General features: G+C 44.6%; 4 protein-coding genes across 6 annotated transcripts; 2 read left to right on the top strand and 2 right to left on the bottom strand.

Moving 5' to 3' along the window:
* Positions 1-5,767: 5,767 nt before the first annotated feature.
* Positions 5,768-17,367, bottom strand: CUNH1orf131 (chromosome unknown C1orf131 homolog). The gene is made up of 8 exons (XM_051201785.1): positions 17,306-17,367; positions 17,014-17,261; positions 15,180-15,526; positions 8,710-8,766; positions 7,995-8,090; positions 7,810-7,896; positions 7,008-7,060; positions 5,768-6,236 (listed from the first exon to the last, which is right to left on the bottom strand). The coding sequence occupies exons 1-8, from the start codon at positions 17,365-17,367 to the stop codon at positions 6,104-6,106; spliced, it is 1,083 nt and encodes a 360-aa protein (XP_051057742.1). The 3' UTR covers positions 5,768-6,103.
* On the top strand, positions 17,174-44,086 carry Gnpat (glyceronephosphate O-acyltransferase). Of its 3 annotated transcripts, XM_051201676.1 has the most exons (16): positions 17,175-17,440; positions 24,559-24,741; positions 27,624-27,800; positions 28,573-28,702; positions 31,797-31,924; positions 32,391-32,466; positions 33,242-33,393; positions 33,505-33,635; positions 35,061-35,284; positions 37,798-38,040; positions 39,531-39,610; positions 40,110-40,250; positions 41,098-41,197; positions 41,278-41,371; positions 42,251-42,312; positions 43,813-44,086. In XM_051201676.1, the coding sequence occupies exons 1-16, from the start codon at positions 17,366-17,368 to the stop codon at positions 43,854-43,856; spliced, it is 2,040 nt and encodes a 679-aa protein (XP_051057633.1). In that variant the 5' UTR covers positions 17,175-17,365; the 3' UTR covers positions 43,857-44,086. The 3 variants fall into 3 exon arrangements, with proteins under 3 accessions (XP_051057634.1, XP_051057633.1, XP_051057635.1); XM_051201678.1 differs by lacking the exon at positions 17,175-17,440 and having other exon boundaries at positions 24,594-24,741; positions 27,595-27,800; XM_051201677.1 differs by lacking the exons at positions 31,797-31,924; positions 32,391-32,466 and having other exon boundaries at positions 17,174-17,440.
* Positions 44,087-49,610: 5,524 nt separating this feature from the next.
* On the bottom strand, positions 49,611-51,989 carry Exoc8 (exocyst complex component 8). Its single transcript, XM_051201675.1, has one exon. The coding sequence runs from the start codon at positions 51,829-51,831 to the stop codon at positions 49,681-49,683; it is 2,151 nt and encodes a 716-aa protein (XP_051057632.1). The 5' UTR covers positions 51,832-51,989; the 3' UTR covers positions 49,611-49,680.
* A 128-nt stretch (positions 51,990-52,117) lies between these two features.
* Positions 52,118-57,794, top strand: Sprtn (SprT-like N-terminal domain). Its single transcript, XM_051201679.1, has 5 exons — positions 52,118-52,585; positions 53,287-53,386; positions 54,311-54,439; positions 55,705-55,972; positions 56,751-57,794. The coding sequence occupies exons 1-5, from the start codon at positions 52,365-52,367 to the stop codon at positions 57,539-57,541; spliced, it is 1,509 nt and encodes a 502-aa protein (XP_051057636.1). The 5' UTR covers positions 52,118-52,364; the 3' UTR covers positions 57,542-57,794.
* Positions 57,795-58,357: the final 563 nt, after the last annotated feature.

Below are 58,357 nucleotides of genomic sequence, written 5' to 3'. Positions count from 1 at the left end.
ACTGCTGGAGCTCCTTGAGTGGCCTGTAGTGGCCTTTCCAACTCCAATCCCCCAGAGACTGGACATCCTGAGCCCCCCACATTCTCAGCACCAGCAGAGAGTGGGGTGTAGACACAACAGAAAACATGAATGCATGATATAGAATCGCCGCCTTTGCACTACACGGCACACTGAGCATGAAAGGTGTTTGTACAATGTTGGCAAAGGAATTTAACAGAAACAGAAAGCTGTGTACTGTTGTTTTGGCCCCATTTTCCTGCCTTTCCTTACCTTTCCTCCCCAACCCTCCCTACCACATTGACTATGTCCCCAGTGGTTGGTATTTGGTGGCAGCTCTTGGTCCTATGGCTATTCATGTTTCACTGAAAACACAGAGGGATGGGCAGTGGTAAGGAAAGTAATTTTTTCTAATTTTTGTATAGGTATCCACAAGCGTTTGTATTTTTTGAATTGCAAACACTGTGTTTTCTGGTCTTTAAGGGGGTTGGTTGAATTTCCTGTATTACTTTTTGGAAAACTTGAGTTTTACCACATTCTTAAACAGATTTGGAATAAATTCTTTTGACACTGCCAAAAACTGGAAGACATGTGTAGTCTGTGGTAGCTGCAGGGGGGGGGGTGTTGAGGGGTGGGGGGTGCACTTCCTCTTTTCCACAGACTGTCCCTGTCTGACCACTGGTCATCAGTTTTAGTTTTGTGGGCGCCCAGATCTCAAAGGAAAGATGGGATTTCAAATTATAAGGCACCATTTCCACAGTGAAGTTGTGGTTTCATTTAAAAGTGGTGTGTGTGTGTGAGAGAGAGAGAGACAGAGAGAGAGAGAGAGAGAACAGGTACATATTTGTACATATGTGGATGCTAGAGGTCAATCTCCTTTTAGTTAATTAGGTTTTTTTTGTTTATTTGTTTTGTTTTTAGATAGGTCCTTTTATGAGCCTAACACTTGCCAATTCAGCTAACCTGGTTGGGCAGCAAGCCCCAAGAACACCCCAATGCTGGGATCCTAAGTGCACCCTGTTTCCCCAGCTTTTATCTACATGGGTTCTATGGCTCAATCTAATGTATGCATGCTTATATGGCAAGTGTTTTACCAACTGAGCCAGTTCGCTACCTCATGGATTCACTTTTCTAAAAGGCAAGAAGCCTGGAGATATGTAACACTACATATAGGATTGAGATAAATAGTCCACATAATGTTAGTCAGGTGTGGTGGCTCACACTTTTGTAATCTCAGCACTTGGGAGGTTGGTGCAGGAGGATCACAAGTTCAAGACCAGCCTGTTCTTTATGGTGACACCCCATCTGGGAAACTAGATAAACCTATGAAAAACTGACCTGGGCTCCAGGATAGCTCTGAGCAAGCTGAGCATCAAGGATGACAAATGTCTTCAGCCATGTGACTGAGAACAGTCACATCTGGTATGGAATGTCCTTCATTGCCTTCCTTTCGCCATTATTTAAAAAAAAAAAAAAAAAAATTTTTTTTTTTTTTTTTTTTTTTTTTTTTGAGACAGACTCTCACTGAGTTGCCTTTGATGGCCTGGAATTCACTATGTACATCCTTCTCCAAACTCACAAGAGATCTGTCTGCCTTGACTTCCTGAGTTCTGGGATTTAAGGCCTGTACCACATTTAAATAGTCTTTTTCTGTCCAACTGCTCCTAAGACTAGTGGATGGGGCTTAGTAGGTGCAGTGGAGGTAGCTATAGGTTGTATTTTGTATTTTTTTTCTTTCAAGATTAATTTATTATGTATACGGTGCCTATATGCCTGCAGACCAGAAGAGGGCACCAGATCTCATTGTGGATGGTTGTGAGCCACCATATGGGTGCTGGGAATTGAACTCAGGACCTCTAGAAGAGCAGCCAAGTGATTTTTACAGGTGAGCCATCTCTCTAACCCTGTATGGTTGAATTTTGAGGGAGGTGAGCTATGGTGTTGGAGTATATTTCCAGTGATCTTGGGAGGAAGCAGGACCCAACAAGGGAGCTATTAAGACCCAATAAAAAGCTGAGCATTGTGGCTTATTCTTGTGATTCTATCACTTAGGAGGTTGAGGAGGAGTTCACTATGAGTTTGAAGCCAGCCTGAGCTACATAATAAAATCCAGACCATCCTTAGCTATGGAGTGAGAGACTCGGTCTCAAAACCAAACCAAAACAATAGAACTTACTGAGAGTCCTCTTCTTTCTAGGGCTGGGCAGTTCACCTACGTCCCAGTATTCCGGTTGCCTCCTGTCATGTCAGTCTCTACTGTCTTCATGCTCACCATAAGGCTACAGTGTGAAGTATGGCACCTGAGTGTACAGCATGAAGACAAATGAATAACCAACTTGGTGAAGGCCTGACAGAATGGCCTCCTCCATGAAACTCATTCTGATACTTGCAGCTGAGCTTGAAGGAGAAAAGGAACACAGAAAGCTTTAACACTGTAATAACCAGACTTATCTAGGAAATACTATGCTATATGAGAATAAGAAAATGGGATAAGACACTGATCTGAGACAGCAGAGCTAACCCTGAATGCTGACTTCGGCTCTATGAGCCTGCTTGGCCCTTCCTTATTTCTGAAAAGGGCCACATGTACTCTTTTCCCTTGAGAAGTGACTGCCACCAATATGCACTCAGACAGCAAGTTCTGTTTGCTAAAGGTCAAACTGTCTTAACTAGAAACTTGCAAATTTTAGCTTCTGTAAAACCTGCTTAGCTCTAGGAGAAATCTCTCTGGGGATGGGGTGGGGATAAAAAGACCACCCTAAGATGGTCATATGATAGTGACATTGCCTAGTCCTGCATAAGCCATGGACTATCTCTGATCAAGGCTGAACCTATTTACATAATAGCTAGGGACTACAGCTACATGCTAACTAAAGTTCTTTGTCTCTCAGGGCTGGGAATTTTTCATTGAGGAAGGCTGAGGAGCCCCTCAACAAATTCTGGGCATGGTGACCAGAGCTTGCATCCCTGTGCTGGAGAGACTCATTAACCTGGCAGCCTAGCCTACACAATAAGCTCCAGGTCACTGAGAGACTACTTCAAAACACAAGGTGGGACTGGAGAGATGGCTCAGCAGTCAAAGAGCACTTGCTCTGAGTTCCATTTCCAGCACACACATGGTGGCTCAACTGTATCAGGCTTTCTTGGACCGACAGCCCCCAAATCGTGACACAGGAGACTTATTAATAATAATGTTCAGGCTTAGCTTAGATTTGTTTCTAGTTAGCTTTTTAAGAAACTTAACCTGTTTCTATTAATCTATCTGCTACCCTGAGGCTCATTTATCTCATCTACGTATTGTCCATACTGCTTTCCTGCTTCCTCTGTGTCCGTCTATCTGGGATCAGGCTGGCTGGCTGGCTCCCCTTTTCTCTCTCCGCTTGCCAGCCTTTGCCTAGCTATTGACCATTCAACTTTTTATTAGATCAATCAGGTGCCTTAGGCAGGCAAGGTGAAACAGCAACACATCTTTACATAGTTAAACAAATACTCTGCAACACAAACAAATGCAACACATCTTTACAGGTTAAAAAATACTCTATTCCACAACACTCAACCATTTGTAATTCCCATTCTGGGGTTTCCATCATTCTCCTCTGGCCTCCTTGGGCAGCAAGCTTGATGGTGGTGCACAGACATACATGCAGGAGAAAGACACACACACACACACACACACACACACACACACACACTTTAAAACAATTAATTTAAAACAAAACAAACAGCAAGAATAGTACCGAAGGAATGACAGCCGAGGCTCTCCTCTGGTCACACACCTACACACATGTATACACAAACCTGAAGACATATATGTATCTGTGCATACACGAAAACAAAGGTGATCATGAGTGGAATAGTGGGGGATACAAGAGGAGTACTGTGGATAGGTGTAGTAGACACAAAAGTTTAGTGTGAATCATGGGAGTACTTTGGTAGGATACAAGACTGGTATGAATTCCAGAGAAATATCTGAGCTGAGGCCAGATAGGTGAATTATGCAGAGAGGAAGGGAGAAATCACTGTAGTTAAGGAAGCCAGTCACATGGCTACAATAGAAGCACTGGCGACAGGCACTGCCTCTGAACGGTGGCAGTGTAAAACAGGTGCAGTTAGAGGTGATGTCAGCTTTCCCCATCAATCTCATTGAGTATCAATACAGTGTTTCTTTGCCATGTTGGTTCAAAATCAGCGATGGCTAAGAGCATTACCCAGCAGCGCCTTTCCACTGTCTGGGGACTCTGTCAGCAGTTGGCTCTGCAGTCCTTTCCTAGCAAGTTCAACTGGTTTACTGTATAACCCAATTCCATCTCACCAGCCCTGCCTGTGTCATGTGTCCTGTACAGCTGCATGGACTGAACCCTGAAGAGGTACACTGAGGCCAGGTCCCACACTTGGTGGCTAGAGCAAGAACTCAGACATGACCTGCTTTCCTTAGCATGACTTTCTGATGGTCACTTCCTTGTAGTTCAGTCCTTCTTAATCGTCCTAATGCTGTAACCCTTTAACATGGTGACATTCCTTATGTTGTGGTGACTCCCAACCATAAAATTTTGTTGACATTTAACTCTAATTTTGCTGTTAGGAATCATATTGTAAATATCTGATATGTGAAAGGGGTTGTCTGATCCCTGGGGGGGGGGGCACAACTCACAGGCTGAGAACCACTCCTTGGAGTTAACCTCATCAGAAGGCGTCATCCAGAACACCGATTTAAGCTTAATGCTCTGTACCCAGAATACAGAACTGTTTGTGGGTACTCTGCCTTCAAACCTCTTGGGTGTTTCTAGACTGCTCAGTGGTCAGCATACTGAGCTTTAAGTATTTATGCAGTATATATAGCTCTCTGCCTTTTGTTAAGTGTTGAGCATCGAGCATAAATATTTACATAGTAAATTAAAAAGCAGAAACTAGATCTAGTCATTTTTACTGAGAATCTGCATACTCTCCCAAAATGGACTCTGCTTGGCTCTGGTCCAAGCTGGCAGAGTCCTCAGTTGTCTAAGCCCTGATGGCTCATGGAGGTAGAACTCTACCTCCCCCAGCCTCTCCTTGATAAGATGGAGTCAGTTGATCCAGTGCCCCCTTTAATAGGTCATCTCTGTCTCCTAACATTCATTTCCTTAGTGTTGTCATGTTTAAGATCTTCTAAACCTGGACTGGTGAGATGGCTCAGTGGATGAAGATGCTTGCTAACAACCCAAATTCAATTCCTGGGACCTGCATAGTGGCTTCCTGAAAGTCTGTCCTATGACTTCCACGCAAACACCATGGCACCATATACATGGCATATATATACAAAATAAACTTTAAAACGTCATTTAAAAAAAAAAATCTAACAAATTGGACTCCATCTGAGTTGGTTTGGTGATGCTTTCAGGGCCACCTGACAGCCTGCTGGCAATGACTTATAAGTTTCCAAACCCACATAGCATTGCTTGCTGGACAAAGAGCCAAACTCCTAAGGTGGATAATACCATAACTGTTCTTCTCACTGGAGTTTTTCCTTTAATTCACCTCACTCTCTGAGAAGACACTGACACCCAGGCAGGGGCAACACCACTGTAAACATGGCCTTGTGAGGTTCAACTCCAAGTATGAGTGGGAAACCAGTCAGAACAGCCCGTGTCACTCATATTACAGAGGTGTCATTTTGGAAATTCTTACAAAATACATTTTACACCCATAGTAGGCTTACAATAGAACTGCTTTTCTACAAAACCAACAAAAGACAAGAGTTCTTAGTTCTTTCATGACACAGTAACACTGTCACTAAAAGTCCAAAAGGCACTTTAATCTCAATCACAAACACTGACGAGACAGCAAAAATGTGAAAAAGTGGACTGCAACCAAGTTGCTGACACCGGGAACCAGAAACAGGAGTGGAGCCAGGGTCACCAACACTGCAGAGAGATCAACCTTTTCAGCACATGGGAGTGGAGCCTAGGCAGCCCCCGGCGTCCAGCAGGGTCACCATGCTGTTTATCAGTCTTGCTCCTCAAATGAAAAAAGGTCCCGTGAAACATGAAAGAGCAGTCTGCAGGGCTGGCAGGGTCTCGTGTCAGCACTGTCACTTGTCCCCACTCCTCTCTGGAGCTGACAGAGTACATCATTTAGCTACCCTGGAAGAATTTATTTTCTTGATATCTGTGGGGCTTAGAATCAACGTCCCATTTCTGAATTTTCCAACTTGTCCAACTCTTCCATTTGACAAAATGCTGGGAGCTGACTTCTTGGATCTCCTGTGTTGAGGGTAAGAAAAAGGTGCCGGGCAGTTAGAGCGAGCAGGATCACAACCTGCAGCCATCTCCTTGTGCAGGCCCTATCGCAGCTACACTGGTCTCTTGCTTCAGGAAGGCGTGGAACACTATTTCCAGGGTGGCCCTTCCCCCTGCTCAGTTCCTCACAGGCATCACCTCCTTGAAGTGACCTCTAGCTCACCCCCAGCAATGTTCTCTAAGCCCCACTATACATCATCAATTTATGTTTTCACAGTTGGATGCTTCCCTCACTGCCGTGCCCCTTCAGGGACAAGACTACCCTGGGGCGACTACACCTGGGCACCAACATTTACCTGGCACACAGTGAGCATTCAATTGACAAAGACACTGTTGTGAGGAAGGGCTAAGATGAAAAGTCCAGTGTGGAGGGTCCAGATGAGAGGGGAGTCCTCACTTAAAGCTAAGACCAGCACCAGGCCCCTTGCCTGCTATTTCCCCATGTCACATCAAGATGCTCCACTGTTGAGTGTGTGGCACATCAGGCCAGCTACGCCAACCCCAGCCTCTCATGAATCACTGGAGGTGTCTGGTCTCTGATAATAGAGACCAGAGAAGATGCTGCATTCAGTCTCATGCAGTTGGCTGATTTGGGGCAGTTTCCTAATCTACCCCCTGTTTAAGGCCCACACAGGTAACTGAGAGGGCTGGGGTGCTGTACACACTCAAGGCACCGTGAGGGAACCAGCTACAGGTTTGGCTAGTGACGACCCAGCATCTGTGGCCACCACTCACCTGTCGTCCTGCCCTTTTCTCTTCTTTTTCTTGAAAATGTCTGTGTCCCGAGCCTGAATTAACATTTAGGACAGTATGTCAGTAATGGATAGTGAATACCCAAAAACAGGACATAAAACGTTTTCCAGTGGGTATATTAAACACAATCCCAAAAGCTTTACCCTGAACTGTTACAGAATGTGACAGGTTATGGGAATCTGGTGGTGTATACCCCAGACTCTGTATTCAGAAGGCAGAGGCAGGAGAAATGACAATTCTAAGCCAGCTAGATACTGAGACCTTGTCACAAGAAAACAAGAGTTTGGTTGTAGTTTTCCTCACTGCCATGACCCCTGGAGGACAGGGTTCCCTTGGGACAACCAGAGCCAAGCACCAACACCTACTGGGCACGTGGTGGGCACTCAGCAGACAGACAATGTGGCAATGATAATGACCTTTTGCCTCAAAACCAGCCTTACCTCACCCTGGCCAGGCCAGATGCCTTAGCTGATGGAGCCCAGCTGAAACAACAGGGGTGTGTGTGTGTGTGTGTGTGTGTGTGTGTGTGTGTGTGTGTATGTGTGTAGTTTATTAGGCAATGCTGGTGTCTGATGTCCCAGCTGAAACAACAGGGGTGTGTGTGTGTGTGTGTGTGTGTGTGTGTGTGTGTGTGTGTGTGTATGTGTGTAGTTTATTAGGCAATCCTGGTGTCTGATGTCCTGACTGCTTGGCAAGCTATGAGTGCCAGCATGCCAGCCATGAGGCAGCCCCCTCCCCCCGCCCACCTGCTTAACAGAGTAAAGTGCAGACACATCACACCCACCACTCGCTTTTCTTCTTCCAGTGCTGCCTTTTTCTCCTTGATTTGTTCCTGTAAAACCTTATAATTCACGTAACTATTTTTGGGAGGCTGGAAGGAAAGGATAATGGCACATCATCAGTCTTTCTGGTACAAATAAAAGGGCAGTCCCTTGTCCCCATGCCTGGCCACAGTAGGCAAGCTCTCACCTTAGCCCCCAGCATGATAGCCCGCTCCCGTTCCAGGACTCTCTCTTTTCCTTTGCCATAGCCTGTGATCCCAAAGCGGTGTACTTCCAGACGAGCCTGTTGATGCACAACAGTCAGACCCAGCACTCGACAGCTCCCCTAGCAGCCTTTCAGCCCCGCTGCCCCACAGCCGTGGCACTGCAGTGTTGCCTTGGCTGAGGAAGCACCAGCAGGCTCTCGAACCACTGCTGTTTCCTCCTTGTTTAATCTCACAGCCGAATGGATTATCTCTGCATGAACTAGTTAGTGACAGTGCTGGGATTCAGGCAGCACTCAGTACTGTGACTGGATGCTCTCCACCAAGCCAGTGCCAGAGTGGCAGGCAGTTAGATGAAAGCACCTCTCAAACATGCTGTCCACATGCAGAAGCTGACCACAGTAGGTCAAACACTCTGAAGAGGTAGTCACCAGTACCTACTCTCTGGCATATTAGAAACCTGCTGCACTGTGGACATTTGTACCCGTCTTTCTGACTTGCCACCACATCACTGGCCACTGTGCTGTAACCCTGTGCTAGTCAGTAAGTGAGTCATGTGAACATCGTGAGACGAGGTTCACCATTTCCCTAGCCTTGAGACAAGACTCTCTGCAGGCTAGTGCTGCGTTAAAGCTGTCAGTTCATAATAAACAATGCGAACCTTAAAAAAGGAACCAAAAACTACTTCAAAATTCTTACCTTTTCTAGGTTAAATTCTTGAATACCCACATCTTTTTCAAGGACCTTTGTTTTATTCTGCAAAGAAAACAAATTCTTATTGGAAACTACCAATTAGCCAGGTACGGTAGCACACACCTGTAATCCAAGAAGAAAAGAGGCAGGGAAGTGGCTACAAATGTGAGGCCAGCCTGGGCTACATCATGAAACCTTGTCTCAAAACAAACAACCCAACAACTCTGTGTATATGTATATAAAATAAAAATTAAAAACAAAGCAAAACAACATCCCCAAAGCTCCCCCACCTGAAAATAACAGGTGTTGGTAAGGATGCTGAGAAACCCATATACACTGTAGGCAAAAATGCTAAAGGTGCAGCTGCTATGGACAATGTGAGGCATTTCCTAGGAACAGTAAAAACAGAGTGGGCACATAATCAAGTAGTTCTGCCCTGGCAGGGACTTCCAGAAATATCTGCACACCAAAGGCTAAGTGGGAGTGTTCACAACAGCTAAAATACAAGGGCAACTCCGATGTCTACCCACAGACGGCAGGTTAAGTGGTTTATGTTCAGCCTCTAAAAATGAGGTGTTTCTAGGTTGGGGATGAGTTCAGTTGCAGAGTGCTAATCTAGTACATGAGTTAACACCACAATAAAACAAACAAACAAACAAACAAACAAACAAACCAAAGAACAGAATTCTGATATATATCATGCCATAGATGAACAGGAGGGCACTGTGACATAAGCCAGTCATAGAAGGCAAGTAGTGACCCCCATCCCACAAGGGCATTGTCACTTAAGAAAGAGGAACAGAGGTGTTGGGCAGGAATGGGGACAGCTGCAGTTCTGCAGGAGGAAGACACTTGGAAGATGGCTAGTGGCGAGGGCTACTCACCAGTAATAAGTTATATACCAAACTCTGTTATATGTATTTCATCACAAAGAAATTGGAAAAGATGCCTTGAAGCCAGCCCACACATCCAAGTATCACTTCCACATGCTGCCAAAATCTTTACAAACACTTTTCAGAGAAGAGGTGGAGCATGCTGGGAACTGAACCTGGGTCCTCTGCAAGAGCAGTAAGTGACTACTCTTAACAGCTATGCATCTCTTCAACTCCAAGAGCATGTGCTTTAAGGACTCAAGGCTTTAAGGGAAGATGAATCAAAAAGCAAAGAAATACCTGTCTTTCATGGCCCAGACAGAAAATTCTGCTTGGCAAGGAGCTGGATAAAGTGCTGTCATTTAATCAGAGGTTTGAAATTGCTGTCTCTATGTTCTTTCTTTCCCAGCTCCCTTCCCATCTGCTAGAATGACAGTTCTCTGAGAAGCATCAGCTTCCTGGCTATGGTGAAGCTTTGGTTCCTAACTGCTGGTGATACTGCTGTTGCAAAGGCTTTTAAGATTGTGGCTTCTAAGTCATACCCCCTGGCTATGGTCTCAGGTCTACAGGACTCTCTACATGCTTGAAGACTATTGTCAAAGACAAAGACATTTGGCCAGCAACAGTCATCATCCATCTCTCAGGCCCCATCTGTCACAGCATCAAGAGTAGTAATTCCACACAACCTCTAAAAAAGATGTTGTGCCATATGGGGGCCAGTGGTGACAGCCAGAGTTGCTATCCTGCTTTCTCAAGGCCCAGTCCCTGCCCTGCATAGCAAGGATATCCAATTACAATGCAAATCTCATGTCCCCTGCTTTCTTCTCCATATAGGAGCTGGGCTCTGGGCTCAGTGAACCTGTCTGTGGGCTAGCTGACTTGCCAGAAAGCATTTTCTTCTGTGTTGCTTGCATTTAAAAAAGAAAAAATTGTCAGGTATAGTTTAATACATCTTTAATCCCAGGAAGACCTCTGTTAGTTCAAGGCCAACCTGGTTTAGATAGTGAGTTTTAGGATAATCAGAGATACATAGTGAGACCCTGTCTTGAAAAACATAAAACAAAACCCCACCCTTCCCAAAGAAAAAAAAATGCTATTAGTGGGCTAATGAGATGACACAGCTTTGGGTAAAGGCACTTTCCACAAAGCCTAATGACTCGAGTTTATTCCCTGGTCCAACATGGTAGGAGGGAATGAATCCTATAGGTTGTCTGTCCTCTGCCCTCCACACAGATGCCCCACACCACCCACCATCCTGTGAGCAAACAAATAAAATATAATAAAAAAATTTAGGTAGACAAACTTTTAAGATTTTAGTTAGAGTGGGTGGGTAAGTAAACACTTTTTCCCCCCCAAGTGAAGACAGTTTTAAAAATATTAAGGACTTACTCATATGGCCAGTGAGAAGTACCTTAACTAGATTACTCTCTTCCTAAAGCCTGGCCTCATGGGCGCTCAGAACGAAGAGGGTGAGCTGCATAAGCACTCTGTTGTCATAGCTATTTGGCAATGACCTGGGGAGGTCTGGTGATGCCTCTGGCTCCTCCTACTCGCCTTATCAAAGGCCACAGAGTCCAGGTAACCTGTATTCTATCACCCAAGCAGCAGCTAAGTACATAGACTGCAAGCCAGAGAGCCTGAGGTCAGAACCTGACTTGTGCTGCTTCAGATCCACAATCCTTTATCTGAATGGCCAGCCAATCAGGGCCAAGTTCTGCCTGCAATACCAAACACAGAGACACAGGACCTTCAGGTGGACTGGAACCCAGCAGCACATACCTCCACAACAGCCTGGGGCATATCTCAGAGGGAGAGGCTTGCCTTTGTGTGCAAGGCCCCTCCATTTCTATCCCTAGCACCAGTGAAGTAAACCACTCTGTAAAATTCACGTCAAACGGGAAACACAAGTGATTTTTGAGAAGTCTTATGATGTTTGTCTGCCAAATAAATTTGCATTAATCAAAGAACCAAACAGAATCCTGACAAGTTGTACTCATAAGCTCTGAACAGCACACATGGTACGCAGCACACTTCATTGCAGACCAGTGACATCACTTCCCGAGTACCAGGGTCAATGGGTGGGAAGGAGGGGAGCAATGGCAATTCCTACTGCAGAGTGTGGAGATGAGGACAAAGGGTCCCCTTCTTTTCCTGCTTTCTGCTCCCCCACCTCCCCATTCTGTAACTGGGTCTCTCTATGTAGCCCAGGCTGTCCTTGAATTTACAGGGATCTGCCTGAAGGAGGGACTGAAGGTGAGCACAACCATGCTCTGCTTCGCTCCCTGTTTGGTTAGGCCATTAAGGAGCCTCAGAGTCATAGAGTTGTGACAGGGGAGACTGAGCAGCTTGAGGGAAGTGAAGAGGACAACCCCACTGCCAATGCCCTAGGAGCCAAGTGCCACCTGAATGGCTTCAGGCTACCTGACACAAGGCTTAAAAGCCCAAGAATGTCCTTCCTCTTATGAAGTTGCACTCCCATTTTAAAAAACAGGTTCTTTTTGTTACTGTTTTTTGTTTTTTTGAGACAAGGTTTCTCTGTATTGCTTTGGAGCCTATCCTGGAAGCTATCTGTAGACCAGGCTGGCCTCGAATTCAGAGATTCGCCTGACTCTGCCTCCCAAGTGCTAGGATTAAAGGCATGTATCACCAACACCAGCTTAAAAAAACAGGTTCTTTCATTTGCTCCTCAAGCTCCAGTCTAGGCCACCCCATTTCAAACCCATCCAGGGTCACAGCTCACCACATACTTAACTGATTTTTGCTTTGCTTTGTTTTGATTGGAAGGATCTCCATCATGTAGTTCAGGCTGGCCTGGAATTCTTTTTCGTTTTGTTTGTAACCCTGGCTGGCTTGCCTTCATGTTAATTCTTTTGAATTCAGGGATTCTAAGACCTGGGAAAGGCTGGCTTCCCCAGCTTCTGTGCCTCATCTCATGCCACATTCCCCTCTGTCCTACTCCTGCTGGGCTCCCAGTTCTTCGAACCAGTCAGGCACCTTGCACTCACGGGGGTTGGCAAGGCTGTTTTTCCTGCTTATGTGGTTCTCTTCTTCCCCTCCAAGTACTATTTAATACTGAGCATTACCTGCTCAGGCAGGGCCTTACTCCCTGACTACTCTAACTAGAGTAGCCTCTGCCTATTCCTCTTAGCACCCTATTTGTTTCTGTGTTTGCAACTCTTTATGTTTATAACTTTATAACCACAGTAGACAGTACAGCAGTCACACATTCCAATGATGGTCTCTAAGGACAGCCAAGTAGCGAGTACACAGTGCATTATAGAAGAAAGAATCACTTATCTAAGTTTACTGTGAAAGAACTTCTGAAATGGTGCCATGCTCCCAGACAAGCCCATTAAGTCCGTGATGACGCAGGATACAGCTTCATTGTTGAATATATGGCTTGGGTCTAAGTTCTGGGGAAAAGGTCATTTTCATGGTTTAGATTTGGACTATTTCCAAAATTCACTACCACCTCTTCCTTTCTCAAGTTCTCCAATTCCATGAGTATCTAATGGAGTTTATCATCAGTCATTTTTTTCTGCCACCTGCCTTTGGAATGCCTTATGATGGTATCCCTGCTTTGAGAGAACAAGGCTCAACTTGACAGCTTAACAGCCTGCAGACATTCTATTACTGAGCAAGGAGGAAACTCAGTCTCACACAATGCCAACTCTTTTGCCCATTCTATTAATAGGAGCACTTTCCACTCTAAAAAAGAATGGCAAGAAGGAATGCAAAAACTGGGTCCTGGAACACTTGAGGCAGGGAGAAAGGGTACAGAGAGAGGTCATGTTAGTTTTGAAACCTGGTTAACACAAAATAATGCTTTCCTACCTTCCCGCACCATGGCACAACATAAAAGACATATTCTTGTAGGCTCTAAAGTAAAAGGAGATGGCCATTCCTTGGCCTATCTATGATGGTTCCAGTGCTAATAATTGAAGCATGAGTGGGAAGCTGAACTAGAATCCTAAAGAAAAAGCAGGTATGATTGCTTGCAGCCCACTATCCTAATAATCGGAGGAAGTGCTGTGAGCACTAGGTATGAAATGGCTTTTAAATTCAAAAGCACTAATGGATTTGCTTGTGTTTTGCAATCCTGGGTAAAAAACCTTGGACCTCCTGAATGTTAGGTAAGGGCTATATCACTGAACCTCTTAGTCCAAGGAATGCTGCTTAAAACAATAAGAATGTAGCAAAAATTGGCATTAACACACATACATATAGCCATAAAGAACAATGTTAAACTGTAGCTATCAAAAATATAATGGCCATGTCCTAAACTGAGAAACCTACCTCTGGGACCTTATCTAGAAAAATGATCTGAAGAATGCAATTAAGGCTCTCTAGAGTCGAGGAGCAGCCTGGATTCTGGGGATAGCCTAAACCAATGATAGGTACCCCGAGAGAGAGAGGTACAGGAACTATGGGCTTAAATCCATGGGGGTAAGAAGCATGAAAAGGCAAGTCAGAGATTATAATTATACCAACAAGAGCCATGGGGTGCAAGGAGCTACCCTGGCCAGAGGCCAGGAAGCCTTCTCTATTCCTAGAGTTCTCAGAGGGAACACGGCCCTGCCATACTTGGCTTTGGGCTACTGCCTCTACAAGACTAATACGTCTCTACTGCTTTGAGGTACAATGTGGTAATTTCTAATAGCTGCTTTAAGAAATGACAATCCCATTTTCTTTTTTTTTGATAGGTAAAGGTTTATGGGGCATGAGTAAGGCTAAAGAATAGGGTATATCTGGATTTTAGCAATGAATCTGGAAAAAAAATTAGTATATTCTTGTTGCAAGGAAATGGGGAGAAGACCAACTGAATTTGGGGTAACATTTACAGTTACCGGAAGGAGAGTACTCATAGGAAAATAAAATTACTTTTGCACTAGATTGTAAGTTCATGGAACAAGAACTGGTGTGCATTTTGGTCAGTGCTATGTCCTAGGATAGTGGCTGACACACAACAGGAATGGCAGAGAGAAAACTGGTTTTCTTCTAACCACTAACAACCAAAACGATTATTAAGTAGGAAAGATTAGCTAAGCAGGCCTGGGTTTATCAAGACCTGGAACCCTTTCTTTTGGAGAGATCAGGGTCTCACCATGTAACCCTAGGTGACCTAGAACTCACTATGTAGACCACACTGGCCCTGAATTCACAGAGACCCAAATGCTTCTTGAGCACTGGGATTAAAAGTGTTAAGCCACCATGCCTGGCCAATCCTGACACCCTTAAGACAGTCTTGGCTCCTTTATTTGTAGCTGGCTACTTCCCAAGCATTGAGCAATGAATACTCTGCTGACCACAGTGTTTCTGTACACCTGAAGCCTCAAGGCACTAATGTCCTAAGTTTACCTAGCATTCACATCAACGCCGAGATTTATCGTCAGTGCTCAGCTTGCTCTGGGCCACTGGGTTTGGGAACTCTGGTTGGTCAGTCGGTCAGCCAGCCAGCCCACAGATGGCTAAGAACCAAGTGCTGAGTCCTAAGAGTCATTTACCAAATGCTGGGGCCTGAAGGTAACCTTGGGGGTCCCAGTTACAGTCTATGGTCACCTAAAGCACCCTTACCACACAGGTACAGACCAGCTGATTCAATACCTTCGAGTGCTCATCCTGATCTGACTTTGGTTTTCTTTTTTTACTTCTGCTTTGAAACTCTACCACTTCTACTAGCTTGCTGTTGTTCTTCTGGGGAGAGTGCGATAGTGCAGAAGCAGCAGGGACTTCTGGTCCTGAAGTGGGTGCTGAGGGGACAGCAGGAGCAGAGTGTAGCTCTTCTTTGAGTTCCTTGAAAAAGCTGGAAGCATTCTTCTTCTGTCCTCTTACAAGGGGTCCAGGCAGGGAAAGTGGCTCTGCTGTCGCATGTGCTACCGTCTCCACATCTCTCTTTTTTTCTCTCTTCTTTCTAATCCTTTTAGGCTCTGTTTTACCTTTCTCGGTCTCTCCTGTTTGTTTCAACATAAAAAAAATTAAAAAGTATTTCAGTTAGTTAACACCGATACCAAGTGAATGTCACTGTGCATATGGTCCACACACTGGTACCCATTGGTACAAATAAAGAAACAAAGTGTTTGGGGCCAGAGTGCTTGCTGCCAGGCCTGATGACTTAAGGTTGATCGCCAGGACCAACATGGTGGAATCAAGAACTGATACCCATAAGTTGTTTCCTTGTTTCAACATGGTGGGGGCGACAACAAACACCTACACAATATTTCCTCCACACATAATAAGTCAATAAAACTTGGAAAAGTAAAAATGCAACTTTTAAAAAAAGAGAATCAAATTGTTTTTCTTCAAGTAAGGTGTTTTTGCACAATTTTTAGAAATCAAAATGCTGTCTTTCTTGCCTAGGCAGCTGGATATCTATCTCTGACCTGTATTAATACAATTGCTCTAGTCCTCGCACTTTCTCCTTAGTGGCATCGATGTCATATCGTAACTCCCAGTTCATCCACTGTATTAAAAACACTTGCCTCTACACTAGTATTTTTTTTTTTACCACATTGCAGGATTACAAGTGCGTGTCCCAGTCTTCCTATTTTCTTTCAGTTAGAAATTAAGTAAAAACACCTTTACTTCTTACTGAATTTCTCATCTTCTGTTTGTTTCCTCTGCTCAGACTCTCAACAGAGACCTGGAATTTGAGCCAGAATTCTAGGCCTCATTACTGACCTACAGTATGAGCATAACACCTTTCTAAACACCAGCTGAGTGTATCCTTGGAGACAATTTAACTCTGGCAGTATGCACACAAAAAAAGAGTCCAGTCATTGAGCAACTAACAATGAATTCCAGTATATGTGGAGACAAATTGCATTTAAAATATAAAAATTAGCCCTAAGACTTGTGAAAGTCAGAGGTCAAAGACACAGAGAAACTGCACAGGACAAGGCTAAAAACGTGATATGAGGCCCTAGGCCTAATATCCGAGCTCTGAAGGGCAACCTGTAACAAGCTCCATGAACCTCTGGTGCTTGTAACAAAGGGATCAATGTAGGGACATATAAGGGTTGTTCTGGTACGTTCTTCCACATTTTAAGTTTTTTTTTTTTTTTTTTTTAACCGTATAAGTGAGCTTAGATTTTGAGTAAGCGCTCTAAAACGTTAACAGTGTTTTTGCAACGTGTTTGGTTTCTAAAAGTCAGGAAATCTGTGTGAGCTCTTCAGCCTGTGTGATTGCTCTTTTTTGCCTAAGTATCAGACAGATGCCTGTGTTTAGTAATACGCTCTGATTTTTCTTTCCCGCACAGTGAGGAAGAGTCAAGATGTGGGTGAGAAGGTCTCCGAGAGGGGGACGCCGCAGGGGTAAGGCCAGCCGGCGTGGCGCCAGGAGATCGGGTGACCCGAGCAGCCTCCGGGTGGCCCGCGGTTCTGCGGAGTCTGGGATGCTTCCCGCTGTCCTCGGCAGCCTCCTCTCGAGAGCCACGCTCACCCAGGTCGTAGAGGGTCCTCAGCACAGCATCCAGGAGTGTCTCAGAGCCTTGAGGCTCGGTCGAATCCGAGTCTCGTTCTTCCGCCATGAGAATCTGCACGAATCTTCTAATTCTGCCCACAATCCATCGCTTTCGCTTCCGCTTCCGGCGCTCTGCGCGTGCTCCACCGGGCCCTGTGAGGCCTCCGTCCTGGCTAAGATGGTGGCGCTCGGGGTCCCGTGCGGTGGCCGTACTGAGTGCCACTGCCCTGGGCGGATTGGAGCCGCCCTGTTCGAAAGAACCGCCCCTAGCCGCTGCACCACAGCCGCGTAGCAGACGAGCCCAGGCCCCGCCCGGGACGGCAGCCGCGCCATGGACGTTCCTAGCTCCTCCAGCTCCCGCTTCTCGGTCGGCTCTGCCAGCCCCAGCACTCTGCTCCTCTACGCGGTAGGCGCCTGGGGACTGAGGCCCGGGGCTGTGTCTTGGGAAAGGACAGCCCAACCTGAACCCTGTCCCCCCAGCCCACGATCCTTGTCTTAGAGAGCTGATCCTGACGCCCCTCTGTGCAGGATTTGGGTACTTGGCTTGGTATCCACAGCAACCATGTGTCTGCGTCGCGGTAAACGTGTCTGCTTTTACAAGTTTCTGTCGATGGTGGCTCCTCTGTCCCTTTCCCCTATCAGGCCTGGAGCCTGGTACACCAGCACGAGGGGAGAATTAGAGGCTCCCCTGTCCACCGAGGGCGTGTCTGCAGAGTTCTGCCCCTTGAGAAACATGCGGGCTGACCTAGCAGGGGAAGATTTCCACTGGCTCCCGCCTTTTTTTTTTTTTTTTTTTTTTTTTTTTTTTAACCCCCTGATGTATTCTTGGGAGAAAAATATTCAGTTAGAATATGCGAGTAGAGTTCTTAACACTCTAATTGAGGAAGACTTGAAACTTCTGGAAATTACTGTCTGCTATTATTTTTTCACAAGTTTCTGGGTAGGACTCTTATTGCCATTGGCTTCACTCCAACTTGCCTCTACATCCCTCTTCCAGAATTACTTCTCTTCTGCTTTTAACTGATTTGGTTTCCAACAGACTGTTGGTCGCTTAACGATATTCATGAGTTTACAATATTCATTATCTAGGTGGAAGCTTTGTGCCTCTTCACACAAAGATTGTACAATCCTGGGGACAACTTATTTTTACTTTATGTGTACGAATGTTTATTTCCATGTATGTATGTGCATCATGTGTTGGTGTCTGGTGTATCAGAAGCCAGTTCTGGAAATCAAGTTAAAATTGTTGTGATCTGCCATATGAGTGCTGGAAAGGAATTGCTCTTAACCCTTTGAGCCATTTCTCCAGCCCTGGAGAAATTTATTTTTAATAGCTTATTTTTGAAACAATTTTCATGGTTTGTACTCTGATTTGGCACTAGCTACAAAGCCCCAGGCTGTCCTGGACATTGCAATCCTCATGTCCTAACCTCCAGAGAGGCAGGATTACAGGTCTACACCACCACTTTTGGCAAATAATGCTTTTTTAAAAGGATATTTCCATGGCATGGCAGTTAACACCAGTTTCTGATTTAAGTCCAGTGTAATGTTAGCTTGTGTAGAAATATCAAAAAAGAAAACACACACACACACACACACACACACACACACACACACACACACGAGCAAACCAAACAAACTTCTTGGTTTCTAAGAGAATATTGCTACCTTGAGAATAGGATATCTTTTGGAATGTGGGCAAACTTCAAACTTCTTTGACTATCTTAAGAAGTTTACATTTATGGTTGCTGTGAACTGCTGCCTTAAAGCTTGTGGCTGTAGCCTCTTTGCCATTGACTTCATCACACAATTCTTTGGTTGAAATACTTGACCATTGTTTTACAGTTTGTTGTTCTAAAGCAGGGGATTGTTGTGTAGATCCAACTCAAGAAACTCCTTAGCCTTTAAATGGGTTTGTGTGTGGGTTGGAATTTTCCTTGTGTGTGGTTAATAAAAAGAGTTAGTTTCTACTTCATCTGTTTTTTTTTTTTTAATCCTAAAATTTTTGTGAATTTCTACTTTTGAAACTGGACAGCACCATGACCCCCTTTGGCTCTTTGGTTTTTTGAGACAGGGTTTACTCTGTAGAAGTTTCATCTGCCTCTGGTGCCACCACTGCCTGGCTCAGTTGCCTCTAACAGTGGTTCTGGCTAATCTTTGTGACCACATACTTGATAGCCTACTTCAGACTGCCTAACTTCTACCACACTGTTAATTGTGCAATACTTTCTGTCTAATCTGTCGTTCTTTAGTGACATTAAGATATTGCTAATGATGGCAAACATTAGGAGTGCTTGCAGTCTCCCAGTTTTTATTCTCAGTGCCAAAGACTGCCTTGCCTTTAAGGACACAGGAAATGGTAAATGTAAACAGGTAGTACAATTAAGTGGAATAAATAAGGGCAGTGATTAAAGCGTGCATTGAATGTTGTTGGCATCAAGGGAAAAGACATCTGGTTCATTTGGTGACTTGAGAAGACGTCTAAGAAATGATACCAAAACTGAGTTTCTGTAGTATGAATGCTGGCAGGTGGGGACTGCTAAAGTAATAATGTAAGAAAATCACTGCCTTGCATGTGTGGGGAAACTGATTAAAGAATGATAAAGAAAAGATAAGACAGAATTAAGAACAGAAGCAAAAGGTGTTTCCTAAAAGAATTTGACATATCATGGGTATTCTGAGTATTTGTGGCTTTTATTGAGGATTAAATCTTCTCTTATGTGTTTATGCTGTAGAAAATAAGAAAATCATTAGACTTCTAGCGTGATTATTTTCATTAGTAATGCCTTTCCCTCTGAAGATGTAGGTAGGAAGAAACTCAGGGTGGGGAAGATGTGATTCATAAGCATGGAGATCAGTTAGGACAAATGGTTAATGCAGGCAAGGGGGTGAAGCCCAGTGAGGCTGGGAACCACAAAGTGTGATGGTTTTATGTGATACTTAGGGCAAGAGATCTTGGCCCTGGGAACCAGTTGTATTTAGGACCCAAGGAAAGTGGGGGCAGTCAGAAGTAGGCTATTGGATTCCTGTGATTTGGCAACTGGGCAGATGCTGATCTCTCAGTGATAGGAAATACAAGGGAGGAGCAGGTATAGTAAGGTAGCAGAGCAGTTTCGGTCTGGGAAGTAAGGTTGTTAGCTGTGGATTATCATGATCTGGACCAGATACATCCTACATGTTTGGGAGGCATCTAAGTAGAGTTAGGAATGTGGTACTCAAGCAAAAGAGGAGGGTGTGCCTGAGAATATGGAATTGGCAAGTGAGTGGCAGGTAGGATCTAGCTAAAGTTAAAGGCGTACTCTTTCCCTAAGACTTTTCATATGCATGCGCGCATGTGTGCGTGCCTGCGTGTGGCCCAAGTACACAATCCAGAACCCTGGTTGCTGATTAGAGTTCCAGTGAAGGGTCCAGATACTTAGGATATCCCACCTCAGACTGCACATGATCTTCCAGTTGCTCCTGCTATGATTTTCCAGTCTAATCCTGCTCATTGAACATCACCATCCTGACTTTGTATTTCTCAGGAAGTGTGCTGTCTCTTCAAAATGTTCATCGTTCTTTCTGTGTTTCAGAACTTGTATTGCTGACTCTTTTTAATATCAAAGACCCACTCAAACATTTCATGAACCACTCAGTATAAAGTACATCCTCATTAAACACCTGCTTTATCTTCTTGAGTTTATTTAGTGGTGGCTTGAGGCAGTCCTTGTATTGGCTGGCCAGAGCTGATTGTTAAATATTCATGGCATTTGTAAACCCATTGCTAAAACATAGCTATTAATGAAAACTGAAAGTTAAAGTCACTTAAATTTATACTTAAATACATGTTATACAAAATAAAGATAAAGGATCACCAAACAGCATTTCCCAGTTATTTACTGAACATTACTGTGATCTCTGTTTGGAAGTTGGCCTCCTAGGGGAAGGTGGGTGGCACATACTCCTGTACCATCTCATGCTGCTGTGCATTTTGGCCAGTGCTGGTGAGGTCATTCTGGTGTGAGCTGACCTTTGTGGGAGTACATGTGCCACAGAATGCCAAAGCCTGGGCTCCTCTGCAGGTCACTGACCAGCATACTGCCTGCCAGTGGAGTTCACACAGTGACTTTGATTTTGACCTTCTTTGCTGAAGGACATGTTTCTCTCTGGGTAGTGTCTGCTTGCCCTGTTACTGTTGTATTCCCAGTCTATAGCAAGGAACCTGGTGCACAGATAGTTCTCAGGGGCCACTTGCTGAAGGAAAGCAGTAGAGAGGGAGGCTGTGGGAGGGCCCAAGGTACAATCTAAGGTGGGGGATGTGTGTCATCCAACTTCCTACTGGACTGTGTTCTTGGGATTAACCATTCAAATACGTTTACTTGCTGGCAGTAAGTACTGCTCCTGCATGCTGCAATCCTTTGCACAGGAGGGGCAGGCTGGTGGGGGGGATCATGTTAACCTGGGTTCCTAAAAAGCTGTGGGTTTGGCTGTACAGGAACTAGAGAAATAAGGTGATGGGGGTAGATGGGTGGGAGGGTCACTAAACCTACTTGTCAAGCTTTCTCAAAATATATATGCCTGGCCCTCTTGCCTTTGGGCTCTTAGTTGTCCTGGACCACACTCTCAATGCATTCCTGCTGATAATGGTGCTGTCCTGTTTTCACTCCTAAGGCTACTAATGCTAAGATCTCAATTGCCCTTACATTATATAATAGTAGTTTGTTGAGTCCAAATTTGAGCTAACTGTTACTTTACTAATAAGAACTGTAAAGTTTAAGAAGGCTTTCTAGTCTTATGAGCAAAAGCTATGATATTAGGATGGCTACAATTAGCAAAATGGCCAGATGCTAATAATTGTTAGCATATGTAAATATACAGGTATAGTGTGTGAGCACACATGTATTAGATGTGAATAGCAAGCAGAGAGGTCCTGAACAAGGTGTGAGTGATTCTATGGGGAGCTCCTGAGAGCCTTCTCAAAGGAATGACACTGCAGCGATACAGCAAAGCAGCAGGACCACCCAGACAGATGCCTACATGCTTAGAAGGATGCCACCAAGTCCTCTTGTGGCAGCACAGCACACTAACCTGGGAGTAAACAGTGAGTGAACTGTGTCTGAGACAGGAGGTCAAACATAACATATCTTACTAGACTCTGGAAGTGCCTGGCCTTATTCTAAGCAGGTGGAACTCATTTAAGTATTTTAAAAAGTGAAGAATAACCTGTGTTTTGAAAAGCATATAATTGGCTAGCAGAAGAGTTGACTCGGGACACGTTTAATCAAAGAGGATACCGAGAGTATGAGTGCAGGCTGCCGGGTAGCCTAGCTGAGGGTAGGGCCTGTGAGTGTCAAGTAGATGCTGTACATTCTCAAAGGCCACAGTAATAGGATTGGGTGGAATGATGCCCAAAGGTGTAGCAGTTATTAGTTAAGATTTCAGTTAAGAAAATCATGTAGAACCAAGCCAAAAAGTGGGTAGGTTTTGGAGCAGTGTTGGGGATTCAGAATATGAGATGGGAGAAGAGAATCAGGTGTAAGATGTGGAAGCACATGTGTTTAGGGTTTTAGACTTGCTGCAGGGCCAGTGGTAGAGCATTTGCCTGGTGTGAATGCCAAAACCGTAGCTTCCATCTATAGCCTTCCACCCTCCACAAATAAGATGAAAGAAGGGGAAACAAAGCAACAACAAAAATTCAGTGGAATAGGTGAGTGTGCCGAGCGGTCGTGGAAGGCAAGAGACAGGGCTGGAGGAGGTGAGCTATTGAACCTGTGAGAAAGAAAAGAGTATTTTTGTAGTTTTGGGGGGGGGGACTCCCCCAGGTTCAAAGTCACTGAATTGAAGAAAGGAGGTAGACGTTTCTGCTGTTGATGAGAGAGCACTGAATTAAATACCAAAGTGGGGAAGTTTCACTGGAGGTAGGGAAAGAAGACTAGGAGATGCTGGCCCAGCCAAAGCAAGAGTATCCATTGAAAGTGCTGTGTGGTTGTGGTTAAGAACAGTTGTACCTTTTCATATAATCTCAAGGAGCGAAATACAATTGAATGTGCCACATTAAAATTGATAACATTAAAATAGAGGAAAACAAAAATAATGAAAGAAATTTAAATGACAAGGAGGGGTGTTTATGACATGAAAAATATTTAGTTGACAGTCTGTGCATGTCTAATGGGAGAGACATGTCCCTGTGCTTAGAGTAGTCTCTATGTTTGTTAGGGGATTACCCACAAAGTTAGATTTTTGTTTGTTTGTTTATGCTTTCCCTGAACTTTCTGGATTTTTAAGTTAGCACAAATCATTTGGTAATTATGTAACAACTAAGATGTTTTAAAACATATTTACTATAGGAAAATACAGATAAAGAGGGAAAATAAATTATATTTGGTATGGCCCCTGTTTTGAATAAGACGCACACATATTTCTGTAGGTGTAAATAATTAAAATAATAAGGAAACTCCTAGGCTATAGTGCTATGAGTGCTTGATGTTGCCATAAATAAGCATGGCAGTCAGTGTAAGGAGCTACAGATGCCATCAAATTATGTCTCTGGCGTTTGGAAGCTGAGGGCCTCCCAGGAAGCAGGTGACCCTAAGCCATGGGTTTCCTATGGACTGGTGAAGACAGCTGCTCAGAGGTTGTAGTAGAGATTGTTCTTCAGAGTGCCAAGCTCTCAGAATAGAGCTGGCATTTAGGAGCTGACAACTTTCAGTGTGATCATTATCATTAACATTACTAATTACTTGGTCAGGAAAGCACTGTTCTAGAAGCACCCTTAAACTCTGAAGCCGTGCAAGCGCTTGGTGGATGGAAACAAGCCGGGCCCACAAGAACTGAGTGCAGGTGATGAGGCAGAACAGACTACTTGTTTTATTTGACATAGTTTTGTTTTGAGACAGTCTCACATAAGCTAGGCTGGCTTTGAAGCCTGATGATTTTTCCCCACCTCTGAAAGGCAAGGACTATATAGGCTTATTTATACCACTATACCTAACTTTGTTTGTGGCTTATTTTTTAATTTATTTTTTTAAAGCTAAATAGAGGCAGACAAAGCAAGTTTGTCACTATGGTACTGAGTTTACAAAGATAGCCATCAGAAATATGCTAGTCAATAGGCCAGGGCCTCTGCTCTGTGGTGGAGTGCTTGTAAAGCATGTAAAAGGCCTTAGATTTAGTTCTTGGTTCAACAAAACAAAAGAAAACCTATAATCCCCAGCTCTATTCTGAGAGGTGGGAAGTGAGATGAAGAGTTCAAGGTTGTTTTTGGCTACTTGTAGAGTTTGAGACCAGCTGGAGCTACATAAAACCCTGCCTAATATTAATAAATAGTAATAATTTGGGGATACATAAAGTATCTAATAGCAATAGTTGAGTATAAACTTGTTGATCCTAGTGACGACACTTCTTTTTCTCTGTTTAGGAATCTACTGTTAGAATACTCTTGCTCAAGTGACATGCAGTAACCATTTGGGCAGAGGAAAGGAAACCTTAGTAATTTATCCTTTCCCAGTGGGATCTCCTCACTGTCTTTCACTTCCTTCTTCACAGAAAGAGCTCAAAAAGCGGGATGAGTTTGAAGATGTCTTAGAGGAGAGGAGGCATGTCAGCGACTTGAAGTTTGCCATGAAGTGCTACACACCCACCTTGTATAGGGGCGTCACTCCCTGCAAGCCAAGTGATATCAAGTCCATTGTTCTCAATTCTGAAGAGATTCACTATGTCATTAAGCAGGTAAGTACATCATTCTTCAGTCACAGCCAGCCTCCTCCACTGAAAACAGGCCCTTCTCTTGTTTCCATGAATTTATTTTATCATCTCAAATGTACTTTTAGGTTTACCTACATGACACTCAAATGTATGCTGTCTTTTTGTTAAGACTGGAAGGCCAGCCTGAGAACTAACATGATGCCAGTGGCATAGTAAAATAGAGACACAACTTGCAAGTGAAGAACCCACAATTGGAGGGTGCTGGTTAGATATGAGCAGAGCTAATTTGGTATAGGGAGTGAGGAAGGTTTTGTTTCTGACACTATCTGACAGAAACTCCAGGTCTTGCTAGTGAAGGGGGTGAAGACAGTTCTCAGCTGAACATTTCACATCAGATCTCCACATTAAAAAATCATGAGACGCTCTGACGAGTCTTGGGCCTCGTCTCACTGTGTCAGTCGCATCATTCATTATATTGGGTCCTGATGCTGTAGTAGTAGCTTCCCAAGAAGCCCACACTTTGGGAGCCATGGTTTGTTTTCAGAACAGAAGGTCAAAGAGAAGGTTCACATAGAATACTGAAAGTGGTTCAGTCTAACCCACGGAAGACAGAAAGGGTAATAACATAGAGTGAGCTCCAGGGGTGAGCAGGGTTCAGCGGGGGCTTGGAAGCCCCATGGAAGTACTGGGCTTTGCCCTCAGGTGCTCAGGTGGAGTGTGCCAGGCAGATGGGGTACAGGAGCACTGTTCGAGTTTTAACTTTAGATGTGGACTTCGACCCATCCCCTTAATCCCTGTGCTTTGCTTGGCTGCTCATATCATGGAGATGCTATCAGTTCTCTGTGGTTAGGATTATTTCTTGACGGAAGACAAGTTTCCTTTCCAGTTAACACTCATGGACATTACTATAGTACCCAAGGCATTTTTCAGTAAGTTAACTCCAGTAAGGAATGACTGGGTTGGGATGGGCTGGCTTCTCAGATTCATATTATCATGTTGAAGCATCATGGCGTCCTTACATGAAACTAGGGAGCATAGTCTGCATGTGCCTAGGCCAGGTAGTGTACATATATGGTAGAGCCTATTGCTTCTTGATCCAAGTTGAACAAAACATAAGATTAAATCAGCAAGAAAATGATTCTGTCTGTCCTGATTAAATATTTGATGCCTGATGGTGTCCTTGGGGAAGTAGCATACTGATTGTTTTGTTTTGATTTGGTTTCTTTGTCATGCTAGGAATGGAACCCAGGGCTCCTCACATGGTAGGCAAATGCCTTACAACTGAGCTTCATTTCCAGCCCCAAGTATATGATTTTTTTTTTTTTTTTCCATTTGCATGGGAAGAGGCAGAGTCTCATGTAGCTCAGATTTCTCTTTAGTCCTAGTTTCTACCTCCTCATTGGTGAAATTACAGGTGTGCATCACCAGCCTGACTTCGAGTATCTTTTTCCTCCATATATAGGTAGGTGTGTGCTTGAATAATAAATAGTATATACTATATAGTAACTACATATGCCAATGCCAATAGCATGGTTGTTTATCATTATGAAGCATTGCATGCTAGGCATAATTATTGGGGTTCTGGGTTTTATAGGCTAATGGTTCTGTGGGTTGCTACACACTTGAGTAATGTTGGCTATGACTCCATGACAACTGTGGTGGTGTTGGGTGATAGGAAGTTTTCAGTGCCCTTGTATTCTTACAGAATCGGTATCATAGATGTATGTGGTTAGCCATTGATCAAAGCTTTATTCAGTATGTGACAACTGACTTCTATAATCTGGAGCCAAAGCTCCATAAGTCAGGTACTTTTGTCCTTCTCTTTGTGACCATAGTCCCAGTGCTTCTTGTGTGGTGGACATTGAGTAAGCAGAGATGGATGCAGCAAGGCTGGGGCATAACCCAACTCTCCTCAGCTCTTGCTCATTCTCTTCTCTCTATACCCCATCTTCTTCCCTTTCCGGATTTAAAACTCCACAAGTAATCCCCCCACTTTTTGTTGTTGTTTTTCACTTGATTGGTTTTGCTTATGAGCCAGTTTCTCAGACCTGCCTAGAACTCATTTTGTAGCTCAGGTTGGTCAAGCTCTGGGTCCTTCTGCTTTCCAACTCCTAACTGTAGGGATTTCAGACTTGAATGACCATGTCTGGCCCAGGAAAGCATTTGTTTTTGGTTTTTGTTTGTGTTTTTTCGTTTTGTATTGGTTTCTTGCTTGAACTCCGTATTGTCATCCACACTTTTCAGTTACTCTGGCTTTTTCTTTTCTTCCCTGCCTCTTGCTTATTTATTCCTTAGGTGACTAGGATTAATGTAAGCTCTTAGTTTGCTGAGTCACTGTTTGAGGTAACCTATTGAGTACAGTGAAGACCTACTGTAAGAAGTGACAGTTATCCAGCCCCTCCTTGGGCTGTTGCACTGAGAACAGATAAGGAGTAGATAAAGGATGTGGCAACACTGAACTCTGTGTGTGTGTGTGTGTGTGTGTGTGAGAGAGAGAGAGAGAGAGAGAGAGAGTACAGGCCAGAGGAGGTCAACTTTGGTTGCCATTTCTCAGGAGCCACATGGATTCTTTTTTAATTTCTAGTCTTTAAACCTGCTTAAATTGAACTACTTTTCACTGAACATAGTTGTATACTCTCACAGTCCTGGCAGTCAGTAAGCAGAGGTGGGAGGATGGTGGATTCAAGGCCAGCCTGTGCTCCATAGAGAAACTTTGCCTAAAGCAGGAAAAAGAATGACTTAACATCATTTACTGGTAGTGAGTTGGGTCAGATCTAGTCAAGAAGAGTGTGCACTGTCTTAGAGTCACATCATAGGGCAAGTTTGGAACTAATCACATTGGTTTGAGTGAAAGGAGCTCTGGTTTCTGTTTTTCAGAATTCATCCCTGCTCTGCCTTCCTTTCAGCTTTCCATGGAGTCCCTTACTTCTGTTGATACACTCAGAGAGGAAGCCAGTTCGATCTTGGAGGAAATGAGCCACAAACTGCGTGTGGGAGCCATTCGATTCTTTGCCTTTGTTCTGAGCAAAATTTTTAAACAGATTTTCTCAAAGGTGTGTGTGAATGAAGAAGGCATTCAAAAGGTGAGGATTGCTGGTATAGACAGTCTTGTCCTTATCCTGTAGGTTAGTTGATTCTGAGTCATCCCACTTGGACTGAATGGTGAGGGCGGGTTGTCAGGCATCCACTGTGGGCCCAGGGGACATGCAATCTGTAGCTTGTCCTTGCTTTTAATGTCACACTTACAAACTTCCAACTTAGTCAAGTAAGACTTCTAGACCACTTGTGAGTCGAGTAAGACTTCTAGATCACTTGTGTATCACATGTTCACAGGTCACAAAAGTAATAGAAGGAATTTTTGTCTATGTATACAGATTCCTTTCCAGCATTTCCATTATCATCTCCTACTATGCTGGTGCGATTTCCTATAAACACACATTTTCTTAGGGTGTGGTTGTTAAGGTTAGTTAACTTGGTTGTAACACATGTGGTACAGACCTTACTGGCAGCTCATCATTTGTCCTGGTTACATTCTGTATTGCTGTATTGCGTCCCTGTTTCCTTAGATGTCTTTATTTATTTAACATATCTATTGATAGGATCTGTAGCTCATATTGGCCTTGAACTCCTCATGTAGCCAAGGATGACCTTGAATTTCTTATCCTTCCACCTTCATCTCCCAAATGTTCCCAATGCCAAGATAATAGGCATGTGCTACCTTAGTCTCTCAGGTTCTAGGATTGCAGATGTGAGCTACACTGCTCAGCTGTGATTTACCTTTCTGTTTTCTGATTTAAGCTATGATTTTAATGACATGACAACTGAAATTCTTGAAAATCTGACTTTTTTTTCAAGCTACAACAAGCTGTCCAGGAGCACCCTGTAGTTCTGCTGCCCAGTCATCGGAGCTACATTGACTTCCTCATGCTTTCTTTTGTTCTGTACAACTATGATCTACCTGTGCCAGTTATTGCAGCAGGAATGGGTGAGTGCATAGTCTTCATCCATGGTTTTAAACTTATAGACTTACCATTCACTAGAATGATAATAAGAATACTAAAGAATTTAAAGGGTACCAACAGCAATTTTTCTGAGTCCCTGTCTCCCATGATGTGGTGGTCCAATTTTGGACCCTGTGTTGTGAAATCCCATTACTGAGCAGACATGGAGAGTCATCTATGCACATGGGATTCTTTGGATTAGGTTTGAAAAGGAGGCTATCTCACCTTATTATCGTGGTTTAATAAGGATCAGGATAAACAAATAGGCCGAATAGATGTTTATTCAGGAATAACTTACAACATAGACAGATGAACACCAGCAGGTTCCACCGGATGCTCTCCTGTCCGCGTCTAGCCAGTCAGTGCCACATATACGGACCAAATGAATATCTCACTACACCTTGTCATATTTCCTGCTTTTTAAATTTGATAACATATGATCATTGTAGATCACAAATAGATATGGCTTTTAAAACATATCCTCATTTTTGGTAAAATATATATAATGAAGTCTTGACTTGTTTAAGTGTGCAATTTTAAAGGTACTGAGTGCATTCATATTATTGCAGCTCTGTCAGCCCTAGGACCCTTCGCATCTTGCAAAACTGACACTTATTAACCAGTGACTGTGCTGTGCTTTTCTCCTTCCAGAGGCCATACCCTTCTGTGACTGACTGATTTCATTTAACTTGATGATATCAGTGTTGTAGCTTGTGTCTGAATTCCCCTCCCTTTTAAGTCCATTGTATGGATGTACCACATTAATTTTGTCCTTTAGCCTGTCTGTGAACACTTTATTTGTTTTTGTCATTTGGCTATTTCAGTTAACACTGTGTCTTACTTAGAGTTACTATTGCTGTGATGAAACAAAAGCAAGTTGGGGAGGAAAGGGTTCATAGCTTCATATAACATATCAGAAGCTGTGAGGGAAGGAACTCAAACAGGGCAGGGACCTGGAGATAGGAGCTGATGCAGAGGCCATGGAGGAATGCTGCTTACTGGCTTGCTTCCTTGGCTTTGTTCAGCCTGCTTTCTTATAGAACCCAGAACCACCAACCCAGGAATGGCATCATCCACATTAATAACTGAATAAGAAAATGACTTACAGCTGGATCCTATGGAGGAATCTTCTCAATTGAGGTTCCTTCCTTTCAGATGACTTTAGCTTGTGTCTAGTTGACGCCAGAACACACTGTTATGAATGTGGGATTTAAAAGTATTTACTTATTTTGGTTTTGGGAATAGAATCCAAGGCCTCAGGCATGCTAAGCAAGCCCCTTACTCTGAATACTGTTTCTGCAACTTCCCTGAGCATGAGAATACATATATTAATTAGGGTTTCTAAGTTATGATAAACACCATGATCATAAACAGCTTGGGGAGGTAAAGGTTTATTCTGCTTACATACTTCCACCACTGTGCGAAGTGATAGACACACACCCGCAAAGATGGTTACTACTGAAGAAACAAGGAAATCAGGACAGAAACTAAAACAGGGCAGGGACCTAGAGGTAGGAGCTTATGCATGCACCATGGAGGGGTGCTGCTTACTGTCTTGCTCTCCATGGTTTGCTCAGTCTGTCTTCTCAGGGGTGGCACTGTCCACAATGTGTTGGGCCCTCCCACATCAATCATTAGTAAAGAAAATGGTCTACAGACTTGCCCATAACAATCTGATGGAAGCAGTTTCTCAATTCAAGTTCCTCTTCCCAGAAAACTCTAGCTTGTGTCAAGTTGACAGAACACAGCTGAACAGTACACATACCTGATCCCTCAATAAATATGTCACTGGGTCACATGGAAATTTTTTGAGGCCCATTATACTGTTTTCTTTTGTGTCTACACTGCTCTGTGTTGCTGGCAGTAGTGCACAGAAGGGAGATCCATGTCTCCACTGGGACTTGGCATGCACATGCTTTTGTCTCATCAGGAATACCGTCTTCGTGGGTATAGCATGGTTGTCATGGTGTTGATGTGTTTCTCACTGATGCTGAGTACCTGTTCATGTGCTCTCTGTCTTCACTGAGGTGTTTTATCTGAGGAGGAGTGTTTGGCTGCTTGAGTTTTGAGGTGGGATCTATATTGTCCTGACTGGTCTTGGATTTCTCAGCTGTAGCGATCTTCTGCCTCAGCTTTCCAGATGCTAGGTACACTGGTCTCTATGGAGATGCCTTTGTGGGTCTGTCTCCAACTTTTGGGTTGTTCACCTTTTTGCCATTGAGCCATGGGAGTCCTCTGTGTCCTGAACACTTGTCCACTGATACAGGATTGGCCAATTTATCTCCATTCACTGGTCACCCTGCCATTCTGCTGACTGTGTCCTTTGATGCACAAAAGTAACTTAGCAGGCATCTGACTCAGAGTCTTTTATATAATCCTATTAAATGGCCTTTGTTTTTGTTTGTTTGTGGGTTTGTTTTGTTTTATTTTGTTTTGTGGGGAGACAGGGTTTTACTGTAGCTTTGGGAGCTGTCTTGGAACTAACTCAATAGACCAGGCTGGCCTTCCAAGTGCTGGGATTAAAGTTGTGCACCACCACTGCCCAGCCCATTTTTATTTTTTGTGTGTATGTATTGTGTGCATATGTGCACATGTATGAGGATACACATGCATCTATGTGCATTTGAGTGCATGTTTGTATGTGTGAGCATGTTGGGGGTGCAGAGGGTGACATTGGAGTATGGGGGATGCAGGCCAGAGGTTGACATTGAATGTCTTCTTCTATTGATCAACTTATTTTTAGAGACAGGGTCTCTTTGAACCTGGAGCTCACTGATTTGGCTAGACTGACTGGCCAGTTAGTTCTACAGATCTTGTTGCCACTGCCTCCCCACCCAGCACTGGAGTGTAGGTGTGCACTGCTATACCCTGCTTGCCATATGGAAGCTGGGAATTGAACGTCCTCATGCTTGCATGGCAGACACTTTACACTGAGCCATCTCACTTCCTGCTCTTTTTCTGAGTTAATCTCACAAGTCTAACTGTTGCTGTCATAGGGCACATGTCTTATTCTTGAACTTCTCAATAGTGTTTACATTTAGATCTTTGTTCCCATATTGCCCCTTTCTTGTGTTGTAGACTTCCTGGGAATGAAATTGGTCGGTGAGCTACTCAGGATGTCTGGGGCCTTCTTCATGCGGCGTACCTTTGGCGGAAATAAACTGTACTGGGCTGTATTCTCTGAATATGTGAAGACCATGTTACGGGTAAATCCAGGCACCCCAGGGACCCGGAGCTGTAGAGCTGTCTTGCTCTTCACTTCTGAATAGACCCCCTAGCTGTGTGTTCACCTCAAGGAGCATACCAACTCCCAGTAGTCATTCATCTTAAGAGGCATCCTTGTTTAACTTTCTGTGAGCAGTGTTTGTTCAGAGGGCAGGGGTACTTTGGATAAGGAATCAGAAGAAGCCATTTCTTAGGCTGTGGATGTGGTTTAGTGGTAGATTGCTTGTTTAGTGGTAAAGTGCTTGCCTAATATATGAGAGGTCATGGGTTTAGTCCAAGAGTACACACACACACACACACACACACACACACACACACACACACACACACACGGGGTGGAGGGAGTGGGGGGGGTGGGGAGGTGCGGGTGGCAGGACACAAAAGAGGCCTAAGTTATTTTGAGAGTAGACAATGGGTTTTGTGTATTTGTTGTGTTCTCTTTTAAAGAATGGTTATGCTCCTGTTGAATTTTTCCTCGAAGGGACAAGGAGTCGCTCTGCCAAGACCTTGACTCCTAAATTTGGTAGGTCCCTTATATATTAGAAGCATATAAACCCTCAGACCTCAGGTGTGTCACTGTGCTACCAAATACCAAACTTGATACTTCTTTGACAAGATAATGTTTTCTTTGTAAATAGAACTGTTCCCTTAAGTGTGGTTTTTTTTTTCCTGGCTGGGAATGGGTTAAGGCAGAAGTATAAAGACTCAGAGCACTGGGCACATATAGCAAGAGCAGACACTGCCTGTCATCACTAAGGAAGTTTGGGGGCTCTGCTGGAAACATGGATTGTGGTTGTACTCTTCATGTATATACATATATGGTTTATTTGTTTCTCACTTGGTAGCCCATGCTGGCATGGAACTCAGTGTAGCTTCATCTGGCCTCAGACTTGCTACCATCCTTCTCCCTAAGCTTCCTGAGTGCTGAGATGTTAAGTGTGAACTGCTATGCCCAGTTTCTGTTTGTTCTGGGTGAGTTAGTAAGAGCTCAGGTGGTGTGGGTGTGTTTTGTGGAAGGCTGGCTATATCTGTTGTTGGTTTGACTTCCCAACTGGGTTATTTCTCCTTTCGGTTTGGGATCAGTAACAAGGATGACCACCAGCTGGGCAATGCCAGATTTTATTCTTAGCCAGGAATGGGAGATGTTGGAAACAGATTTAGGATTCACCTTCTAAACCCTGCAGGTGGGAGATTGTAGATGTAGTGTAGAGGGAAAGAAGGAAGCTGATATATTATTTATGAGCCCTCATGTGCCCTGCTTTTTATACTTGGTAAAATATTTCTCCCTGTGTTTACAGGTCTCCTGAATATTGTAATGGAACCATTTTTTAAAAGAGAAGTTTTTGATACCTACTTTGTCCCAATTAGCATCAGTTATGATAAAATATTGGAAGAAACTCTTTATGCCTATGAGCTCTTAGGAATTCCTAAGCCAAAGGAATCCACCACTGTAAGTGAGATAGCCAAACTTGATTTTGAGTGTAGAGAATACCCTGGCTTACACATCCACTAATTAACAAATGTACTCCTGTTTTCTTTCTCCCTCTTGTGATGCCACCAGGGGTTGTTGAAAGCTAGACGGATTCTCTCTGAGAACTTTGGAAGTATCCATGTATACTTTGGAGACCCTGTGTCACTGCGCTCTCTAGCTGCAGGGCGGCTCAGTCGGAACCCGTATAACTTGGTGCCAAGGTGCAAGGCCCGTGCTTTAATACCTGACACAGAAATGAGAAGTAAAGTCCATAAGTGTGAATCGGGACTCTTGAGTTGATGACCTCAGAGACCAAACCTTGACTTGCCTGAGCTCTCCCAGCAAATTGCCAGGGAAGCCCTGGCATTACATGTTCATCAGTGGGGCTTCAATTAAAGAGCCTCATGTTTGAAGCCAGCATGGTGGGGCATGTCTGTAATACCAGCCCTCAGGAGGTGGAGGCAGGAGGATCAGGAATTCAAGGTTCTCTTCAGCTACATAGAAAGTTTGAGACCAGCCTGGTTTACATGAGACTCTGTCTCAAATAGCAAACAAACCCCAAGAACTATTTGCCATATCCCTGCCCTATCCGTAAAATGCTCACAAGTAAAACAAACAAACAAAAACAAAAAAGATAAGTTGCAAGTGTGTGTGTCAATGTGTAGCCAGATTATTGGCCATCCTCCTTGGGCTCTGACTTAACAGTGGGAAAGAAACAGCACCATAGTTAGGAAACTCACACAGGGACTGTGAACACGACTGCAGGCCAGCTGATGTGTCTGGAGCACTGCTTTAGGAGCTGGGAAGAAGTAGAGTAGCAGTGAGCAGGATGGTGCCCCTGTTCTCAATCACACTGGGTTCTCTAAGGGTTCAGGGCACAGATGAGCATTTGTATTTAATTTTCTTTCAATTAGATTGATTTATTTTGTATGTTTGTGTATGCATTTGTTAGGCTTGACCCACTGAGCCATCCTACCAGCCCAAGCATTTATGTTTTCTTAACTTAGAGGAGTCCCCTTGGGGTGTAAGGCAGACATATCCTCTTCCCAGTTAGCCTCTCTTGGAACTGTAGCTCTAGCAGTTCCCTGACAGTGAGGTGCATGGCCAGCAGCCTCACTTCTAACAGCCATTCACTACCACAGAGCCCTGGCCAGTTACTCCAGTGCAGGACAGCCTCAGCCTCTTTTTGGCTGTCACCTTCCCCTTGAACTACCTTCTTCCACAGCTGTCTGTGGAACCCCTACATAATTGTACAGCATCTAGCTGTCAGGTGCAGATGGGCCAGTTGTCCGAGTTCTGCAGCTTCCCACAAAGGGCAGCGTAGGTGGTGACCCATGTGGCTCTTACAGTACAGACCCATGATCCAAGCAGCTGTGCTTGTGGCAATGATATGTTCTGTTTATAAAGTAAAAACGGGTTTCATTCTTTTTTTTAATTACCTAGGACTGGAAAGGAATGTTTTTGTTTAATTTCAACTGCATACTTTGTAGACATGGGCAGGTCACAACTGTGAAGCTAAAGGACACTGCTAGTATGTGATCTGAGAGAATTTGGTTGGCAGAAGCATGGCTCACCTGCTGGTGGGACCCTCTCCCACCCAACATGTGGGTAGCTGAGCTGTAACCTGTTCCATGCCCCTCTTCCAGATGCATCCCTCAGAAGCAGTCCGAGGATGTGCACTCCTTTGTCACTGAAGTCGCCTATAGGATACAGCTTCTGCAGATTGAAAACCTGGTTCTGAGCCCATGGCTTTTGGTAGTTGCCATTCTACTTCAAAACCAGTTATCCATGGACCTGGACACCCTGGTGGAGAAGACTCTGTGGCTGAAGGGTTTAACCCAGACGTTTGGAGGATTTCTGCTTTGGCCTGGTACGTATATGGGGTGCATGTGGTTCATAAACTAGCCTTTTCATTTCCTAGCTTGAGAACCTGTGACAGTAATTGCTTATGTTTTGGTTCACCCTTGAGTCTAAACCTCCAGGACTATATAGTGCCATTTCCTTGGCAGCTACAGACCAGAGACTAATGACACGAATTCTTCCCCTCCACATCCGCCTCTTTTTAATTATAGTTTTGAGGGGGGGTGCTGTGTCTGTGTACTCATGTATGTTGTACATGAGCCTGTGGATGCCAGAGGTGTTTTTGTTTTTTGAGCAAGGTCTTTCACTGAATGTGTAGCTGGCCAATTTGGCTAGGCCGGCTAGGCAGCAAGCCCTGAAGGGTTTTTTACCCTTGCCTTCCCATAACCTCAACACACCTGGGATTACAGGTGTTTTGCTTCTTTTGACTTCAATGTGGATTCTAGGAATCAAATGGCAGTATCTATTTGACTGACTAAACCATCTTCATAGCCTCAAAATTTCGTTCTTTTGAGGCAGGGTCTCACTATATAGCCCAGGCTGGCCTAGAACTCTGTAGCCCAGGCTCATCTCAAACTTGGAGCAGTTCTCCTGTGTCAGGATTATAGACCTACCCATACAATGTAGTTGCTTTTAAAAATTATTATTGGGGGATGAGAGGTGTTGAGGTCAGAGGATGACTTTATGGAGTCAGTTCTGTCCTGTCACCTTCATGTATGTTTCAGGGATTGAGCTCAGATTTACCAAGCTTGTGTGGCAAGAGCCTTTACCCACTGAACCATCCATTTCACCAGTGCCAAGACTGGTTTTGTTTTGTTCTGATATTTTTCAATACAAGAAATTGAATGTAAGATTCTATGTATGCTTTGTACACTGAGGTGAATCCTCAGTCCTCTTTAAATCTCACTGTGTTTGTAGCCCGACTGCTTCTGGTCTACGGCTCTCTGATACTAGTTCAGTGAGCATGTGTGGTGATGCTTGCCAGTCATCTCAGTACTCAGGAGGTGGAAACAGAGAACAAGAGTCCAAGGGCAACCACAGCTACATTTGACCACATCTATTAAAAAAATAAAGAAGAGCTGGGTAGAGGTGGTACATACCTTTAATCCCTAGAACTTGTGAGAAAGAGGCAAAAAAAAAAAAAAAAAGAAGAAGAAAAAGCTAGGTGTAGTGGTCACACCTTTTAATCCCAGCATTCCCGAGGACAGGGGCAAGCAGAGCTCTGTCAGTTCTAGCCAGCCTAGTCTACATTGCAAGTTCCAGGATACATGATAGCCAGTGCTACATGAAGAGAGCCTGTCTTCAAAAAGAAAAGGGGAAAAGAAGAGGAGGAGGAGAAGGAAGAGGAACAGCTTAGTAAAAACTTCACTGGAGGGCCAGGGAGGTTCAGTGACTAAAGGTGTATGCCACACAAGCATGGCACAACTTGGATTCAGTCCGAAGAACCAGGTAAACAACTGGGTATGGCTGTTGTACACATCTGCAATCTCAGCATGCTTACCATCAAGATGAGAGGAAGAGGAGACGGAGAATTGTTCATGGGCCAGGCAGCAGCAAGGATGCTTAGAACTTAGAAGCACTTGGTGTACACAGTGCAGAGTAAGAGACTAGAAACCTGGGGCTGGAGGGATGCTCTGTGGTGAAGAGCACTTGCTCCTGTCACAGAGGATCTGTTTCAGTTCCTAGCACCCAAATGGTAGCTTACAACCATCTTTAACTCTAGTTCCAAGGGATCAGACCCTCTCTTCTAGCTTCCCGAGGTACTGCACCCATATAGTATGCTTATATGCAGGCAAAATACTCATAAACTTAAAATATAAATAACTATTTTTTTTTAAATGTAGAGAAAGCCTGCCTCAAAACAAAGTTGGAAGACAGGAACCAACTCCTAAAAGTTGTCCCCTGACTTCTTTGTACATACCATGTGCACATACACACACCCCTCATTGGAGTTATGGGTACTAATGCTGTGAATTTGGGGGTTTGAGGGTGGGAGCCTGTGACAATATTTAGTGTAAATTGAAAATTACAGGGATTGCAGCTAGAGTGTAATCACTGAAGGACCAGGCCATGATTTATAGCCATGCACCTCCCAGTTCACAGAAGTCGACAAGCTGATCAGCTCCTCTGGTTCCTGTAGGGTATGGCACTGGGTGATGGTGAGCTAGTGCTGGGGTCCATGGAATAACCCTGAGTGCTGTGGACACAACACAGGTCCCTGAAAGTCCTGGGGGAAGAACTTATATTCAGAGATTTTGGAGTTAGGCTTTGATGGAAAGGAGATCTTCAGAAGGTGAGGACAGTGTACAGCTTGGCTCATGGGTAAGGAAGTAGTAGTGGGCAAGGAGCTGACATTGAGTGACCTTCAGATAGTGTGGGCATGTTAGAAAGCTGGCTTTTTGGTTCAGGGACAGAGGGTGTGTTAGATCTTATATATAAGTCTGCTGCCTTGGAGCATGTAGGTTCTGGGAAGCATGGTTGAAGTAAAGACTGCCATTGAGTTCACTCTGCTGCTCTCTCTAGATAACCAGCTTCCTGAGGAAGTGGTCCAGTCCAGCATCCTCCTGCACTCCAACCTAGCGAGCCTTGTCAAAGACCAGGTGGTTCTGAAAGTGGACTCTGGAGCCTCAGAAATGGTCAAAGGAGTTGTGCTCCAACACATCAACCTCCTCATGTGCTCGGCCTATAAGAACCAGCTGCTCAACATTTTTGTTCGTCCTTCCTTAGTATCTGTAGCCTTGAACATGACACCTGGGTTTAGAAAAGGTAACTTTTAGGAGCATTGCCTTGAATTTCCGAAGAGATCTGGCTCTCTGGTCCCAGAAAGGGAGCAGTGTTGAAGCCCTGTTAAGTGCAGCCCCCTCTGTTGTAATAAAAGGCTGCCCTGCCCATTTATGGGTCTAGAGTTAGAAAGTATAGCAGCATGTGGCATCGCCCCAACTACCAAAGAGACTGAGGCAGGAGTTGCTTCCAGAAATTTAGAGCTAGCCTGGGCAATGTACAACAGCAGCAACGAAAGAGATGGTTCAGTGGTTAAGAGTGTTTTGTTTGTTCTTACAGGGGAGCCAAGTTAGGTTCCCAGCACCAATGGTGGGCGGCTTACAACTGCTAACAATTATAGCTCCAGGGGCTCTGACACCCTCTTCTGCCCTCCATGGGTACATGCACACACAGGGCATATATACACACATACATATGAATAAAATAAAAATAAATCTTTAAGAAAAAAAAACTTCAGAAATGGAAAGAACTGACTCCCTAATCTGTACTGTACCTTTGGGCTAGGAAGATGGCTTAGTGGGTAAATGTTTGCTAGGCAAGCTTTATTGCTGAGTTGAGATTGTTAGAACTTATATAAAAAGCTAAGTGTGGTAGTGTATATATGAAATCCCAGCATTCCTACAGTGAAATAGGAGGTAGAGACAGGAGACTTGTCCCCAAACTTGTATACCAGTTATACTTGAATGTTTAGCTTAGCAGCAATCAAGAGAGGCTGCCTTCAATGAGGTGGGAATCAAGAACCAACTCTTGAAAGTTGCCCTCTGATTTCCCATATGCATGTTTATGGCATGCATGTATCCTTAAACATGTACACACAATAAACTAACACTAGTTGTACCTATTATAAATAAGGGCAATTAGGTCCATAGAGTCCTATAATTACTAGAGAGGCTCTGCATTAGGAAAATCATTGCCCAGGTCCTGGTCTGATGCAGTTGCTGCTGTGACAGCCTTAGCAGAAATAGTTAGGACACCACCACCACCATTGCACAGTGGTTGAAATGAGTTATGCAGGCTGGGTCTACCCAGATCTGCCTGAGGATAATGGGGCCCCACCCCAGAGAATCTCCTTCAGTTTGTCTCAGAGACACACCTTGGTGTGTGTGTGTGTGTGTTACTGGTGATTTACCCAGAAACAATAATCACAGTGAAAAAATGGTAGACAGGATAATATGGGGCAGCTGGGAAATCAGATCCCTTCCTTCTCTGCTCAGAAGGAAGTCCCTCTTCTGAGGAACTTCTAATGATGATGGCATCATGCCCATTTTTAGATTGAGGGACTTGAGGCCTTGCTTAATTTATATTCAGCCCTTTTAAACTCTGCTGTACTGTAGTCTGTCTTTCAGATAAACTTTGGGTTGGCTTCAGCTTCCTTTAAGGAGTCAATTATTTCCTTGTTAGATGCTTACATACACATTTGAAGGACTATGAGATCAAAAGCAATGTCTTAATGTTGTGAAATGGGTTCTTTCCAGAGGATGTCTTCAGTTGCTTTTCCTTCCTACGCAACGTGTTTTCAGATGAGTTCATCTTCCTTCCAGGAAACACACTCAGGGTAAGTTCTGACAGTCCAGAGCAGGCATGCCACAGTGCGTGTTCCAGAAGTGACAGATGAGGATCCCTGGCATGCTTCAGTACAACAGCACTGAAAATGGGACAATGGCTTTGCTGGAGTGGGCAGAGGCAGGCTGACAGACAGAAGGTGCTGTAGGTTTCTATGTGCTATGTGTGTGAAGCAGAGGGTTTTCCTGTGCTCTGTGGGAGTTGGGGTGGGAGAAGTGGTATTTTCTGGTTTTGCTGTTAAATGTAAGGAAGTATTGCAGTGCCAAGTGAAGAACATATGGGTGTGTGTGTGTGTGTGTATGTGTGTATGTATGTAATCCTGTCTGTCTTGTCTGTCCCAGGCCACAGTTTCATAAATGCTGTATTTTTACATATTTGAGCTTTGGCACTTAAGTATTGGAACAGATGCTCCCAGCTTCTGGTCCTGCAGAGCTGTAGGGCTAGTAATGTTGGGGTACACATGTATATGTGCCTCCCCTTCCCCTTTTTAGGACTTCGAGGAAGGCTGTTACTTGCTGTGTAAAACTGAGGCTATACAGATGACTGGGAAGGACATCATCGTCACAGACAAAGGGAATGCTGTGTTAGAATTTCTCATAGGACTCTTTAAACCTTTTGTGGAATCATACCAGGTATGTGAAGTTTGCAAATGTTGAGTATCCCCATGCCAGTATTGCAAGACTTTTTTCCTGAAATTGCTTCTTATATGAAGGGTGAGCATGTGCCAGGTGAATAGTGGGCCCAGATAGACAAGTTCCATGTCTACCCAGGGACAAGCCGGAAAGGCTGGGCCTGTCATAGGCTGAGGGTGGCACCCCTGTGAACCCGTGATTGTACACAGATCTACAGTCATGCTGTGTCTTCCTTTGTTCTTTGTATGGCTAGTGTTGATAACAGAGTGGTCACTAAGTGAGCAAAAGACTTGAATGCCTTCTCCTTTCATTGTACTGAACACTCAGTCTGCTTCTGGAAGAACAAGAGGAAGATTCTGCCCAGACAACCCATGAAAGGGCACAGAACTGGGTTCAGACACTGCACTGTGGCAGGACTCTAGGGAGAGAGGGAATTAGAAATGCAAATGGGGTATGTAGGCATTTCAGAAAAGAGGCATCTGTGTCTATCAGCTCATTGCTTATATACTGATTGTGAGCACCTCCTCCCACAAAGTCTATCCTGGGATGGGCACTTGATAAACAAGCAGCCAGCCAGTGCTTGAGGGCCTGCACTCTGTGCATTCAGAAAGAAAGTCAAAGACAGTAGGTTCTTTCCCCAGGCAGCTCAAGATATGGAACGGAAGTGATTGTCTTGCTGTCAGCTGAGATGAGAAACTAAACTCTTAACAAATGTCATTTCAAAAGAGCTATGAAGTTCTGCAGGCTATGGAGGGTGTTGTTCTTAATGAGGACAATGTGGCTGCCATGCTCTTGTATCTGGCTACCCCTTTCTCTGTGTTCCTTCCATTCTCCCTCTTGAAATCAGATACTTTCCAAATACCTCTTGCATGAAGAAGAAAACTGCTTCACTGAGAAACAGTACTTGGTTGCAGCTAGGAAGTTCATCAGTCAGCTTCTAGATCAAGGTCAGTCACATCTCGTCTCTGGGTGGTGGTTTCTCAGCTGAGAATGGGAATGATTGCTTGCCCTCTTCCCCTTTTTGCAGGTGCCTCTCAGTGTTATGACGCACTATCTTCTGACCTGCAGAAAAATGCCTTAGCAGCTTTTGTGAGACTCGGGGTGGTAGAAAGGAAGAAGGTGTAAGTACCAAGTGCTAATGGGGTCAGGGTGAGGAATGACACTGAAGCCCAGGACCCAGTGACACAGGAATGTTTCTTTCAGGAAGTGCAGTGCTGTTTCTTTTCCTCTTTCCCTCAAGATTAGATCAGTACAAATTTCCAGGAAACCTACATGTCACAAAATTAAGAATGTACTGTAGCCCAGGTTTGTCTTGACCTCAGTCTGCATTTCCTAGGTTAATTACAGAAGAGTATAGGTAATGTATGTGGATATGTGCAGGCATACATATAGATGGAGAGAGATAGATCTCCTAACTGAATGAGTATCCCAGTGATAAAGTTGAAGCCAAGCTCACAATTGTATCTTATGTAATCAGTGTGTGTGTATAGAGAACAGTGGTTCTTAACCTTCCTAATTCTGTGACCCTTTAATACAGTTCTTCATGCTGTGGTGACCCCAACCATAAAATTATTTCATTGCTACTTTATAACTGTGATTTTGCTACTGCTATGAGCCACAATGTAAATATCTGATATTTGACCCCTGTGAAAGAGTCATTCAACTCTACCTCCAGGGGTTGGGACCCACAGATTGTGAACCACTGGTATATCATCTCCTGAATGAACAAGTGTCTTGAAGCCAAACTCTTATAGTTGTGTATTTCCTGTGGTCAGAATAGGAGCACAAAGCCTTTCAGATACTTCAGACTGGGGCTGTGGTAGTGCACTGGCCTAGCATGTGTGAGGATTTGGATTTGGTCCCCAGGTCTGATGGGAAAAACAGCAAGCTTCATGTCACAGGCCTTTAGTCTCATGAGAGAATAGATAGTAGGAAGAAGTTGTAGTGAAAAGATATCTCTGTCCTACTTCACACAATAACACAGCTTTTCTTCTCTTTAGAGATAGTAACTATGTGTTTAGTGTGAACGAGCCTGCCACAAACAAATTAGAAGAAATGCTCGGTAAGTATAAGCTCAGACCATTTTCCCTATTGTGTAAGAAGACATTAAAGTTTGCTGTGGCATGAGGTTTTTTTTTTTTTTTAAAGATTTATAGTTTATGGATATAGTGTTCTTCCTGCACACCAGACGAGGGCACCAGATCTCATTATAGATGACTCTGAGCTACCCTGTGATTGCTGAGAATTGAACTCAGGACCTCTGGAAGAGCAGCTAGTGATCATAAACTCTGAGCCATATTTCCAGCCCCGACATTAAGTATCTTGTCAGAAGGAACAGCTGTAGATCCTAATACACACAAACTGAATATAGGCCAGAATTTCCTTAAGGGAAAGTGCCAGTCAGAGCACTTGGGAGCTGAGGCAGGAGGACTGCCATGAGTTCAAGGACAACTTTGGGCTACATAGTGAGTACCAGCCCCTCCAGGTCAAGATCCTATCTTAAACTAAACAAAGGGGGAAGAGGATAGGGAAGGGGTTAAAAACAAACAGAGGTGGGAGTTGGGGAGGAGTGAGAACATGGAGGAAGATTTTTAAAATGCTAGACACTGCTTACCATTTTGAAAGAACAGACTTTTAAAAGGCCGAAAGGGAAAGAAAAGAAAGCACAGCAAAGAATGTTAAGTAAAAACACACAGCAGTCACAAAATGGGCAGTGGTTACAGCATAGTCAGTTTGCTCCAGCCTTGTCTGGCCCAGCATGCAGTTCTTTGTGTTCAGCTTTAGTGAGGATGATTCTGTCCTGGCTCTGACTTTTGTTTTTTCTTTTTTAATAAAAGATTTTATTTTATCGATATGGGTATTTTTGCCTGCATGTGTGTGTATATACCACATGTGTGCAGTATCCACAGAGGCCAGAAGAGGACATTGGATTCCCTAGAATCATAGAGCTGTTATGTTTCTGAGTGCAAAAAGTGTACTTAACCACTGAGCCGCCTCTCCAGCCCTCCTTCATGTAGCCCTGGCTGGCCACAAACTCACCATGTAGACTAGGCCAGCCTCAAACTCACAGAGATCTGCCTGCCTCTGCTCTGCCCCCTCCGCCTAGTGCTGGGACTAAAGGCATTTGCTATCATACCTGGCCTTCTTTTTGTTTTCTGAGACAAGGTCTTATACTGGATCGCAGGTTGATCTAGCTCCCTATACTTCCTCTATAGCCTGGAGTGGCTTCAAACTCAAGGTAATCCTGACTCAGTTACACTCACATCTGTGGTGATGTTTACTGTCCCCTGCAGTCTTGGATACTCTGGTGGTGGATTCTTTAATCACACACTTTCTACTACAGGGTGTAGCTTAGAGCTCTCTGGATGCTGTAGGCTCAGAAAGAGGAATATCTAGTAAAGGCATCTTTGTAAAGGTCAGTAGAATCCAGGGGAGCCAGCTAAGTGATCAGTGGAGGTCTCAGTTTATGTAGCTTGCCTTACAGAGTGGACCACAACCTTACTGCAAAGCCATACCAACAAGCAAGACCACCATTATCTCATTAGCTGTCTCTTTGTCTTAGGATGCAAGATGCCAATAGGAAAACCAGCCACTGCAAAACTTTAATAATCTTGAAGCAGTTGTAGAAAACACAGTTCCATAGTGACAGTCACAAAGGACTTACTTTGCCACACATGGGCATCGAGAGGAAGATGTGTCTTCTATCTCCAAGACCTGTGAGCCGTGCTTCTGCCCAGAGGAGATGACCAGTGAGAGCGTCAGTGTGATCTTCCTGACACGATGACTACTGGCATTCATGTCAACCTGTGTGTTCTAAAATAAAACAGTTTGGAAAACATTCATGGAAATCAGAGCTCAGGCCCCATTCACTGCCACTCAGTTTCCCACAATGTTCTACTTTCAGGCCGACTCATAAATGATAGTGCAGCAGCAGCTTTGGCCACTCACCTGTGCAGGAAAACACTAAAGAAGGGACATGGGTGGGTGTTCCCAATCTATGGTCTGAAGCTGGGAGCATGAGCAGGACAAGAGAGTTCTCTCCAGAGCTCCATGAGGGTCCCAGTCACACAGGTATACTAAGAATATTGTATGGTTACCTATATAAAACAAAAGGGAGTTCATGTCTAGACTTAGGTCAGATCTCTAAGACATTTTGTTTTGGATCAGCAGGTCTTCCAAAATCTTAAAAAGCAGCCCAGTTTACTGCGCTTTATCAGTGTATTCAATAAATTGTTCTTACTAAACAACAAGAAAAAAAAAAAAAACAAATTTAAATCTGACACACTTCCTTCCATTATAAGCGATTTGGATAAGATACTCAACCTGTATCTGACATTTTTACTTTAAGTTGCCTCAGACACCTATAAACTTGACAGAAGTGTATACTAAATTATCTAGTTTACTTTAAATTTTACAATCAATGGTCTTATTAACAAATTGAACTAAGCAAATTGTGTACAACAGAGAGATGCTTGTATGTGAAGGGGATAAGTTAGTTACTCTGGAAGCCACCAGTGACCCCAGCATTGGTGGAACTATATCGGGGTGGGACTGGTTAATAGAGGAATGGCCTGTGGGTGTATGTAGAGACTTGATGGTTCATGCTTGATTCCCCATAGGGATTGTGAATTTGAGGACTCTTTAGAAAAACCCAAAATGATCACTGGACTCATCATGAGGGCCTTCTCCCTCATCAGTTTAAGAATCTGGGGTACACTTCAGTCATCAAGGACAGGTATTTGAATATAAGAACCAAGGAAGGTCATTGAAAAGCCCAGTGGGGTCCTGTCTCTCCAAATTACACAGGTGGTGCATCTGTTCCCAAGGCCTAGGACAGCCATTGCACTGGCCCACTGGTAACATTTGCTGCTTTGGGAAGCTAGGAAGGATTCCTGCATGTTGAAGTGAGTAGCACCACTGAACTGTGATCCTGGCTATGGACTCTGGTGGGCAGGTTATAACTCCATCAGCCAATGTCACCTGCCATACTTCAGCACACCATTCTGCTGACCTGAGCTGAGATGGCCTTGAACTCACCAGGTAGCTGAGGATGAATGAGCTTTGGATCTTCCTGGCTCTACCTCAGTGCTGAGGTTACAGGCACACACCATCATGTTAGTTTGTGCAGTGTTTTTGCAATGCTGGGAATTGAACGCAGGCTTCTGTGCATGCTAGGCATACCTAGCCTATCCCAGCTTGAAAAAGAATTATTGAAAGTATTGAAGGTAAGAGCACTTTCTTCTCTTCCAATGGACCTGAGTTCAGAGTCTACCACCCATGTTGGGTGGTCCACAATGCCTGCAACTCCAGCTCTGGGGGATATGACATCCTGTTTTTGCTGCTACAGATACACAACATTCACATAATTAAAAAAAACTTTGAGTGATGGAGCTCAGTGTGATAACACTTTCTCCTAGAACTCTCAAGGCAAATGCAAGGGGATCTCTGTGAATTTAAGACCAACTTGGTCTATACAGAGTTCCAGGCCAGCCTAGGGCTATGCAGGCCCTATCAAATGGAAGAAAAAAAAAATGTTACTATACTGAAGGCTACTTTTTATCACAAAATGAATAACTATGATTATTGGAAACAAATTTTCCTGTATTGTTAGGGAAAATACACAACTTTCCAGATTATCAAATTTGGCAGGGTTTATCTAAATTAAGAAAGGACAGATGTCTGGGCTTAGGCTGACATCACAGCAAATGCACCAAGAAAGCAGCCCCTTCAAGCAGGTCTCTTCCAGGCATGCCCATGGTACACACTTCTTTTCTTTTCACATCCATAGCTGTCAGTAGTTTCATGATAAACTGCCACATTTGAAAGCACATTGAGCGTGGGTGTTTCTGCTGTACACAGCTGTTTTTAACTTTGTCTTTTTTTTTTTAAACATAGGAAGAGGACAATGTGAATGAAGCACAGCATCTGGTCCTTTAACTGTATAATGGCTTCCTTATTTTCCACCCACTGTTTTGATATTTACCTCAGTCAATTATCTGCAGCTAGCATAAAACTAGGCTTTTAAAATTCTTACCTCCTAGCTGGGAGGTGGTGTGCCTGCCTTTAATCCCAGCACTCAGGATGCAGAGGCAGGTGGATGTATTGTGAGTTCAAGGCCAGCCTTGTCTATAGAGAGAGTTGCAGGACAGACCCCAAAAGCTACAGGGAAACCTTGTCTTGACACCCACCTACACACACACCCCCAATCTCACCTGGTACATTTGAATTTTCCCACTCAACATAACCCTAAAAATTAAAAAATGGGGGCTTTCTAGGGCCTGGGTTGTTGCTTCAAGTACTTGCTTAGAATAAGTTTGCTCTCCAGCGTCCTCAAAACTTAAAACTTCACTTATTTGAAATTCATGCAAAAATACTTAAAATCACATAATACTCTGTTCTCCCACATAAATAAGAGAAAATAAGAGTATTGAATAAACACAAATAGAGCTGCCAGGAGGGCAGTGGTTACACACAATCTTATAATCCCAGCACTCTGGAGGCAGAGGCAGGAGATTCTCCTGAGTTCAATGCCTGACACTGGTCCACATAGATAGTTCTAAGCCAGCCCAAAATAAGTACAAATAAACACAGATAAAAAGTTATAATAGCAATTCTATCCAGTGTGAGAACACTGTAAAGTTATTTTCTCAGGCAGTTTAAACGACTCCACAGCATGTCAAAGTATACAGCAATGTTTTCATCTTCTACAGCAAGCCCTCGCTTCCAATCCTAGCTAAAACAAACAAGGTGCAGGATGAAAGTGCTGGTAATCTATTGACAGGTAACATCTTGAACAGAAATGACTTTGAACACTTAAGTGACAGGAGACTTTCATTAGTGATCAAATTCCCAACCATCCCATTTGTGATTCCTGGTCTATGCAGTTAGTTTGGAAGCAAACAAGGTAATTAATGTTGAAGTGGGGTATCAGTACAAATGGAACAGTCACTGTGTCAGATGATCCTTTAGAACTTGCTCAGAGTCTAATGAAACATGGGGGTGTCAGAGGAGCTCTGACCCTTTCTAAGGGGACAGTGAAATATACCAGGTGTCTGGCACTGAGGTGGATCTAGTCAGCTTCATGCAAAGATTTCCCGGACTTAACAGAATAAAATTCTCTATTTCCATTTCCATAAAGATACAGCTATTTATTATTATGTGGGGAAACACATTGGCATTCTTACAGCTGTGCCCTAAGAGTTTCCATTCCCCAAAACCCAGTACTGTATTCACACAGAACATTTTGCATATTAAACTCCAAATGGCACCAATTAGTTATCACAACCACATAGTTCTATGAAATTCAAGTTTCCAATGATCTTAAAAGACAAAGTAGTATTTTTGTTTGGTTGAGACATCAGTTATGGTCATGTAGAAAATCCTAACATAGCCCAGCATAGTGGTGCATGCTTTTGAGCCCAGCCCTTAGGAGGCAGAAACAGGAAGATCACTGGTGAGTTCAAGGCCAGCCTGGTCTTCATTGAGAGTTCCAAACCAACCAGGGCTACACAGAGAAACCGTCATTAAAAAAAGAAAGAAAGAAAAAAAGAAAAAATAATGAAAAATCCTAACACGAAAAAAACCTGTGAAAATCTGCAATGGTGATTATTTCCAACTTTTTAAGTATGTAGAGCTTTAAAGAAAACTAAAAAGAGAAAAATGATCTGAAATGAGTTAACTAAGTCAAGTTTTATAACCCTAAATCACTGCAGAAACCATGTAAGATTTTACATAATTTTATGTTTTAATATTACTTTTTATTCAGATAAGAAATAACCCTTAGAACCAATGGTAGAAACAAATGGCATCATGGACCAAAACCACAGCTGGAGGCTAGTGGGAAAATGGGTCCCGAACGTTAGATAATCAGTATAAAGCAGAGAATTTATGAACTTTAGCTCCCACCCACCTACATTTTCCTTTACTGAACAAACCAAATTAAGCATTACAACCTAGAATTCTCCCTAAAAGTTGTTTTTTTGTTGTTTTTGAGGCAGGGTGTCTCTACAGAGCTGGCTGTGCTGGAATTCACCTTGTTGACCAGGCTGGCCTTGCATACACCTGCCTCTTGCTCCCAGGGCAGTGATTAAAAGCATACACCAGCATTCCTGATCTTGTGTTTTAAAGTGCAACATAGCATTTGAGGAGTCACAAAAGGTCCCTTCCCTGTGCTTGAGGCATAATCCATCTTGCTTCAGTTATCCATTAAGTTACCAAAACCAAAAACAAAAAAAAAAAAAACCAAAATAACCCCATCAGGGCAGAGGATATTATTCAGTGGGTAGAGTGCTTGACTACTATGCACAAAGCCCTGCATTTGTTTCCCAAGACAGCATAAATTGGGCACAGTGACACACGCCTATAATCCCAGTCCTTGGAAAGTAGAGATAGAAGATTAGAAATTCAAGGTCTTCCTTGGCTACAAAACCAGTTCAGGGCACCAGCCTGAGCTGAAACTTATCTCTGTGTGAACCGAAACAAATCTCTGCTCGAAGCAGGCATTCTTGAGCAGTGAGATTTGCGTTCTCTTTCTAACTCCTAATATACAGAGACCCTGAACTCCAAGTAAATATCCAAATAAGGAGTTCTGCATTTGCCTTAAATCTCAGTGGCTCCTAAACCAGGCTGGTGGAGTCTGCAGGGGCCTGGAGTCACTTGCCTACTGCTAGGCTCCTGGGTGTGGGCCTTTCACCATGACTTTCACTTCCTGAACATGGCAAGTGGTGTTGCAGCAGCAAATTTATTCAGTTCTGGAATATGTTAAAAGTTCCATCATATCCTTGGAGTCCCAAAAAGATACACCCAAGTTAAATACTATGATGATAATTAGTTGTGGAACATATCTTTTCAGTGACTTTTGGATTCCTGCAGAATTGGTTTTAGGGAGGCTTCCTTCCATTTACTATAAACATTAGAGAATCTGGTGCCCAGTTATCCAAATTTACCTCAAATCAATTTTCCCAACTCATTTCTTTCCTCTAAATTGATTAGTTTAAGGAGTACATAAATTCAGTACATTGCATAGCACTCACAATCAAGAAACTATAATTTTGCTGAATTGGGAGACTTTGTAACATGTAAAGCCCCATAGGGTTTACATACCTTTTTTTAGCTATCACAGAAGTACAATAATGTTCCTGCATGTCCTACTGTGAGAACTGTTTCAAGTCAGAGGGTAATCTGAAATGCCATGGTATGATCATACATCCCTTAAGGAGTTAGTATAAAAGCATGGCATATGCTCTAATAATAACAATATGGGGAAGCCCTTAACACATTTTCTTTCTCCTTTTACTATATTTCTAAAAGGGCACCATGTATATGCTGTTGTGACTCTGAGGAATGTGCTGACAAGTGTAATTAATGTAAGTACAAATAATGCATCTGTAGTACATGTATGTATACACACAGCAGATCAGGGCCTCAGGCCTCAGACCACAGAAGTGGTGCTCTCAGGGTTCACCCGCAGGAGTCTAGATGCATTCCGCAGGTCCTGCAGTTGCTTGGCAGGCTTCCCCACACCTTCCTCAAACCTCCTCTCCACCACTGGGAGGACAGTTTCATAAAGAAAGGATGCATTCTGTCTTATGAATGCCTTCTTCTCTGGGTCCTGCTCACACCGCAGGCTGTAGTCCACATGCTGCACAGCAACCAGGATGACTTCCACCAGACTCTCCAGGAGCACCATGTGTAGTTCTGGAAAATACAGTTTCAACGCCTCCTCCAGGAAGCCCATGGTCTGCTTGGTGAAAGCTACCACTGTGTAGCTCAAGTTCACCCAGCAGTCATCTCCTGTGTACTGCTCAAAGTTACTGACCCCACAACTTCTCATCTCCTCTTTGAGCTTTCCCAGGGCCTCAGGGGTCATCAGGTTCATCCGACGCCACATCTCCTCCGAGTTTCGGTGCTTGGTGGCTTCAATGATTATCTCTTTGTAACTGTGCAAGGCCCCCTGGATGTCCTTCACCAGCAGGGCATGGATGATAAAGGTGAGATCCAGCCCAATCTCTCCCAGCTGCTGGCAGTGCTCCTTAGCCACCTTCACACACTCGGCTGCAGTGGACAGGCTTTCCTTGCTGTCAAAAACCTGCTTGCTGAAAGCATCCACAAACATGCCCATGGCAGACCTTGCCCAGACCACAAACGCAGAGTAGCAACCACTGTCCGTGCCTGCAAAGTCTGTCTCAAATTCCCTTGCGGTCTCCAGGAGGCTGGTAAAGAAGACGTGGCACAGCTTGTGAATGTAAAGCAGGGTGGCGCCCTCAATTCGAAGCTGGCGGATGGCAGTGTGCACAGCTGCTGCCCTGTTCCTCAGAAACAGCTCACAAGCCTTAGTGCACTGGCCTAGTCGGATCAGCTGAGACACTGCCCTGCGAGTAGCCTTAGGGCCACCTCTCAGAGATCGATCCGGGGAGAGCTCAAACACCAGTACCTCCGTGAGCTGTCGCACTCTTTCATCCACTTTGGCCCTCAGTTCTTTCACAGGAGGTGGGCTGGGCTTATCTTCCAAGTAATGATTCAATTTGTCCAGCAAGTCCACCGCACCCTCAAAGTCTCTCTGCGCAATACAGACATCCAGGTCTTCAGGCAACTCCTGGATCCACTCCATGGAGAGATCTACCTTTTCCTCCTGCACCTCGGGGGTGGCCAGTTCTTCATCATCCTCATCCTCAAACGGGTTGCTGCCCTTGGAAGTCACCGGTGGTGGTGCTCGAGGGGCAGCCGCCTCCTCCTGCTCCCTCCTCCTCTTGTCACTGAGCGCCCTTTTGGTTTCCTCCAGCACTTCCAACCACTCACGTTTAATCTTGGCGTTTTCTGCCTGAAAGATGCGGCTCTCAGGGAACATGAGCAGCTTGAACATGTCTTTCATAGGCGGGTTGTCCTTGACGTTGACCACCGCCAGGCGGTCCAGCGGGTAAAGCGCATTATAGCGGTACATGCCTCGACGTTGTGGCAGCCAGGTGGCCACCAGCAGACAATCATTCATGAGGAAGCCGTGCACGCGCTGCAGTTGGGCCATGTGATCCGCCTCATACTCCACCAGGTCCCCGTTGTACACCAGGTACTGTCCTGGCGTCTCCAGCAGGTCCCTGCACCCCTCCACCTTCTCCAGCAGCGTGGTGAGAGTGCGTTGCTTGCCCTCCTCGCCCGTACCTGGGCCCTCGCGGGGGACACCCGTCGGCCCGGACAAGAAGCCTGCCTGGGCCGCCCCGCGGTCCCGCGGCCCCGCGCCCGCCGCGTCCTCACCCGTGGAGGCGCCCGCGGCGGCGGCGGGCAGCAGTGCCAACGGGATGCTCTCCAGACTGCTCTTCTGCTCTGTCAGCAGGTGGCTCAGCTGATACATTTCGCTCTCCAGGTACGAGATCTCGCGCGCCGTCTCGATGAACTGCCGGTAGTTTTGATAGACGTTGCGCTTCAGGTTCTGTGCCGTCTCCTCCGCCAGCGCCTGCACGCGCTGCCGGTGCTCCTGCAGGTCGCGGTCGCCGTCCGACTGTTGCGACAGTTGCTTCACGTACAGCCGCGCCTCGAAGCCCCCCGACTCCAGCTGCCTTCGCAGGCGGCTCGCCCCGCTGTCCGACATGGCTGCCACCCGTCCTGCTCCCGCAGTTCGCAGTCGCTGTCACTCGCCGCCGTTGGGCCCCACCCGAGCCCGGTGGAGACGACGGCTGAGGAAGCGGGGCGGGAGCAACACCCAAACGCCTGCGCCAGGGATGAGCGCTGCATTGCGCCTGTGCTAGAGTCGAGACTCTCATACTGCGCCTGCGCCAGGGGCGGAGTGCCGACGGCGCGCCTGCGCGAAAACGGCAGCGACTTAAGGCGCGTGCGCGGACGAGCCAGTACGGAAGTCAGAGGAGGCTCGGGCACGGACTAGACTTGACGTGAAGTGCTGGACTTCAGGGGCGTTCAGTAAGCAGCCGGCTTCCTGGAGCTTTCCCTAGCCCGAGCCCCGCGTTCCTAAGCCTGTGTCCGCGGGGCGGCTCAGAGCCACTTTCGGTTAGGCGTTCGAGGCGAGTCCTCGCGCACCTGACAGCCAGGCCCGGAGCTCTCGCGAGACCAAGTGCGCTGCGCGAGCACGACCGGCGTCTTTGGAGTTGCTTGGGCGGGAGTAGCACGATGGACGAGGATCTGGTGGTTGCGCTGCGGCTGCAGGAGGAGTGGGACGTGCAGGTGGCACGGCGCGCGGCGGCGCGGGAGTCCCTGTCGTTGGTGGATGCGTCCTGGGAGCTGGTGGACCCCACCCCGGACCTGCAGGCGCTCTTCTTGCAGTTTAACGACCGCTTCTTTTGGGGTCAGCTAGAGGCGGTGGAAGTGAAGTGGAGTGTGCGCATGACACTGTGAGTGCGCCCACGAACGGCTCGGAACGTAGGGAAGGGAGAGGCTGCTGAGTTGTCGTTGGTGTCCCCGTCTCGCGGTGGAGGGAGAGGTCACCGGGAGACGTGCCCACACCCCATAGTGGGCCGGGCCAAAAGGCGCTCAGCGATGTACCAACAGGATTCCCTTTCTACCCATTGAATTTGAGAAATCCCAGTCGAGATTATAATCTGCCCTTGGATTACACCATCACGTAGAAAGCAGCCTGCAGTAAAGCAGGGCGAGATGTAGTATGTCGGTACATCCAACTTCACACCAACCCTATGACCCTTTTGAAGAAGTACCCAGGCAGACGTGGTGGCTAAACCATTCCCTGTCGATGAATGCCTGTGTGGAACAGAGTGGGTGACAGTGGGTGAGGGTGAGCAAGCGTTACTGCCTGCATTCAAGTGTACTCAGGAAAGCCGTCTCCCATCAGGGACTTTTTCCTGTGACCTGCACAAGAACCGGTAAGGATTGGCTTATATGTTTTGTTTTGCTTTTGAGACAGAGCCTCACTGTATAACCCTGGCTGGCCTGGAACTCAGAGATCTTACCTGCCTGTCTCTGCCTCCATTGTGCTGGCATTAAGGGCGTGCTCCATCATGAGAGGCTAGGATTTACTTTTTGATCGGTCTCTGCTGATTCTCGGTGAACCTAATCCACTGTTGTGACTGTTTTCCAGGTGTGCTGGGATTTGCACCTATGAAGGAAGAGGAGGAATGTGCTCCATCCGTCTCAGTGAACCTCTTCTAAAACTGAGACCAAGAAAGGACCTTGTAGAGGTATTCTTTGTATAATCCTATTCTCAGCTCAATGATTTGCAGGAATTTTTTTTTTACCCCAAGACAGGGTTTCTCTCTGTAGCCCAGGCTCTCCTGGAACTCTCTGTAGACCAGACCGACCTCTCGAACTCACAAAGATCCACCTGCCTCTGCCTCCCAAGTGCTGGAATTAAAGGCTGTCCCACCATTCCCCGGGGCTTTTTTTTTTTTTAATTAAAGACAGGATCTTGATAGTAGTCCAGGCTGGCTTCAACCTCAAGATCCCTTTGCCTCAGCCCTGAGGATTGGGTTTTATACCTGTACACTACCATTCCTGTCCAGGATATTTTGTTGAGTTTTAAGAGACAGTCTGTTAGCCAGGTTGGCCACGATCTTATATGCTTCTCTTGCTTCAGCTTCCTTAGTGAGCTGGCATGCACGAGCCCAGCTGTTTTTAGGGGATGATGGTGAGGGAGGTAGAGCTGGCCTGGAACTCTTGAACCTTCTGCTTCCACCTTGAGTGCCAGAATCGCATATACTTAGCTTTGTGTTCATTTAGACCTGCGTTATTTGCTCTTTTGGTGTTGGCATTTCCATATTGGCACCAGGAATTCCTTTTGTTATCTCTTGTGATGTGTGTTGCAGCGTTGTCAGAATTTCTTTTTGGCTTTGCTTACAGTAGGTTTCTCTACCAGAATTTTAAATTTATTTTGTGGTTGGATTCACCAACCTTTAGGGTTTGAGTTGGTATATAAATAGACCTTTTGTGAGCAATTGTAATTCCTCGATGGGAATTTTTCAACTGGGATCTGCAGAGCTTGAAATATTGTATTCAATGTTTTGTGTACTTGGGCCTTCAGATGACTAAGATCCCAGATTAAGAAAGAATGTATTTTCATCTTCATACATGCCCTAGAAAATTAATTTGCTGGTTTTCTGTTTCAGACTCTTTTGCATGAAATGATACACGCCTACTTATTTGTCACTAATAATGACAAAGACCGGGAAGGACATGGCCCAGAGTTCTGTAAACATATGCATCGAATCAACCAACTGACGGGAGCCAACATAACGGTACACTGAGCTACATGTGTTTTGGGAGCAGGGGCAAAACAGTAAATCAGACTGTCTTCAAACTCTCAATTCTAACTCAGCCTCCTAAGTTCTGGGCCACCAAGCCCAGCAGCCATTCAAAGTTATAATACTTCATTCATTCAGTAAAAGTGAAGGTTTTTCAGCCTTGAACAAGAATCCTACAGAAATGAGTGGACTTGTCTAGGCCCTAGGGGTAGAATGGCTGCAGAGCCAGCAGGCCTCTTCCTTGAGGCCTCCAGCAACTCCAGATCAGCATTTGAGGAATGCTTCCTTGGTCCTGTGTTACACTTTTCTGTACCCTCAGGAAGAGCTTCTCCCACATCTGTGACAGTCCCTTATCAGATGTTCTTTGAGTCATGACAGTGCAGTATTGGAGGAGTTATCACACTCAAGGCTGAGGTGTACCCTCCCTAAGCTTGTGATCATGCTTGTACCACTGAATTCTTCTGGATCTGTCTGTTGCCATGCAAGTGGTGTGACAACAGTTCCTTCTTTTTGAGACCTTGAGAGCAAGGACATGCAGTGTATTATTAGTACAGCTTGAGACTGGGAATTTTTGGATTTTCTATAGAAAGGATCTGGCTATTCAGTCCTTTAGCAGTTTATATTGTTTCTAGGAATTTACACTTAAGGAAATCTGTATGTTTTCTTCTGAGAGATATATTCCTCCCAGTTGGTGTCAACTTTTTTTCCTTGCTACAGGCTTATAATGGTGCAATAGTAAACAACATTTCAGTACTAGCCTTTTTGTTTGTTTGTTTTGTTTTTGTTTTTCTAGACAGGGTTTCTATGTGCAACAGCCCTAGCTGTCCTGGAACTAGCTCTGTAGATTAGGATGGCTTCGAATTCACAGAGAGCCACTTGCCTCTGCACCTCTGCCTCCTGAGTGATGGGATTGGTATTAAAAGCCAGTCCTAGCTTTTAATAATGTTCAATCTCTGAAACATTTAGCATTCATAGAGGTGTTTTATGGTTATGTTTTCCCCTATACATCAAAATCTTTTGTTTGATATGCTATTTTTATATATTAGAGGTTTTAAATTATCTGGTGTGTCCCTTTAAAGTGGACTTTTGAAAAGAAACTTAAATATAGTAGCTGGCTTTCCCAAAATAGAACTTTTTAGAAATGTCTGAGAAGTAGAATGTTTAACTAAACAAAAACCCACCCAAAGACTCCTTGGGTAAAGTGTCCCTGTAGAGTGGCTTACTTGTCTGTTGACTGCTGGACACTTCCCTCTGCCCAGGTCTACCACACTTTCCATGATGAGGTGGATGAGTATCGTCGGCACTGGTGGCGCTGCAATGGTCCCTGCCAGCACAAACAGCCCTATTATGGCTATGTGAAACGTGCAACAAACAGGGCACCCTCTGCCCATGACTACTGGTGGGCTGACCACCAGAAAACTTGTGGAGGCACTTACATAAAAATCAAGGAGCCAGAGAACTATTCAAAGAAAGGCAGAGGAAAGGCAAAACCAGGCAAGCAGCCGGCATCAGCAGTGGAGAATAAAGGTACCTCTCCATCTCGTCTCTGTGACGGTCTCTAGTGCATGGACAGTTGCTCTCCGGGAACTTGGTTAAGGTTATTGCAGGGCTGTTCTTTTCAGGTGTAAAGAACACAAAGTGATGGTGGGAGAGTGTACTTCACTCTGTAGACGTGAGGAAAGGTGAATTGGTCTCCCCTTGCAGTATCTGAGGGAGAGTCCAAGGCAAATGACTGTCAGAGTGAAAACAGTAATTGAACTAACAGCACCCAGAGTGTGGGTCCTGACCAAGCCGGCCCTTCCAATCTTGACTTCTGCCAAGGTATCTTGGGAGGATGGGAAAGGAGTTTGGCCTGTGTTTGTCCTTGTGTCATCCTTAGGATCTGCTCTTTCCCTTAGAAGCGCCAAAGAGGCAGCAGTTACTGAAGTTGATGCTTCCCTTTGCAAGGTTGTCAGTTTGGTGGGGTAGGCCTCAGGAGCCAAGCCATAGTTCCTAATCAGAAATGAGAAATCAGGAGACAAGAGAACTGGTGCAGAGGGAAGCCAGGTAAGAAAGCAAATGAGAGGAACCTGAGCACTTTTCTGGGAAAATTCCTTAGATTCTTCTACCTATAATTTCTTTATCCTTCCTGTTCTTTTAGTACAGGGCTCTGACTTCTGAAGGTTGCCTTCTCGTGTCAGTAGGTGACTACTGCACAGATCTGAGTTAAAACAAAATAATCCTTTATTTTAGATAAAACCACCATTTGCTCAGTGTTTGTTGCTGTGCCAATGTGCTGAGGAAGTCTTGTCTATTTCCTTTGCAGATAAGCTATGCAGAGGGGAGACCCAGCCGCTCATCCCATTCAGTGGAAAAGGGTATGTTCTTGGAGATACAAGCTCTTGCTCTTTACCTGGGAAGTTGAACACCTCATACATGGTTAATGAAGCCAAAGCTCTCTCAAATCAAGACCATTCAGCAAGTGGCCTGAGACTTGATTCCAACATTGAGGTGAAATGTGAACAGAATGGTTTCCCAAGTAAAAAACCTCATCTGGTCTCCCCTGTCCCCACTGCTAGTCACCAAAGTGTCCTAAGCAGCTACTTCCCCAGAGTCTCTGTTGCCAACCAAAAGGCTTTCAGAAATGTGAATGGATCCCCAGTAAAGAACGGGACCATTGGGGAAGGCACCAAGCATTCAGCCTCATCCGGTTCGCAGAGAAAGGTTCCGCCTTCCAGGGCATCCCTGAGAAATGCCTCCAAAGTAATGACATCAGCATCAGCAACTGTGGCATCTGCGACTGTGACATCTTCAGCCATATCCCAAGAGGAGAGTGCATCTGAAGACCAGTTCCCAAACAAGCGACCCAGGCTGGAGGACAGGACTCCTTTGGATAATATCATCAAGGAGCAAACACAGAGTGGTGGTGGTGATCTTCAGAATAACTCACGGCCCCCAGCCACCAGCACAGTTCGAAGTTCAAGCAGCTCTTGCAATCAGCGACGGCTGGTCAACTGTCCAGTCTGTCAGAGTGTAGTTTTGGAATCAGGGATTAATGAGCACTTGGACCGCTGCCTGGAGGGTAACAAAACCAATCTCCGACCTCGAAGAGTCTGAAACGGAATGGACCCCATACCACCAGTTGGCTTGTGGTGGTATTGCCCTCCAGGTGAATGACCTGTGGGTTACAATCTGGCTTATTACACCAGCAGTGTTCTATTTTTACATATACATAGTGAACAGTCGTAGTCTGTCTCCATCCAGGTGTGGTGGTATATCCCTGTAGTCCCAGGTACTCAGGAAGCTGAGGCAGGAACATCGCTTGAGACCATGACCCTGGGTAATGTAGGGAGCCACTCTCTCAGGATCTTACGTGAAGGTGCTGTGTTCACCTATGCCTTACCAGGACTTTGGCTATTTGTCCTGTATCGATGTATGATTTTAGGTACTTTAGTTTTCTCTTGTTCTTGAAGGTTTTAAGAGTATTGTTTGTGTAGTCTAAGATAATCTTATCAGGAGCCCAACAGTTGAACAGTTGAGCTGATGTTAATCCCTAAGATGTCCGATTCTCTGTCCAGACAGTGTGAAGCAAAGTAGTTCTAAAAGTACTCAGGGCCCTTTGTCTTTTTCTTTCTTTCTTTCTTTCTTTCTTTCTTTCTTTCTTTCTTTTTGTTTTTTTTTCCAAAATCCTAATAGTGGATAAGCTTTTTAAAGGATTTACTTTCTGTATAAAAGTGGTAGTGAATTTTAAAAACTTCTATACAGTAATTTATATTTTAAGTATAATATGTATATATAAAATCTGTCCCACCTTTACTAAAAAGTGGGACAGCTTTTAAAAACACTTTTGTATTTAAGGTAATTTTTTCTAGCTCATGACAGCTCATGCTTAAAATCCCAGCACTTGGGAGGCTGAGGCAGGGAGATGGCTGT

This window comes from Phodopus roborovskii, unplaced genomic scaffold, assembly GCF_943737965.1.
Source record: "Phodopus roborovskii unplaced genomic scaffold, PHOROB, whole genome shotgun sequence".
Classification (NCBI taxonomy): domain Eukaryota; kingdom Metazoa; phylum Chordata; class Mammalia; order Rodentia; family Cricetidae; genus Phodopus; species Phodopus roborovskii.
Note: the sequence above shows the minus strand (reverse complement) of the source record. Positions and strands in the feature narration are given on the sequence as shown.

Bases quoted from the DNA above. Each gene is read 5' to 3' on its own strand.
- Gnpat (XM_051201676.1), top strand. From the start codon at position 17,366: ATGGACGTTCCTAGCTCCTCCAGCTCCCGCTTCTCGGTCGGCTCTGCC. The intron at 17,441-24,558 runs GTAGGCGCCTGG...CCTTCTTCACAG, and splicing joins GCACTCTGCTCCTCTACGCG to AAAGAGCTCAAAAAGCGGGA. The intron at 40,251-41,097 runs GTATGTGAAGTT...TCTTGAAATCAG, and splicing joins CTTTTGTGGAATCATACCAG to ATACTTTCCAAATACCTCTT.
- CUNH1orf131 (XM_051201785.1), bottom strand. From the start codon at position 17,367: ATGGCGCGGCTGCCGTCCCGGGCGGGGCCTGGGCTCGTCTGCTACGCG. The intron at 8,091-8,709 runs GTAAGAATTTTG...GTGCATCAACAG, and splicing joins AAGAATTTAACCTAGAAAAG to GCTCGTCTGGAAGTACACCG. The intron at 7,897-7,994 runs GTGAGAGCTTGC...CTTTCCTTCCAG, and splicing joins CTATCATGCTGGGGGCTAAG to CCTCCCAAAAATAGTTACGT.
- Exoc8 (XM_051201675.1), bottom strand. From the start codon at position 51,831: ATGTCGGACAGCGGGGCGAGCCGCCTGCGAAGGCAGCTGGAGTCGGGG.
- Sprtn (XM_051201679.1), top strand. From the start codon at position 52,365: ATGGACGAGGATCTGGTGGTTGCGCTGCGGCTGCAGGAGGAGTGGGAC. The intron at 52,586-53,286 runs GTGAGTGCGCCC...ACTGTTTTCCAG, and splicing joins TGGAGTGTGCGCATGACACT to GTGTGCTGGGATTTGCACCT. The intron at 54,440-55,704 runs GTACACTGAGCT...CCCTCTGCCCAG, and splicing joins TGACGGGAGCCAACATAACG to GTCTACCACACTTTCCATGA.